Source organism: Parasteatoda tepidariorum, chromosome 8 (assembly GCF_982258835.1).
Source record: "Parasteatoda tepidariorum strain Cologne lab strain chromosome 8, Ptep-v5.0, whole genome shotgun sequence".
NCBI classification, from domain to species: domain Eukaryota; kingdom Metazoa; phylum Arthropoda; class Arachnida; order Araneae; family Theridiidae; genus Parasteatoda; species Parasteatoda tepidariorum.
Genome location: NC_141762.1, coordinates 32,964,190 through 33,036,278, shown reverse-complemented (window position 1 = coordinate 33,036,278; position 72,089 = coordinate 32,964,190). Strand labels below are relative to the sequence as shown.

Genomic DNA, 72,089 nt, shown 5'->3' with positions numbered 1-72,089 from the left:
AGCTTTTTCTGTAAAGACTCAAAGTAAAAATTTTTCGCAGTTCATCTCGAGGCATTAAAATATATATAAGAATTTTGTTTTTGATTTTGGGCAATTTTTCTTTTTGCTGACAAAAATAAGCATATTCTTAACTTTTTTGTGCTCATGCAGGACATTTTGGTACTTTTAAAATGGAATTGTTTGCCAATACAGATCAACTTATTTACGTCGAGAATGTAGGGAACATTATTATTAAAAATGAAAAGGACATCATGAATTAAACGCCACAAAGTTAGCAATTTTTCATCAAAAATTTCATGTCTTCAGATGCGAACTATGGTGGTTCAATTTCTCTTTCTTTATTTCTCTCAAATTCTGCTTAAATAAAAATCTGGTTATGTATATGTACATAGACAAATGAGTAACCAAAACATCAGAAGATACCTATAGAATCTATTGCATAGCAAAATCTGTTAGCAATTGCAATCACCATATTAATACTTAGCAATCATACTAGTCCCTAGACTGCAACTGGTTGTATGATTCATAGCAGATAATAAAAATGATCAAACGTCATTACTCTTCACTGCTTATCTATATGCAATTTTTTAACAAAAGAACTGTTTAACTTTTTTGAAAATAATGGAACTTCCAGAAATAGTCAGATACTTTTTTCTGGAAACTTCAAGATTTTCAAGAAATGCATGAAAAATTAATTCAAAATATACACGTAATAACTGAGTTTTCTGTAGTTTTTAACATTAAACTAACCATTTTTTAAAAGTTCTTCTTTATTTGATATATCATAGCATTCAACTACTGCGAAATTTTTGTAATTTCGGAAAATATTTTTCTTAGACCAGATCAACCAGACTCTTCCAACCAGAGGAGTTAATATAGCCTAAGCTGTCAATGCTTTTAGGTTGCAGCGTGTTCCAAAGCATTTTTAAGCTACTGTAGAACTGCGATTATCCAAGGAATTGTGTGGCTAGATCCCAGTAGATAAGAAAAATCATGGATAATCCAAAAAACTTAAAAAGTAAGATGGAGATATGTATTCATACACGTGTATTTTAAGCGTATAACAGAAATCTTTGTTCCATACATAAATCACTGAAATAATCAATGGTATAAATACATACCTGCTTCATAAAATTGTTCATACATAAAAGTGTTTAGTTATACATTTTAAAGGAAAAATCAGAAACTAATCAAGTGCAATATAATTTTTGAACTCTTTACAATACACATGGACAATCGGGGTTCTACTATAATTGGTTTGATACATGTAATTTATTCTATTAAATCAAGGTGCATATAAATAGTAATCGTCCCCACTTAATCGCCCCTCGGATAATCCAATAACCCGCTTATACAAATAAAATTTAATGGAACCAAATAATTTTACATTAAACTAATGTTAAATTTCTCCGTTTAAGCGGTTATTTGTTGTTTTTTGCCCCCGCTTAATTGCATAAAGAAGTGGTACTGAAAGGAAAAAATTCGTTTATTTTGAGAAATGTTTCACCAGCTAAAATACAATTTCCCTTTTTAAGATAAGGATACAAGATGGTAATTTCAATAGGGACTTCTTATTCATTAGTAGGTGTTTGGGATGAAGTTGAAAAATTAATCAAATCTTGCTGCCAGTTATACATTGTAGTTAAACGAAGGGTGTTTTACTCCTCTTTGACTTACTTCACTCGCACATAATTTAGTATGTGAAAAAGGGATAGAGTGATTTGTTTTTAGGTCAAGACTTGTGGTCCCCTCTTGATGCATTATTAAGTTTTAAAAACCTAATACACTAATTTAAAGACTGTTTTCTCTTAAGTAGAATAATTGCTTAATCCTGTGAATGATTTTGAGTGGGTTGCAAGTTGAGAGCGAAAAGAATTTAAATTAATTGAAAAAAAAAACAAAAAAACAATGAATCTTAGAATTAATAAATTTCAAAAAAATCCCCAACTAAATTAGCGCATTAATTAAGAATTTCTCAAGTTTCGAAGATTTAAAAAAAAAAAAATTCTGAATGTGTTTGAAAGTACAAGTCATGAAAATTTTAGTAGAAACTAAAAGGGAAAATTTAATTTTTATAAATTGACGAATTAAACGGGTACAAAAAACAGTCTTCAATTGTAGAATTTTTCGGATGGGATCAAATAATATTTTAGTTCCAACATGATTCACCAACATTGATTTATTTTTATGTAACTTCAAATGATATTTTTTAATGATACTAAGGCAGAAAGTTTTAATTATAATTATTTATTGATCATAAAACTGAGTTTATTTAATCAAAACGCTACACTACGCATTAAATGACATTAAAAAGTAAAATTTCACAAAAATTCAGAATTTAAGATTGATTATAGCACTCCCCTTTTAATCGAATAACCCGCTTAATAAGCATAGATTTGGCTGGAATCGATGGTATTCCTCCAAATCGGGGTTGGGTATCGGGGTTGACTGTACATTAAAACTGTCTGTAAATAACATTTCAATATATTTGAAATATCATTTTACAGTAAGTTTATGCTTGCAAGATAATTAGTTTAAACATAATATAAAGGCATTCCAATGAAAACCTAACACCCACAATTAAAAAAATTCCTCCTTAAAGTTATCATTATTGTTGCTACATATTGATATTGCCCTTTCTAGGGTAAGAGAAATTCAAAGTTTTGCATAGTGTTCCTTCATGGCTAAAGAGATAAGCACAGTGAAAAGCGTGTTTATCCAGTACAGAAAATAGAGACAAGCAAAGAAAAGCAGAAAGATGTGGTTGGCTTTTTGGTGACTAAGAGCATCGAAACATGCAAAATTAATCACTGCATGTCTGATGTGAATGGTGAACACTATTTGCTCACGTATGAGTATCATAAGTGACTTGGTGAAGAATGCTTATCATAGCAATTCTATTAGCAAGCAGGACAGGCTATTTTGCTGGATGTGATTATGTGTACTATATCATCTGATTTCCGAAAACAGGCAAATCACTGATAATGAAATACTTGTTCAGACAGGTAATTATCAAAGATCATATACAATTGTGCAAAATTCTTGCTAAGTGGGTTAATCAACTGATGAAGGGACAAAAAGTTAACAGAATGGCTGCATGCTTGAATCATTTGCTATGGTGAAAGAGTGGGCCTTTTTGTCACATATCATCACTATCAACAATATAGAAGCCTTCTTTATTTCTATGGCCACAGTTAACAAAATGTGGTGAGATTATTTAGAATTTGAGAGCAAAAGGCAAATCTAACAATGGAAACTGAATTAGATTTCCTGCAACTAATAACAAGCAAGAACGGTTGAGATTATGTATTTGTCAGAAACCTGGCTCTCTCTTAAAAATTAGAAATGATGGTCTCAATTTTCCAGAGGGATAAATGTATTAATGATTTTAACAATTCTTTATGAATTCTATTTTCCCTTAGTTACTAGTGTTCTATTTTTTTTCTGACTACCTTTTATAAATATAACAAGAATCCAATGTCTTTTGTGAAAGTATGAAAATCAAAATTCAATCTGCTTCTTTAGTTTAAAGTGCCCAGACTTTGTTTCCAAAAATTCTGTAAAAATTTAATGAATATATTTTTGAATACCCCCAAGAATTATAAATACAACAGTCTCAACAAGTTAGAGTATTGAACACTTTGATGAATTTTGAATACAACACAACACAAATATGAAAAATTCTTATACAGAGCTAGGGGAAAAAAAATAAAGTAAAAGAGCTATTAGTATCAATGATAAATGAAGTAATTTAAAGTCAATATTAGAAAATTTCAAATCCCTTACGTCTTCTTCAGAAAATCTTTCCCCCATGGTAGATAAAAGCTCTCTTAATTTGTCTTCATGAAGAATGCCATTATTATCCTCATCAAAACAAGCAAATGCATTTTTGATAACATCTTCAGGATCAGTTCCCTGGAGACGTTCTCCAAATAGAGTAAGAAACATCGTGAAGTTGATGGGACCGGGAGCTTCATTCATCATCCCTTCCAAAAAATCATCTGCAGGATTTTTTCCTGTAGGATATATGGGAAATAAATTTTAATGGTATACAAAATAATCAATTATTAGTTAAAGAAAAATATGCAACTTAAATACTCAATTATGTTATATAGCATGATTGAGTATTTGAGTTGCATATTTTTCTTTAACTGATTGAACCTTATTTGAATGATGAGTTATTAAAACAAGAAGTTAGTCACACTTTTATATCAAATTAAGTTACTCCTATCTTAATTTAAAACTAGTACACATGTAGCCTATTTCTATTGCCTAACACAACGCATCACACATCTACTAAAATAGAAAAATAATGCAATTATCAGAATTCAGGATCTGTGTCTCAAAATGAACAAAAATAGATTTTGTCATTATTTAAACAGACCCCTGATAGGGGTTATAAGTTTAATCGTGGATCACATTATAAATGTTTTTGATAAATCAGCTTCATTAAAAAAATTAAAAACAACAATGAAACAATAGATAAGAGATAAAAGTAAATATTGGTTCCTATTAATTATATATTGGTTCTTTTAATATATAATTGGTTCCTTTTAATATACAATTGGATCCTTTTAATATTAGAACCAATATTAAATTTACCTTGAATACTGGTTCTAATGTTTAAACTAAGTACATATACTAGTCTTCTTAGATTGCAAATGTATAAATCCATAAAAAAACATACATTAATTTGCCTAAAACAAAAAATAGAACCATAAGAAGGTACACAAGAGCAACAGGTACTTATTCATTAATGATGGTCATAAAACCTAATACCTTAATGCAGGTATTCAAGTACTGTGTAAATAAATTTCAGCAACCCTTTATAATGAATAAATAACAAAAACTTTTCAAGCAAGAGTACTTGTTTAAAAAAGGTTTTAAAATTTAATGGGGGATGTAAACAATAAAATGTAAAAGAATTGAATAAATTATTGAAATAAATTTACCTAAAGATGCCAGAGTATCATGCAAGTCCTCTTTGTCAATAAAACCATCTCGATTCTGATCAATCATGTTAAAAGCTTCTTTAAACTCTTGAATTTGAGCTTGATCAAATATCGCAAAAACATTGGAAGTTGCTCGCTGAGCTCTTCGTTTTGTAGTACTTCTGCCTTTTGCTTTACGACTTGACATATTTTCTTTTTAATCTAGAAACATAATAAACATCAATAAAAACAAAAGTGATAATAATCGAAAATAAAGAAATAATTATGAAAACAGAAATAAAAAAATAAAAGCAAAAAAGTATAATGTTTTTACGATTTTATAAAACAGATACAAGGTGAAATAAAGAAAAATTAAGTAGTATGGAATGAGCAACAGTTCTTTATTCATAATGCACATATTGCGTCACTTTAAGTCACAATAGCTGGCAATATTCCATGTTGAACAAGAGCCATGTTGTATTCTTTCATGAAACAAAGGTGAATGAAACTTTTTCCAGGCAAACTCTTAAAAGTTAAGCCGTCTCATCATCTACTAAATATAGTAACACATTGTCAAAAGAATATCTTAATACAGATTGTATGCTTAAACTATTAAATAATAAAAGTAAATTGTAGTTAGATACCAGTAAAAATTTATCTTTAAGTTCTACTCTAAACTATTTTAACTTACGAATTTTTAAAACAGGATAGAAGATTATCAAGCAAATATAAAAATTCAGGTTTGATCGTCTCTATGGTAGCTCGTAAATAATATACAGAAAATGTGAGTTATAATGAAAGTTGATATTACAATAACTAGAGCAAAACCAAAAAAGGAAATACCCTGTAAAAGTTTTGATTACCCCTTTAGGAATGAATGCAGTAAGGTCAAACAGCGTCACAACCACAACAAAAAATTCCTTACAGCAGACGCTATTCTTCCGAAACCAATTAAGAAGTTTTGTGCTGCCATTTAATTGGTTGCATAACAAACTTTATCATAAAATGTAATTTTCCTTAGCAAATCAATAAATATTTAAATAACCAAGAGAAGATTTAATACTAATTAATAACGAAATATGAACTAATTTGCTTATTTAATTTCTGGAAAAAAAATTAATCAATTTTGAGATGAAGTGGCAACTTGAAAGTTTAGAATAATATAAATGGCATCATGCACTCATTGTAAACAAAAGTCCTCGCCGCTGAAGCTGCTGGAACGTCGAAAAATATCTAGTTTCTAAAAACGAGCATAGACTACGATTTATGAAAAATAGAAAAAAAGCGTTCTGTTATAAAATAAAGAGTCAATAATTTATGATTTTCAAAATCTTTCGATGAGAGATTATTATTGAATCTTTTGACAACAGTTAGTTAGTATATTTCTTTTAGAATTGTTAGCTGATTAATTCTCTTGTGTAAGACTTTTTTTATTATTAGATTGTATGCAATTTATTTGACATTTTATTAATCTAATCAATTGATTAATTGGGACCCCGATTAATTTATGATATATTTTATTGAAGTCACTCTCAGTGATAATTTTTTTTTTAAAAAAAGCTTGTGCTATGTCTTAAATTAAATTAGTTTGTCACTAATTTGTTTCTTTTCAAGTGTTCTGTTGAATTATTTCATTCAACTAGGGCAAAAAATTTTTTTTATCGAGTATAAATGTCTTTCCTTGGTTGTGATATCCCCCCCCCCCATTTTTTTAAGAGTATTATATCATCTATTATCAGACTTTAAAAAAGAGGTTTGAAGGATTTTTGGTGTGTAAAATAATTAGCTGCTAAAGAGGCTTGTTTTGATTCGATACATTTTGTGAAATGTTTTTTTTTTAAGAAAAAAATTCTTTTTATGGGAATACTTTTGAAATTTAATTAATGTGTAGTTTATACATATAAAGTATGTAAAAAGACTTGTTCCGCAAAAAGTAATTTTAAATAATCATTTTTTTTTCCCTCTATTTTCTGAAATTTGTTTTTTACTTCATTTGATATGATTATTTTCATTTTGTATTTTCTAATTCATGAAGGTGTTCACTTGAATGAATTATATATTTTTTAATATTAACCAGTGATTAGTTTGTGATAATAAATAATAGTGTTAGAAATATTAGTCTTTTGGTTGTAATATTGTTTTTAAATAATATTAGGCATTTCAATGCACTTTTTCAAAGCTATGAATGATTAATGTAAAAAAGAAAAAAAATATATAAAGAAGCCCATATAAATAAATCAAATTTTTTGTTTTCATAAAATTTTACTACCATTATTTTGCCCATAAGAGGTTTTGCTTTTCCATATTTTAATTGCAAGTAATTTAATGTTTTCTTTTTTTGAGATTCTGTTTCATGATATTTTATAAATGCTTATTCGATAGCCTTTTTTCTATTGAGCTCTTTGATCACAGTCATAACTAAATTTTGTTCTAAATTTATTAGAATCATTGGGCGATCTTAATTTATTAATTTTTTTTCAGCTAGGTGGCACAAGAAAATTTAAATATTATATTTATTTATTTGGCTGTTGTATGCAATGGAAATTTTGATTTGTGTTAAAAAAAAAAGTAGTTGAATTTATCTGCGCCCAGTTTTGCCATAAAATATCAAATTAATTTATCGAATTTTATTCCCTAGAAATAGCCACCTCAAACATTTTTCTTTATTTTTAAAATTATTATTCTTACTGGGAAGTTTTGTTTCTTTATATTTTTGATTTCTCTGAATAAAAATGTTTTAGCCTTTGCTCTTAAGAGCCATGTTGTATTTAATCTTTAACTGTATAATTGAAATATAATTTTTAATTTCAAAAGTAAGTCTTTTAATAGAACCAAAAGTTTTAATAATTAACAAAATTAATAATTATTTTTAGTGTAAGGCTTTGGACAAACACCCTATTTGTCTAACCTCTATGTTTAGTGAAATAAAATATTTTATATAATTTCATTAAAAAAAAATGCCAATTTTAACTAAATAAGAAACATTTAGACATGACATATTTTGACAAGTGAAATCTTTTGAATTCTATAGATAATCTGCAAAATATTCTTTAAAATTTGTTTTCTTTCAGTTGTTGTGATATCCAATTCCACTGATAATCTGCAGTACTTTATTACATATGTTTTGTAGACATTGTAATGTTGTTGTTTTAATTTGTTTCTATGTTATAATGTATGTATATAATTTGTTGACCTATGCCTGTTTAGGCAGAGGGGGTGCAATTGTTCTTGTTTTCCAGTGGTGCCATCTATGGCCGAGAATTATATATATAATTTAAAATTTTATATACAAATATGCATGTAATGTATACATTTTTTTTAAAACTTATTTATATTTTGTTATTTAAGATGTGGATGGCTGGATCTATTTATTCTCATCAAGAAGTGTATGTAGAGACTGTTTTTGAAGATACCAAAAATGTCTGTGTGCTTTCAAGAGTCCAACTTAAGTAATTAACTACTTATTTTAAAGAGCTTATTTAAAATGTTGAACGCGCACATGTTGAAATTTTTTAATACGCTTGATTTAACTTTAATGTTTTAAAAGAATTTTTTTTAGTTTATAATTTTAATGGTTATCTTTCTTTCATTAAATTCCTTATGCACTTCTTTATAGATTTAAGTAGTGTTTTGTTTAATATATATTTTCAATTATGTAGGTTTCGTTAAATTTAGCAAATGCAATAGTAGTTACCTTTAGTGTGCTTTTTTGTGAATACCATTTGAGAAGTTCTCCATTAAACAGTTTTTTTTAATATTTATATTCCATTATGTTTTTATTCTTGTAATAATTTTATCTCCGATTTCTACAATTCTGAACCATCCTTATAAGACATTGTTTTTATCTTTTATCTGATAAAAGGAAAAAAAGAAAATTACTGAAAAAATGTATAGTCTTTAGAAATTAAACTCTTTGTGGAAACGGTAAGAAGCTTTCTTCTAGATAATTTTTGTTATCTTGCATCAGAGAAGAGTCCAGGAATCATAAATCCTTGTAGAGTTCAGCAAGATTAAAACAGTTAGAAACAGACAAATGTTTGTTTTGAAGATGAGGACACAAGATATTAAAATTCATAAAGTCCCCTTTACAATAGAGTGGACAGTCTGGAGACGAAACAACACAACAGTATATGATGTTCAGGGTATAAGTTTCCATGTAAAAAGTTGTGGGAAGGGGTGATTCTGAAGTTTACTCTGTATTGTGCCTTAAATGTCTTAAGGCAGGGGTTTGTCCAGACATTTTGTGAAAGGTCCGATTTTGTAAAATTGTGAAAAAATTACTCGTAATTTGGGAATATAAAATAGTCCTTAAGTCACATTCTTTCAACCAGGGTCCGCTTTTGTGAATTTGTGCAAATAGGGTCCGTTATTGCAAAAAAAAAAAAAACTTTTTCAAGGAGTTTTTAAATTGTGCTCAACACTGTAAAATTATAATTAAAAAAATTAAATTTTAAAACATAAACAGTAGTTGCAGCTACTAAATTAGCGATGCAACATACAAATATTTGGTATTTAGCCTATACTGCTGAACGCAAGATATTCATTTCGGACGAATAAAGGAAGAAGCATCTGCCAAAGACAAAATTTTGTTCGTTTGTTCTGTCTTTCTTCCTCCGCCCTTCCTAGGAAGGATTTATTCGATTAACAAAACAATAATGAAGATAAACAAATTTGTGAAGGGTCCGGTTAAAAGATAAATTATTTTGTAAAGGGTCTGTTTTTAAGTTAAAGTATTTTGTGAAGGGTCCGTTTTTATGAAAGGATATTTTGTGAAGGGTCTGTTAACGGACCCAAATTTCTTCTAAATATTCATCTAAGGAATATGCTTTTAACGCACAATGTTATATTTTTTCTTAACTGTACCAATAAAGATGCTGCTAAAAGGAATGGTAAAATCATAAGTCAAACAGCTTATTTTATCAAAAGCTTTGCGAGCAAAAATACTAATTAGTTTTTCTTAGTTAGTTGTAGTTTGTTCTAAGGTGCATTGTGTCAATGAGGAAAGTTTTGTCTGTTTCTAATCTAGATTGACTAGTAAGGTGATTTTTCCAATGGGCCAGTTATTGTCTTGAACTCCTTTCATTCAGTTTCAAGAGTTGATTGTCACTTCTAAGCTCTTGGTCAGTTAAGACTTCCACGGCAAGAATCAGGATAGAGCATGAAGCTGCAGCGATGATTCTCAAAGCTTTATTTTGAGTTCTATCCAAAATTTCTCCACATTTCTTTAGGAAAGTAGCACCTTTTGCTGTTGCGGCGTTTCTTTCTTTATTGACCAGATAGTCAGTGTCTGTATGTCTTTTTGTTTAAAGGATGAATAAGTGGCAAGCAGTTTTACCTCCATTTGATTCTTAACTTGGAGAAAATTCTGTGCGGTTTTTAAACTATGCTTGATTTTTTAGAAGAGAAACTTCCCGTATTGAATACAAAAAAAGAAAGAATTTAAGTATATTAGATTAATTACGCTCTTTATTAACATTTGTCTTCTCTTTTCTAAGTTAAATTTCAATATGTGTATGATATACTTCTGCTCATCCTATCATATACCTTGCAATTATCTAATCTTATAATATGCTTAAAATATAGTTTTAGCCTGCTTGTTTAAAAGAATTAACCGTGTAGAAGTTTTTCTTTTCTTTCCAATAAAAAACTTCTTTTATAATTTTAACTGTACCTTTCCTGTATTATCAAATTAAACATGTGCTGTTATGATTTTTTCTGTTTCTTACTTGGTGTACTAGAATTCTAGAACTTCATACATTTTTATTATTTTGGGTTCTTTTTTTGTTGTTTTGTATTTATTATTTCTTGTGTCTTATTTAGTGCTTATAATTTCTCCTTCAATGATTTTTTCGATCACATTATAATAATTTTTTCGTTATTAGTTATACCTTATTAGTTTTTTAAAAAATAATTGTGCTATTAAATTTAATCGAGATTCGGCTTAACAGTGCACAGTGGTTTAGGCACATGGCTATCATTATGAAGAACCAGAGTCTCATCTTTTGTTGCTGCTTGAAGTCGCCCAGCTTCAAATCAATGGGTATCAACTTGTGTTAGAAAGTGAAAGTGGTGTCTCACAATTTTGATAATGTTCACCAACTACTTGTCCCTAGGCCACCAACTGGCTGTTATGGGAGTGTTTTACTTTAAACTATTTATATCTTTTAATTTTTAAGTATCTAAATTTCATAGTTTTTTACTTGCTTTGATTTTTTTTAAAAAGGAATTTTATCATTATAATTTCTATGTTGTGTTTTTTTTTTTTTTTTATTTAAATTTTTTTTTAAAAATATAATAAAAAAATTTTTGGGCATGTTATGTAGTTTTTTTCTTCATATTTTTTAGCTAATTAGCAGCAGTTGCACATTAACCATTAAAATGCCTTATTTGGCCCACTGACTGCTGTTCGTGTGTAGATTTTCTCTTCATCGGAGGATAAACTTCAATTGTGTTTTTTGTTTAACTTCTGTGCTCTTTATAATCTTTTTAACTTCTCTGCTCTTTATAATCTTTTAACTTCTCTGCTCTTTATAATCTAAGCCCAAATAAGATATTAATAGATTTATTATGTTTTTAGAGAAAATGGATGTTTTAATTTTAGTTCACTGTTTTAAACATTTAAACAGCCAAGTTGTATTTTTCCTTTAAATTATTTTAAGGGATTATAACCCAACTCAGCATGATATTAAAAGAAAAGAAGAGGAAGAAATACCATCTGATGATAAAGAGATAAATGGTATAGAATATAATTCGGTTGAAGATTCTACTGATTTAAATAATGAATTTGATCAAGATTATGAACCTGATATTCCATTTGAAGGAGAGTTTGAAAATGATGTTGAGTTGATGAAAAGTATGGGGCTTCCGGTGAACTTTGGAAATCAGGTATGAATAGTTTCTTTCGTCTCCATTAGTGTATTTACCAATAACTCTCTTACCTTTTTACAAAAATTTAAATTAATAAGTGAAATTTTTAAATTATAACATCAGTTAATATAATTAATCAATTATAAGTAAAAACTACTTCCAACAATCTATAAGAAATACAAATTAAGATTATTCTTTATTAAATCTATCTTAATTCCAAAAAAATAAGTAAATAAATTGTCCAGAAATACTTTCCCAAAAAATACTTTGCAAATATTCGGGCAACCAAATATTTGGCTGAACATTCAAGCAACTGAATATTTTAAGCATTTAGGCAACCAAAAATTAGCAAAGTATATGGGATATTTATTTTTGGTTGCTCTTTTCATGTGTAATATTATGATTTAAAATGTGTAGGTAAGTTTTGAAATATGGCATCTTTAAGAATGTTTATTGATTGAAACTATCATGAAGTTATAAACTATATTTGATTTTTCGTTAGATCTAAAATTTAAGATTTTCTCCACTACTTGACTGTTTTTTTCTTTTCTTTTTCACTTGGTGGGTCATGTAATCCTAAAATAATGTCTTATTTTGAAATTGAGTTTCTCGGTATGTGGTATGAAAAAGGTTGTTTTTCTGTTCCCTTTTTTATATTATTTTAGCACTTTGATCTGCTTGTTAGCTTGTTGTACTACATATTAGTTTAAGTAAATTATTTTCCTTATATGTTCTTTTATAAGTACTGTTTAAGTTTTATGTTAAATACTATTTACTTAAAATACTGTTTTTTTGTTATTAATAATAAAAAAAACTCAAATTGGGTTTCTTGGTGGGAGAAGGTTATTCCTTTGTTTTCCTTTTATATTATTTTAGTAATCCTAATTACTTATAAGTTTAAATGAATTATTTTTCTTTTATGTTCTTCAATTCTTATAAAAAAATTTTTATTTTTAATTTCATTCTTAGAATCGACGCCATTACCAGAAGAAGAAAATGCATGAAGATGAATTTAACTACTCTGACTATAATAGTGAATATGATCATTATAGTTCCAACAACTACGAAAATGTAAACTGTGATGCTGATTGGAATGAATACTGGAATCTGCACGGAGACACTATACTAATGAATGCATGGGTCCAAAAATACAAGGACTACATCAATCCTGATTATCTTAACGAGCCTAACACTGATCAAATGTATCCTGAGCAACCTGATAAATTTACAAATAATCAGCTTCAAGATAATGAGGCCGTGATTGTTGAAAATGGTGAAATTAATCCAGACATTCTCGGTCGTATGGATTGTGATGAAGAAACTGCAATGTCTCAAAAGTGTGATGATACTGAGTTAGAATTTTTAGAAGAGTTAAAAACACAAAATATTTTTACTGAAAGTCAAATGAAAAATTTTGAAAATGATCTTCCTTTACAAAAACCTGAATATGATAACATGTTTGCTTGTAAAGTTCCTCTTGAAGATGTTTCCCTACCCACAATGCCTTGCACAGATGATGGATGGGATGAACTCTGGTTACAACATAGTAGAGAACTGTATGATCATCATTATGAACTCTTTAAAGATTCGCATATGGCTCAAAAAGAAAAGTCTATTGAAAGGGGATATTCTGAAGAGAGCGGTATTCTTGAATCTTGTTCTAATTGTAAGAAACCTGATTGTTATCTTTGTTCTTCTGTTGACATTGGGGAATGTGCTCTTCAGTTTGAAGAGTTAAACTTAAATCCTGATGATGATTTTTCTGACATTGCTCCAGTTGTGCCATCTGCTCCCATTAGCATTTCAAATAAGCAAACTGAGATTTTGCATAAAAATCAAAACAGCTTAGAAAGTGATATCTTTTCTAGCTTACCAGCTTTAGATGATTCCACATTTTCTAAGCCTTTTTCTTCTGTAGGTGAAGTGTTAAAACCAGTAGAAGAGATTACTTTTGAGCAAATGGATAAAAGTGATGATGAACCTCCTACTGAAATGCCTATTAAAATTAAAAGAAGGTAATTAGTGTTCTTTTTAAATATTTTTAATTGCTGTGTCATTAAATATTTTTAATTTTATACACTTTATAATTGTAAACTTCCCTAATTAGAATATTATTAGCAACAGAGCTACTAGAAAATATTTTCAGTGCTATGTGGACTCTTTGAGTACAGTTACGAAGATGTTGAAAATAGCAGAGAATAGTAGAGTCTAGAATTTAATAAAGGCTTTGTTAATTAGCAATCATGGCAAGTGCCTCATTAAGATCTTCAAAAACAACAAAATCCCTGTTATATAGGCTGTATCAGGAGGGGGGGGGGATTACCTTCCAAATTTAAAATTTCAAGTTGATTAAAAGTTGCCACTGCGGTTATACATTTATCAAATAAAAAGACAACAAAAAAAAAGATCTCCAAATTTATATAATAATTTAACTTGGGTTGGAAATATGCTTGTTTGTAAATGAAAGGTACGATTCTTATATACATTCTGGAAGACCTATGTGCTACATGTTATTCAAATTTTTTTTTTTTTTTACTGTTACTTTACGTTTTAAGCTTACTTTTTTTAACTTGGAAGCTAAAGTTTGTTTTATATTTGTTTTTCTTTTTTTTGCTCTATATGGAGAAGAATTTGATGGAAGTTGGTAAGGATTGAAAGAATCAGTAGATTATTTATCCTGGACTTTAAGTATTGATTACAATTTGTAGAAAAAGAATTGGTTCTTGGTGGGAAACAGTACTTGAAAAAATATATTTATGAAGTTAAGTAATCGTTGAAGAAAATTATCAAATTGTTCATAGTTGCTTCTCCGAAATAATGAAGACATACAAATATATCTAAGACGAAATATATTTTAATGAAGCTCAGATTAGATTAATAATAAAAGGAAATATTTTATTTTTGCCATTCAGGAGTTCCAAACTAATGACACTTCATACAAAGGAATTTTTAAACAAAAAAAATAATTTATTTTAAAAATGGGCCAGAAGATCGGAAGATGTGACTGCAGGTGTATAAGCCTGGCAGGACTCTGACTATTAGGAAATCAAAAATACAAGTGGTTTGTTGATGTTAGAATAGTTTTTGCTCAAGCACTTTTTCTTATTCTGAAGCCATATGTGCATAATATGCACGAACAGAATTTGTGATCTTCATGCTGAATTTTTTTTGTATTACTGTTTATTGAGAAATTTTTTCTTCCAAAGTCTACCTTCTTCCTTTTTCTGCTCCACAGTTAGAATTATTTTTTTTTGTGCTATTATAAATAGTAAAATGAGTTGCTCAAAAAAATAAGATTATTTTAGTGTAAAAATTAAAAAGTGATTCTTATTGAACTATTTATTAAATATTAGCAAGGAAATGTTTTGAGCAACTTAGACTTTGGATATATAAAGAGCCAAGTATAAGGTTTTGTCAATAGCTAGTTATATTTATTTGAAAAAAACTTCTACGTTTAAGCAAATATATGCTGGTATGCATAATAATCAATATAGAATTTTGTGAAGCTTAAAACAATTGTAAAAAGTCAATGAATTAGAACAAGTTTAGGTGGAGATGAAAGGGTTGAAATTAGTTACAAATTGCTCACAGAAAGTTTTTTAAATGAGATTTTACATTCACAGAATATTGTTCCTTTGAGTCTGCTTTACATATTCAAGTGTGTTGATGGAAAGGAAAGTGTGGGGAATAATTAGGAATTTTAACAAAAACAGGACTATGAAATGTGTTAGGCAAATGTTGAGGGAATCCCTGAAATTCTATTCTGCATAAGCTTGTGTATAGTAAGTAAGATTTTGAAATCTGAACAGCGAGTGCAAATGACAATTTTAGCATTGCTCTTAAAATTTTTCAAAAATTCAATTGAGCATATTTGTGAGGGACAGACATTTAAAAAATGAAATTTTTTCATTGAATTAACATGAATGTGAACATCAATGAGAATCAATGTGAATTCTGCTTGAGGGCTATGTCATTGAATTAATATTTCTAAACTTATCTGTACTCATGTGTTTATTTTGCATATTATTACATTGTTGGAACCTGTTTCTGAAAAATTAAATAATTTAAAATCAACAGTAATTGGAATGAAAAAAAGTATGTTATATAATAAGGAGCAAAATTAATTGAGAACATTGCTTGATTCTTGTAAATTGTTTTTATTGTGAGTTGGCTGTGATCAATGCTTGAATTTTACTGAATATATTTCAACTTTATTTTGATGAGTTGAACTTCTAAAAATGAGTTTTGCTTAATGTAACTGAGTAATGTAATCAAGAAGGGGAACAAGTAACAATAAATAAATAAAAATTGAAATACTTTGTTAATTATGTCAGTATTTGGTAGTATTGATTAATACCAGTTTATTGATTAATTACTCCTTTTTTTTACCCTTTTGTAAAGAGCAAAAATTCAGTTGGTTTATAACTAAAGTTTTATGAAGCATTATTTTAATTATTGGATGCAACAAGTGATTGTACTTTTGATTTGTTTTCAGGTTAAAAGAAATTAGATAAAAACTTATTTGAAATTATATTAGTTATTATTTTTAATATTAAATTAAAAATTGCCTAAAGTTTTTATGTAAATTATTAATTAAAAATTGGATTGAATAAGTTACTGAAGCGATTATGGTAATAATTAGTGATATGGTTGATATTGATTAGTCACTAACAATTTATTCCTTCAAAGCTATTTGCAAGTTTCCATTTATTTGTTAAATTTGGCCATCCATAACTTTAGAGAATTAGTAATTATTTTTGCAAAATAAAGCAATTTTCAAGCATAAAGGATATCCATGTTTACTTGCAGGATAATTTTTCTAACGAGATTATAAGATTATTTCTATTTTGGTTTTTAGATTATTTATTTTAATATAATATTTTACTTTTTAGGTTGTCTCTTGATGACAATGAATCAGTTGAAGGTGTGATAGATGTAAATCCTATAGATCAAGTCACAGATTTAGGCTTTATGATGAAACCAACTTGCATCAAGTAAATTTTTTTAAAAATCTCTAAATTCATGTAATTTTTTCATGTTTTAGTTTGGTGATCATAATATTATTACCTTCAGCTCCATGGTTGCTGCCAGTTGTCATTCTATGCACGTTTGCTTGCTATGTCTTCAGATATATTTTTAATGGTTTTACACACATTGAAAATCAGAAAAATGCCTAAAAACTAATCTAAAGTTAATTTTCATGCTTTGTATTTTAAATAAAAATTTAGCAAAAGCTCTTAAGTAGATTGGTTAATATCATGATAATTTAAAAAAAAATTTTTTTTTTAAAAATCAAATCTTTTTTTTACATATTTTAATTAAAACTCTTAAAAAATGTAATAATAATAGTAAATATTATTTCCCAGTGGTATATTACTTAATATTTTTAACCCAAAATAGTTAAAATTCTTATGAATATTATAAATGAATTACTGGAAAAAGAAAGTCAGAGTTGTTTTTATTTAAACTCAATAATTTAAAGAATTTGTAAGGACAAGACCTAATTTTTCTTAGTTGGTTACCAAATGAAGGATAAATTAGTTTAGATCAGGTGGCATCGAAAAAATCAAATATTTTAAATCATTTTTGGCAGTTTAAGTTTTTCTTCATTATTTATATACACTATGTTTTTAATAAATTTGTGTATGTGTTTTTAAATAAACGTAAAATTATTTTTATATAATCGAAGCATGTTTGTTAAATAGCAATTTATTTTACATATAGCTAATGAAAGATTAAAAGTTTCTCATCTCTTTAATCTAGATTTCATATTTTTTTTTAAATTTATTTTTTATGTAATTTATTTCAAACATCAAATAATAATTTAGATAAAATGAACTCAATAATTATTTCTTTGTATAAAGCCTGCAATGTCTATGAAATCAGACTTAAAAATAATCACAACCTTAGTAATTCTTTTAGTGAAAACCAAATTTTTAAATATCTCATTTGTACAGATTCTCTTTCTTCACTTTTTCTTTTGCGTAACACGACTTCTACTGAGAAGCTTGTGGTGGAAATTCACTCGATTTTGAACGCTCTTGAAAACGTAACTATTCATTTTTCTTACGTTCGTGGCCATAGCGGTATTTTGGGCAATGAAAGAGCAGACCAATTGGCTAGGGAAACTACGTGTGGTGAAATAGACTTAAGGGTGTCTGTTCCAGCTTCTCACTGGAAGCGCATCGCTAGAGATAAAATCATTGCGGACTGGAATGCTGAATTTCTTGCTTCGCCTCGGTCGCTTTGGACGAAAAGGTTCTTTCCATCCATTTTTCACCTTTTGCAATGTAAATTCTTTGCAACTGATTTTAAATTGACCCAAATTTTAACAAACCATGGAAATTTTAAAAGATATTTATTTCGTTTCCATCTGCAGACCAGTGGAATTTGTGCTTGCGGTGATGCTGATGAAGATGCTGAACATATTCTTCTTCATTGTAGTCTGTATGCGAGTGCCCGAATGAATTTAAAGACTGATTTGAGACGTCTTTCTATTTGTTGCCCACCTGTCTTGTCAGAACTGGTCAAAAGTATTGAAAGTCTTGCGGCCTTGCGGAATTTTGTTTTTAATGTAAATGTGTAAATTTTTCTTCTTTTTGTTTTCTACTTACAACTGTAAGCCTCATGCTATACTTTGTGGTGCATGAGGAGTTTTAAGTCGTTTAAATAAAAAAATAAAAAAAATAAATAAAAATAAAATTAAAAAAAAAACCTTAGTAATTCAATATTTTTTTTTTTAGCAAAAAAATTATAATATGCATAACATTCTGTTTTCCCATTGTTTGAAATCAAATTTCTTGTTTATCATTTGCAGAATGTAGTGAAAAAAAATAACAGAAATACAAGTAAATTCACTTAATGAAAAAGCAAATTATATAATTATGATAGAACTGAACTCAATTATATGTCATGGAAGCAGCATGCACTCATCAAATCTGAACTGTTCTCTATGATAATTATTTAAAAATATTGTGACTTAAAAATACTTTTTCTTACAAGGATTTTTTTTTTTTTTTGACTTAACAGAATAGACAAGATTCATGGAGTTAAGAAGTCTCGGAAAAGACAAAGGAGAAAAAAATGTCCTTTTAAAATGTTTAATTCTAATTCTGCATCTTCAACAGAGGTAGGATTTTTAAATTGGCTGGTATAATATATTTAGATTGTATTTAATATTTTCTAGCTAAATTTTAGATGTTTTTAAAAACATTATATTTTTATCTCCAATTCACCAATATTTCAACTAAGGAGTTCAGTATTTTTCAGGAAGAAACAACGGCTTAGTAAATTTATGCAAATGGGTTTAATTCATCAAAATTTTCTTTTATGAATTATTTCTGTGCATGAAACATGTTAATATTTAAAATTTGAATGTTTATTTCCTTCTTATATATAGATTAATTATTATTTTTGCTTCATAAGCATATGGAAATGCAATTTTTACTTATAAATCATCATAAAATTCTTTCAAAGTTCTATACACTGTTTTAAACTGTGACCGAAAATGACCACAAACTGTGGATTAGTGGGTAAACTAATGGTTAATTGTGAGGTCTTTAGTTGAAAAGAACTGTATGAATAATGCTTAAAGTCCTCTATAATAATAGAATTGATTGTTAATGACATTTTCTTCCCTTTTTATCTACTACCTCATTATTCTCTCTCTTTTTTTTTGTATCATTGAATTAGACATAGTTGCCTTGAAATATATCAATTTTTCATTTATTTTGAGTTTGGTGAATAATAGTCACATCTAATCCTCTAAGTTCTACTTTCAATCTAACTTTGACTGCTGAATCATTGATTATTTAATATATTTCGAAAATATTGCTACTGGATATTACCCTTTTTTATTTTATGTAATAAAGAAAATGAAATAATATGCATGTTTGAATTGTTAGAATAAAAGTGAATTGGATGCAGTTGAAAGCCTAAATAATGCCACAGAGGTACTTCCAGAAATCCCAAATGAAACAGAAGCATCAAATGTTAATAATAATCCAGCTTATAAAAAGTATTGGTCACAAAGATACAGATTGTTTAGTCTATTTGATGAAGGGATTAAGCTAGATGAAGGTAAGTTTATTTAGTTTTTGAATGGTTGTACTTTATTCTAATCGTAATTCTTTTAAAGTTTATTGTTTAATAAAATTTTGTTTTAGGACTTTTTGCGCTGTGTTATCCATTGTGTAAGTTAATTCATTGTTTAAGTGTATTTAGTTTTATGTGTTATAAGTTCATTCTTATAGTCATTTGTTTAATACATAGCATCTTAAACAATGTTAAATTAAAAAGTTTAAATTCTTTATTGTCCCTTGTACAAGTGCAGGAATCTGTCCAGGCCAAATTTACTTCTGTTTAGCGGTACTTTCACAAATTCAAATTTAGGAAAAACGGTAGTTTCACAAAATACTTTTTTTTAAAATTTCATTTTTGTATCCCATAAGAAATGAAAAATCCATATTTTTACCATATTTTTGTTTTTATTTTTTAATCTAATTTTTAATTTTCACAAACTACGTCTTAAATTTTCTCAAAATAGGTACCTTTCAGAAAAACCTAGGCAGACCCCTGAAGTGGTTCGTTGTACTAACTCTCTGTTAAGGTTTTATTTCAGATTATGCAAAATAGACGGTCTAAAGAGTTTTCATCTAAATTTATAGTAATTTAATTGCAGTGGGTATTTTAGTGCCTTGCTCTTTGCCTGTTCAAAAAACAATCGGAAAATATTTTTATAATAAATATTTGTTTTTAAAAATAAGAAGAGTAATTAGAATAATTTGTTTAAAGCTTTAAATCAAGGAAAACTCTTATCTTTAGATTTTCTACATTACATAATTGCCTCTTCTGAATGCTATGGCATTTATTTTAGTTATATTAATATATTTTATTATCATTATTATTATTATTATTTTTTTTTGATGAGACTGCCATTTTCAATGTCTTGTTTTAAAAAGAAATTTTAAACGGTCTTTTTCTTTTCAATTTTATAAAGCTGTTTGTTTAGATTTATGGAATGTAATTTTTAATCATTTTATTTAAAACTGACTAGTTATAAACTTATTCAATACCTGTTTTATTAATAATAAATTAAATATGTTTTAATTTAATTATTTTTTTGTCTGAAATACTTTCTTTACACTGACTATAGATTCTGAAATATGCATCAAAGTAGTCTCTTTTCAGCTTGTAATGACTAAAAATCATCTTTCTGTTATTACAATATATTTTTATTTTTACTACCATTGCAGAATCTTGGTTTTCTGTTACTCCTGAAAAAATTGCTGCTCATATTGCTGAGCGATGTTCCTGTGATATTATTGTGGATGCTTTCTGTGGAGCTGGAGGCAATTCTATTCAATTTGCACAAACTTGTTATCATGGTAAATATAGCTTTTATATTATATAACAATGGTATAAGTCCTAACTAATATTTTTCATTGAGTCACAAATTTGATAAAATGTGTAAGTAGTATTCTAAATTTAGCAATATTACCAACCATAGAACTGTCTCTTTATTTGATTTGATTTCCCACTGTAATTTTCGTGAAGGTTAAGTGATTTTCCAAATAATTTAATAATCTGAGCTTAGGCTTTCTTCTCTTTGAAATACCTATTTACTTGGCTGTGAAAACATTCTTATTAATTCTGGTATCGGGCATTATAATTGAATGTATTAGTAGAATAGAAATTTTTGGTAACATTTTAATAATATCTAATAGAGCATTAGTTTTATAATAATTTTATTAATGTTATCTCTTCTTAAAAGTTTATTGTTCCTTAGCTAAATACTGACTCCTTAATCATAAGGCAATTTTCCCACCTTTTTTTCTTTTCTTGTTTTCCCATTAGTTTCCATATCAAACATAGTTTCTAGTACTATTTGATTTTGTTACCTCGAGTTTGTATAGTCCTAAGCTTTATTATATCTTGTATCTGGCCCTTTTGCCACTATACCCTTCATTCAGTTAACATCTTCATTACCTTGATCCACACACGTGGACCCATGCTTCTTAGCTTCTAAAAACATGCTATAAGAAAATTTATAGTTTTACACTCACTAAAACATTCATGGAAGTTTAAGCTTTCTGGGAGCAGGAGTGGTTTTCAAAAAGTAATGCTAAATCCACACACACGAAAATGTAAGTAATTTTAAATATTATATAATTTACTTATTTTGAAAATAATATTTTTCTTTTGACTTATTAGTTCAATTATCTGTATGAAGATTTTTAATTTATATTTACTTATTATTGAATGCAGTTACGAACATGCAGGTCCACGTGTGTGTACCTTGGTTACGTATTGCAAAATTTATGACAGCATAGTAGTCAAGTGAAATCTCAGAGTATTATGAGTATTTAATTTTATATCTAGTTAGTAATATTTTTATGTGTATTTAAATAACTGTTTCATATTAATGTGTATACATATATTTAACTTTTTTTTGTGTTTTTTTTTTCCTAATTTTGAAATACTGCCCAGAAGAGTTAAGTATTTTTTTTATAAGTAATGTTAGATTCTTTTCAGTAGTTATTTATTTTGCATGCTTTAAATAATTGAAATAGCTTTGAAACTGAGATCTTATGCAGTATTGCATTGCACTTAAATAAAACTGCGTACTTTTTAAAATTTATTTTGCTCTAAATTGTCATTAAATCAATTCATCAGTGTATTTAAATCAACCATAGTATAATTATATGAATGTTTGTTCCTACTATAAGTGTAATTTAACATTTTAAAATTATATTTTTTTACTTAGTTAAAATCTGTGGTTCATATATGAGTACCTAATTAATTATTAGCCCTCTCTCATTCATATTTAGTTTATTTTATTATGACTAAATGCTGTAAAATCAAAATTCGGAACTATAATTTTTTTTGCTATGTTCCTTTATGCTTCAGTTGTGAAGGGGTTAATGATCATGTGATTCAACATATATTCTGAAAATGATTGTTATATCTTTAAAGTGATATTTATGTTCATACTATTTTATATCAGTGCTTCTAGCTTTTATTTTTATGTTAATCTTCTTGTGTTTTATCTTTCTTCTTTCCAGTTATAGCAATTGACATTGATCCAAAGAAAATTGAATTAGCTAAAAATAATGCCAAAGTGTATGGTGTTGATCAACATATAGATTTTATTGTGGGTGATTTCTTTGACCTTGCACCTTCATTGAAAGCTGATGTCGTTTTCTTAAGCCCTCCTTGGGGTGGTCCAAAGTATTTACAAAGCAAGGAGTTTGATATAAATCGAATTGAGCCAGATATATATCCTTTTTTTTTTAATGAAAATCATTTTCTAGAACATCAGTTAAAGATATGTCTTTCTTCTTGAGTTATATTTATTTATGTAGAGATGAGATTAACTCATCCATATTCTATGGCCTTGTCATATTGAAATCATATTTCATTGTTAAATAAATATGCCAATGTGATGAATCTGATGAAACTCGTGAATATATTTCAGATAATTTGCTTTCTTTTGCAATTATATGTTATTTAAACAGTGTATGCTTAGAATAATATTAATTTTATTTGTAATCTAAGTTAATCATCTATATGTGTATGGTGTATATAAAAATAAAAGTTTTATTCTTTTAGCATTATGTCAATTTCATAACTTAGAAGAAAAAAAACAAACACATGAAATATTAAAGTAGCTGATTATTAATGTAACTTAAAATAACTTTTCTGTAAAGCAATAGGTAATTATGTTCAAAAGCTGATATTTTTTATTTATTTATCTATATAATTTATTTTTTATTTTTTCAAAATTTTTTTAAACATAATTATAGCCACCTTTTTTTGAATTTTGCTACTTAGTTTTGTTTTAACTCTACAAATAGTTTTGGATTTTAGATGTGTTTATACTTAGCATTGTACTTCTAAAATTATTTTAAATCTTTTGAAAGCCATTGGAAATGGAATATTTCTACCATGAACTTCTTTTTATAAAGTTCTTGTATATCTGCATCCTTTAAAGAATATATTGATTTACTACACTGTAATTTAAATGTTTACAGCTTCAGAGATTTTTTTTGTTGCTATTTTTGATTAATATACAATGTAGCTTTATTGCTATGAAACATCATCTATATATTGACAACCAAAGCTATAAGCATTTTTTAAACTAAGTAACAAATCATTTCAATGTGTTTTTGTATGTTTAAGTAAAATTTATTGTTGATAAGAATATAAGTTGTCTTGCAATTGGAACTCAGCATTTTGTAAGCTAATCTGAGAGGCAGGAAACGAGAAAAACGTTTCTTGATAGTTTTGTGACAGCTATCTTGTAAAGACAGCTCTATAAGCCATCACGGCATACACATAAATTTACAGTCTAATCTCCATTTAAAAAGCAATTTTTAAATTTTTTTAGAGAAAAGTTTATGTCAGCAAATAAGTTTACACACATTTTAACTTTTTTTATTTTTATATTATTCAAAAAATTAATCATTGATTTGTTTATATATATGAATATCACATATGCATGTTAAATTTGTTTCTTTTCTTTTTCCTTGTGAACAAAGCAATATGGTGATCATTGTTATTTCCTTAACTTTTTTTACTTATAAAACATTTGAAGCAAGTAAAAAAATAACTCACAATATTGCTCTCTTTGTGCCAAGAACTACTGTAATAAATCAGGTAGGCTTTATTATTCTTAAAAAGTGTTTAAAGTGAGTATTCTATTGTGTAGTTATAGAATGTATTATGTAATTCTATTATGTAGTCTAAGTGTACTGTTATTTTACTTGAATTTATTATTTACTTAATTTTTAAGTTGCATACTGAACTCATTGTAAATAGAGTGAACTAAGAAAAGAATAGCATTTTACGTATGAGAAAAACTTATTTTATGCTCTAGTATATTTTATTTGATGTGCTAAAGTTAGACACTTGTGATTTGAAGTAAAATATAGTAAAAATAAGAAACCTATTGTCTTAGGAGTAAAATTTTATTTAAAAATATCAGAATTATAATTTTATAAAAAAATGTGCTAGAAATCACATCAGACTACAGAAAGTTTAATTAATGGCAATGCCAATAGAGATGGCAATAGTAATGGTACTGCCAATAGTAATGATATGTCATGCTCTTTTTTGTTATTGCACAATAAAAATACTTAAGAGGAGAAAAATAATAGAGGAAGAATATAATTTTTTTTTTTTCAAAAATAGTTTTAGTGTATTTACTGGTGTTTCATGATTTTTGTTTTACCAGTACACAAGAAAATACACAGTAATGCTTGCAGTTTCAAAATTTTATCTTTTACCTTACACTTTTCAGGATCATTGTATTCCGGATTTTTCGTATAAATCTTAGGAGTTATAAAACTAGGAGTGAGGCATATGCCCTGGAATTCTTCGAATCTTAAGGCTGGTGATTCGTGAAATTGTGTGAATCACAAACTTATGTTTAGATAAAATCCTGCATGTTTAAAATTTCCTTTTTGAAAATATAGCAAAATTTGGTTAATGAAATGTTTATTCTTTTTCTTATTATCCCCCTGTTATTTTTACTAAGTTTGCATTCATGTGCTATAGCTAGTTTTTTTTATTTTAGTTTTTTTTACACAGATTAGTTAGAAAACAATTGTAAAAAGGCAGCAAAATAAATGTGTGAAATTAAGAGTAAAAAGCAATTTCAAAATCTTGTTTTTTAATTTTTTCATTGTTATTATTTTTTAATTGCCCTCTACAAAAGTGGTTATTTTATAATAATTTTTAAAATTATATTTTTAAAAGTCTGAGATCAGGTTATAGTTTTCGATCAACATAATAATTTATGACATAATCTATGAGAGGATTGTGGGCAGCTGTTACAAATTCTGATCAGTAATATTGAATATTAAACCAATGTGGTATATATGTTTCCCATTTTTGTTTTATTTGGTTGCTATAAGATTCAGATATTTTTTCATGGTAAGACATAGATATTTCACTTTGCTAAGTTATCTTATCACATTTTCATTTAATATGCTCAATTTGAGCTGCTTCTGATTTTCACATACTTTAATACACTGATATTTTTTATGTAATATTGCAACACACGAAATTCTATTCACACATCTGAGAACCACTTTTTCATACAATCAATTCTATCGTAAATTCACATGCTGTTTTGTCCATTTTTTTTTTTTGCGAATAATACTATTGGGTAGTTTTTAATTTTCTGATATCATTAAGAGCTGTAAAATTTAAATTTAACTTATGAGTTGTCACTCTGAAATAACCCAATTAGTCTTCACTGTTGGTGAACAACAATTTGTCTGTAAGTCTGATTGCAACTAAAAAAATCAAAAAGTTTAGGGTTATTCTAAACAAAAGCTTGAGGGCACTATAATGTATGATAGTGTCTAAATGTAGGGCATATTCTAGAGAAAGAAGCTTTCATTGAAAAAATTGCCTTATATTTGCATTATAGTATTTTTACAAGATCTTGAATAGTTTTTTGATGCTGTAAAATGTAAAGGTGATAATTTGTTTAATGCATTGCATTTTACTTGGAAGGTTAAATAAAACAAAATTTGTAACACTCAACTATCAGTATATTGTTGTTTCCAATGCTACTTGCCAATACTAGCAAGCCTGCTTGGTGAAACCAAGCAAATTTAAGACAGAGGGTGCACTTCTTGTTTATCAGTGGCACCAGCTTTGGCCAAGAATACACAAGTCACAGCGACACTTCACACACAAGTCACAGCCCGGTTTAGAGAGCAGATCCATTCTTACATCTATTCATTCATCCACTAATTGTAATTTTGACCTGAACCAGAGAACGATCAATCTCCAATTCAGTACCTCCTGAGGTATACACCGAAGAGCCATTACATTATGACCACCCTCCATCTATAACTATGGGCTCGTCCAGGTTTTCATGGTCTGTAAGCTACTTGAACATAGTTGCAGACCAGGTTCACCCATTCATGGCAACAGTTTTTCCTGCGGAGGATGGTGTTTACCAACAGTATAATGCACCATGTCATAAGAGTCGAATCGTCGAGGAACATTCCAATGACTTTCAAGTCATGTCTTGGACCCCAAATTCACCTGACCTTAATCCAATAGAGCATTTGTGGTCCTATTTGGAAAACCAAATTCGTGCTGCCACGCTGCCCCCTCGCAGTGTGAGGGGGCAGCGTGGCAGCACGGGAATTGCAGGACCAGTTGGTGAGCCCTTGGTACCAGATACCTCAGACAGGGTGCGTAGCGTTTGTAAAAAGTACTTAAAGGTGCTTTTTGGGGGATTTCGTTTTTAAAAGCTTTTAAAGGTGCTTTTTTCGGCTGGCGTTTTTAAAAAGTGCTTTTTTCCGAATTTTTTTTTCTTCCCTTCAGTGATATCTGGTGGTTCCCATGCATTTCACGAAAAATGGGGAGTTTGCTACGTAATCATTCACGTGGACTTCATGTCGTACCCACATTATGACTTGCGCATGCACGCACACTTGAGACCGAAACCCGAGTGCCCCAATTCGGATAGAGAATATCAGATCCTTATGAAATGTTTTTCTTTTTAATTTATTTTAATTTTGTTCTTGTTTATTTTATTTTACTTCTAACACTTTTTTTGACGTAGGGGATAAGGGTACTTTTGTTCTGAGTTCAGGATCAAGTTGAATTCACTCAGTGATGTGGGAAAGTACTGATTGTTTCGATTTACGCCCGTTTCTTTTTGGGGTTTTTTTAACGCTAAAACTGTTTATAAAAAGTTTTTGTTTTTCAATAATATCATTGATTGAATATGAATTTAATTTAGTGCTTGAAAATTTTTGTAAAGTGCTTGAAAAGTTTTTAAAAAGTGCTTATTTTTGATTCAAAGATTTGGCTAAGCACCCTGCTCAGACTACCTATCAGCACCTTGTGGAATCAATGCCACGGCGGGTGCTAGCAGTTTTGAGGGCTAAAGGTGGTCCTACATGTTATTAGCAGGGTGGTCATAATGTAATGGCTCATCGGTGTATGTTATTTTCATCAATCAGTATTAGATAAATGTGCCTTAACTTTTCAAAACGATCACAAGAAGCCATTCATAAGTTGTTTTTGTGTCATATATTTTGTACTAACCTTGAATTTTGATTTAGCAAGCAACTTGATTTAGTGATTTGAATAATTGATTCTGTGCAAATTCATCTAAATTTAAATCAGAGGCATCATGGAACTCTTAAAATATTTTAACTCAATAACTTTATTGGTATTTATGAATAAATTTTTTAAGTTGATTAAATTATTTTTTTTAGTTGGTCCAACTTGCTGGCGATGGCAAACAAGTCGAAGTCGAACAAAATGCGGTTAATAAGAAAGTTAAAACAATCACTGCTTATTATGGAGATTTAGTGCTAACGGAGGAAACTGAAGATGCTTAAAAAAAATTTTATTATTGAAATGTTAAATAAGAGTGAAGCACATTGTAATTAAACATTTGAATTCTGTTTTTATTGAAGTCATTTTTTTATGTTAATAAATTTTAAAATTTTTTTATTCTGATGTTTAGTCCTTTTTAATAATTCAAATATCTGTGATCTTATTTTCGTACAATTATTTGATCAAGCCATTATATTTTTAGAATAAGAGAAATAGAATAATTAATGTTGGAAAAATATTTGTTAAAATTAAGTTATATCTATGAATTTTTTTTATTAAGTGTTAAATGAGAGCAAAGCATTGTAATTTGACATTTGAATTCTGTTTTTATTGAAATCATTCTTTTTTTTTTGTTATTAAATGTTAAACCTTTTGCTATTCAGATGTTTATTCCTTTTTAATTAAAATTCAAATATCTGTGATCCCATTTCCATAAAATTATTTAATCAAGCCATTATATTTTTAAATTAGGAGAAATAGAACAATAAATGTTAAAAAATGTAGGTTAATAATAAGTTATTTCTTTTTTAAAAAAAAGTTGTTTTCTAAATATACATTAATTCTTCATATTAAAAATATTTTTTCTGTGATCAAAAGAAAATTACTTCCAGATAAATATTTTTATAATCGGGTGCTACAAAATCCATTGTAATTAATGGTTGACATACTTTAATAAATTAATATTTTTTTTCCTTACGCAACTTTTCCTTTGTATAATATTTTACGTAACTTTTCATGCAACTTTTTTCCTAATGTAACTGTGATGCCACAATTGGCATTGCATATTTATTTTCTATCTTTTAAAATATCTTTCATTACTTAAGCTTATTTTTATTAATAGAATTACATTTAAAATAAATCAAAGACTTAATCTTTTAAAAACGAACATGAACATATAATATTTATCCTTCTCTTATAGATCAATGTAACGGATACTTTTTATATCATTACTAATGCAGACTTATTAATTCACTGTTGCCTCTAATCGAAAACAAAAATCTATTTATAACTTTTTATTTCTAATTTCTAACTGCAAAAATGTTTCAGTTGCATGGTTGTAATAATTCTCATAAATTTGTTGGCGACTCGTGATCGCCAAGGTATTATTTTAAACCCAATATTGATATCAGGGCTCGAAAAACCACCCGTCCGCCCGTCCTCGGCGGTCAAAAATTCCCACAGGACAACGAATTTCTCGAATCCGACGTCCGCGCGGACGGCCATTTTCCCATTAATGTTGGTGATACATTTTCAATTTTTGTTATCTTACAAGAGTCTAGCACCTCACTTCTAAAAGGACCCTCTAATCTAGAAATACAACAACATACTACGCATGGTGGAATTGATGTTTTCTCTGTCTCCCTTACTACAGCGATTGAAAGGGACTTTTCAGCAATGAACTTACAAAAAAAAAAAAAAGAAAAAAAATTACTTACTGGTCTTAAACAAGAAGCGTTAAATGCAATTATGAACATCTACCTAAATGGAAAATCCCTTCCAGATTTTTGTGCATAAACCTCTGTAAATCATTAGCTTGATTGTGGAACTGGCAAACGTCATATTTGATTCATTTAAAAAATGCAGTACCCTCAGATAAATTGACATTCCAGATAACTTGACAGTTGTCATTTAAATTATTTCATAAAAGAAATAAATTAGTTCATAAAAGAAATAAATTATTTCATAAAGGAAATAAATTATTTCATAAAAGAAATAAATTATTTTATAAAAGAAATGCTAGGCTCCTATTAGTAACCTAGTATTCCTTTTATTACTGTATAATGCAAACCTAGTATTTGTAATCCTAGTAACTACTAATTCACTGTGCAATTTATATAAATGTTTGTAATAAATAAGAGAAAATTATATTTTTATTTATTTAGAAGCGACGGGTTAGTTTCAAAGGAGGACGGGTACATTGTTGGACAAGCCGTTCTCGGGGACGGGTAAAATTTTTGAGTTTTTTCGAGCCCTGATTAATATGCTAGTTGGCTTTGTTTTGACTATATTATAATTTATTAAATCGCCAGTTTTGGATCTCCTACCCATGCTTCTGTGTCCGTTGGGAACAAATTACATGTACTTTTTAATTTGGCTTTAGTTTAGGCAGGTCGTGGGGGAATTGTCTCCCATGGCCTGTCCTTATTAATATTGGTATGCAAAACTTATTCAACTGAAATTCCTTTGAATAATATTATTATCTTGTATCTCGAGCTCTGCAACTATATGAAATAAAAGCTTTTTATTAATTCTGATCCGGTTCAACTGTTAATTTTCATCATCTTCTGTTTTTATCATCACAATCTTCAATTTGTCAGTATTCTTCAACTTGGCCCACTATACCATACACCCTCCTACAACACCTGCCTATTCCATCTCAATATAAATTGGCACCCTGAATATCCTTCCACCATAGTAACTTATGTTTTAGAATGAATTTATTACCTTACAAATTAAATTAAAATAGAAATTTAAATTGAAAGAAATTATATTAGAATACATAAGAAAGCAAAATTTATTTTAAGTTCCTTCTTCAAACTCAACTTTGTTATTAAACATATTCGAGATTTCTTTGGGTTGTGTAACCTATATTTACTGAAAGTGGAAATTATGTCTATATTAATAGCTTAGAGAGATTGAGTAACAGCTCAGGGCTGGCCACATTACTTGACTTAAATCAAAATTACTTGACATTCCTGCTACAGCTTTTTAAAGACAGAGCCTTAAAAAATGGGACTAGATGCTTGGCTTTAATTTGGTGTTGTGTTTACCATAGTACATTTATTGTCTATTATTTATATGTATATATATGTGATAAATTGCTCTCATTATTTATACAGCAAAGTGAGTGCAAATTAATCTAACTAATAGCCAAAAATTAAATTTTATTTTTTAATTTATTGTTTAAGTGTAGAAATAGGTGTGTTCATTTTATTTTCTAGCTAGCTTCAACCTGTTTCCATTAGACGTTTTCTGAAGAAGTCAAATATCTTTTTTATTATTATTTTGTGAAACAAAAAAGCAACTATAAAATTTGGCTCTTCTACCAAAGTTAATTATATTTTCAATGGGGATTTCAATGGATTTTTAACAAATTGCAATTAAAATATCTAAATATAATATCCTATTAAGGCTATAACATTTTGTTTCCATTTATAGAATTCTAACACTTTTTTAGAAATCATGCAAATTTTTTTCCATATGTACTTCTTCCTTATTTTACTTATTTGTTTTATTTTATTCATTTATATGGGGGACCGGAAAGTAATGTCGTTTTGGCACATTAAATATTCGTTAGTCTTAAAAACCAATTCATTTTTTAAAATTCATTTTCGATCCGGCATTGAAAGGTTGTTGTTAACGAGGGTGATTAACATTATTGATTAAGAATAAGATCTTGATAACAAATATCAAATGCATCGAAACGACGTTACTTTCTGGTCCACCTAATATTAATTCATTTTTTTTTAGAATTTCTGAAAACATCTACATTACATGATATCTATGCTTTTTCAACAGATTGAGTTAAAGGTTTTTACATTTTATCCATTTAAAATTATCTTATTGTCATGTTATAAAGTTTTAATGTCTGATAAAAGTACATTATTTGGATTATTTATACCATCCAAGTATCAATATGTAAGAATATGTTAGAGGAGGGAAATTATTTTATGCCTCAGTCAACTATTTTATATTCCTGAAGCAACTAACATTGCCCCAGTATTTCATTTTATTATTTTAGGGATGCTGTTGAGTATTAGTTTGAAATTTTGATGCTTTTCAAAATTTAGGTCTTTAAAAAATTCTAATAAGGTCCTTAAAATCTTGAAGTTTGATTGAACTTATACTTAAATATATTAGAAATAAAGGATAAATATTGAAGTTTCAGTATTCTCCATGTTGCGTAGCGCTTTTAAAAAGTGCTTAAAGGTGCTTTTTTCATGGGGTGTGTTTAAAAAGTGCTAAATTTTTCCCTTTTGAAAATCAGATTTTTTCCTTTATGGTGTCGATTTTCGCTGTGTATTATGCATTTTCTACCCTCTGAAATCGAACCGAAAAGAATTCTCAATTTCAGACTTCTTATTGTGACTAATGTAATCAAGAAAAGAATTCTTTGTCAGAAACTAGTTATTTTATCATAATTATGTAAAGTCTTTGAAAACTATTTTGCATTTTGTTAATGTATATAGTGCTTAAAAATATTTTTTGAGTGCTCAAAAAGTACTTTAAAGGTGCTTATTTTTTTTTGTTGTTGAGATATTTGGCTATGCGCCCTGTTCTCTCTTTAAACTCAATTGGGATTAAAATAATGATATTGAATTTTAATATTTAAAAGCGAAATCCTTTTCAAATTTGAATTAGGTTAATTTAAATTATCATATCAAATAATGAATTTCAGATTTCTATTGGAACTAATTTTAAAACTTATTTTAATATATATATATACAATTAATAATATTAGAACTATTTTTCCTTTATTTAATTTCAGCCATCTATAATAATTTTGTGTTTTCCTGACCATCGAAAGTATTAATTTTTTATTAGGATCATAAAAATCAATACATTGAACAATAGCTTTTTCAAATTGATATTATGATGCAACTATAAAAAAAAAACCATGCTGTTAAACAATAGTTTTTCAAGTTGATATTGTGACACATTTATATGACTTTCTAATTATGCATTTTCCACAATGTTTCTATATATGTATCCATTTTATTTTGAATTACGTAATAATTCCACGGTGTTGGTAACAATTTTAAATTAATTTCAATTTTAAGCCATTTTTTCCTTTGCAATTCTTTAGTATCTGTTACAGTTTATTTGGAATATGAATGTGAAGTTTTAAATAAATTGAGGTAATTTGCCATAGGATTGACACTGCAACTTTATAAAAATTCTTAAGCTTGTCTATGCAGTCTTTTTATTAGTCTGTCTTTAATAGTTGAGTTCATTTTATTCTTACTTATTCTGATTAGTTTTAAAAATATTCTCATTATGATTTCTCAGATTTTAAGTAAGAATTTACTTGAATTGAGTTTCTTAGGAAAAATCTTTTCACTCTTTAGTATATTAGTCAAGAGTTCTCTCTTTCTGTTAAACCATTAATATGTTAATCAGTCAATTTATAAGTGACTTTAAATTTTTAGTCATGACCTAGACTAACTTGCCTGTTGCATTTAACTTTAATTTTTAGATGTAAATTTTGTAAAAAATTGACTTATAAATTATAGATTGAACAAATATAATTAAAGTTTGAATGAATGTCACAAGTATTGTATTCTAGTTTTAAAAACAAACAGTGAGACCTTAACTTCTGAACACTTTTCACGTTACGGATGTATGTTTTACTTGTCACGACTAAATGAGACTAATTTAATAATTCTGCATTAATGATCTAATATACAATCTGTATAAAAAAAGTCTCAAAGTAGTAATCTTTCAAAAGTAATAAATGCGAATTAATTTTTCTTTCTAGAATAAAAAGAATAATTTTTTATTGTTGATAAAATTCCTAAGTTAGATTAATATCAATATTTTTTAATTATATTTATTCCGAAATTAGTTTTGAAATTGATAATTTCTGAGGCAAATTTGGTACTCAATATTTTACACTTATAAATATTCCTTTGTTTATAGTGTAAAATATGGTATTAAATTATTTGTTTATTTTATCTAACTCTAATTAAATTTTTGAACTGTGATGCCACAGTGCCATCACTGTGAAGGACTTTGATTCTTTCTTTGGTGGCTGCTGATTATGCATTCATTATGGCTAATGGTAACATCATGCCATTAGTCTCGAAATTGTGCAACCTTAATCTCTATGGCTGATTACTAGCTGTTGCTGGAGTGCTTATTTTAATAAAACTTTCAACTTGCAGACAGCTCTTTGTTGACTTACTAAAGATTTATTTGATATTAATATTAAAATAAATGCATAATCTATTTGTAGTTATGGCATTGAAGGTTCTTAAATATTTTTAATCTTATTATTAACTGAATTTTAATATTGAAATCTACTTCTTTCTAAATCTTGAGAGCAAAAGTTTTGAATTACGTAAAAAAGTCTTTAATAATAATAAAAAAATTGGCTTAAATAATAAAAAAAAAGAATAAAGTTAATTATTTTTTGTTTTGTACTTTCACAGAAATTTAATATATAGAAGCAATTCAAATGAACATACCAAAACCTTTACAATATAAATGTGATATTAAACTAATTTTGTGTGCAGAACTTTTTCTCTCTAAGACATAAGAAAAATATAACTGGTATTGAATAGCTGACCCAATTCTGAGTTCATCAGTGTACAACTCCACAGTCTTGTAATTTTACACCCAATTTAGAAGACAAGGGAATTCCTGTGTTACATTCTACATTTGTTACATGGAGAGGAAAATTTCGACTGCTAGGGGATTCTAACACATGATCTGTCTACACCTAAGACTATTTTATGCTAGTACACATAAAGAAATTGAAAATATGGAAGGCCTTTTCACTCAAGAAGTGGTTATACATCACGAAGTTTTCAATTGAAATCAAATAATAAAGAAGCTGGCGATGAAAACACAAGATTAGCAGAGGAAAATGGAAGAATAATTAAGGTAAGCTGTTTATTGATTGATAAGAAAGGATAAATGAAAATCAGATATTTGTTTCTCAATGCTCAAACTTAGAAAATTAGTTGTATAATTGAACAAATTTATGTATAAATTTACGATGAAGTTTCAGAAAAACAAAGGTTTTAAAGATATTTTTAATAAACATGTTTGGTTTTCTCAGGTTTGAGAATGAGCAAATATGAAAATTTTTTTTTATCCAAATCGTGAAGGAAAAAAAATGTAAAATCATGTGAAGCTATTTTATACAAAAAGAAATTAATTCCATGCTTTTTTAAATTAATAGAAAATATATTATTAAATGTAATAAATTTAATTTAATTCTAAATTAAAAATTACTTCAGAATTATTTAACCTATGATTAAATAATTTGAAATTCCATAATTTTAAAAACAGTCCATAATGTTAGGAGTGTCCAGAAAGTAAGGTATCACTATATGTTTTTATAACTAGAATACAGTATTTGCAAGTTTTTTTTATTTTACTATGTGTTTATAGACAGTTCAACAAACCATTAAGCTATAAGAATAACAGAGAATAACTACAGAGAATGAAGTAAAGTGATAAAACTATACAATATTTCTTAAAGTTTAGAACAAATTTTTCTAAATTTCTTTTATTAATTTGAGACTTTCTTTTAAGTTTTACTAGCTTCAATTTCTCACTTTTCCATGATTGTAAAAGTTAAACAAAAAGTTCTGGTTTTCGTTTAAAAGTCTTAATACAGGGAAATTTAATTTTAGAGAATTAAGTAATTTGTCTATTATAATTATTTAAATATTGTAATTTAATAATTTTTTAAAAATTTTTTTGTAACGATGAATTGGGGAGCTATTAATTTAATTATTATTTTGGTGAATATGCTGTAATATATCTTTGGGAGGTTAAATTTCTTTATAGTTTATTTTATATCATTTTAATTTGATTAACAATTCAATAAGTTTCAAAATAGTTGACCGAAGAAGATTCCCAAATTTATTATTTTTATAAAAATTTTTAGGCTGCATTAAAAATTGAGTCACATTTTCAATTAAAAAAGTTAATTTCTGATTTGTAAGTATAAAACACAGTTACATTTTTTAACAGAACACTAAAGTTCCAGTTTGTCTTTTGGTTGGAATTCGATCAAATTAAATGTTCAATAAATAATTAAACTTAGGAAATATTAGTGAATAACCACAGAAAGGTAATTCACAAATTTTTATTCATAGTGCAGTTTTATTTAGATTTTTTTTTCTTTATCTCTGTCCTCTCAATTTTTTTTAAGGGCCAGAAATTTGTTATTAGAATCACATTCTTGCTCATAATCATATTTAAAATCACTGGTATTAATGAATATGCTTTTTAGAAAATAAAAATGTTCAGTTTTTTAGTAAAAAAATTACTTTTATTAATATAAGAAAATATTTTACATGTCAAAACAAAGATACTATAGCCAAATACATCACAAACAACTGAAGACACAGAGATGAAACAATAAGTACATTTTACTATTTCACATTTTAAACAAATAGCACATTCTAAAATATATTCTCTAATAAAAGAATATACTATTTTTATTATTTACAACCATTAATCAAACATAAACAGTTTGTTCTTTAAAAATGTTTATTTCCTAAAATAAACAATTAAGTACACAAATAAAATTTCACATACATAAATTATGTAGGCAGCAAAAAAATACTCTTAATCAAATGAATAGACTTGATAAATATGCATGTTGCACTTTTACTTCAACTGTACTTATAAGTTTTCCTTTTATAACTTTTTAAAAAAATTGCATATCCCTACTAGTTGAAATTTAAATTAATCTTCAATCAGTATTCATGTTTGTATAGATTAAATGTATATTTTTCATGAGTAAGAAGCATGTACCTGATTAATAAGGCTAGTACACTTTTTTGTACAACTATTTTTTAAAGAAAAAGATTAAATTGTCCTGAGTTAAATTTTATTGGTTATGTTTACTATTTATTGTAAATATCTCTAATTATTATGGTTATGAAAATTATGAGAACTTATCAATAATGAACTAGAGAAGATAATATTTTTAAAAACTTGATAATCCATTCATTTGATAAAATGTTTTTTTGCAATTTTAAAAATAACACTGGAATGTCAGAAATGAAAAATATTTAGGTTATAAAAATCACAAAATGCATCACCATTATTCTAAGCATTATCACTAGTTGTGCATATATATCACACTTGCCTTAATAATTTTAAACACTATTTCTAAAATATTGCTTAAGTGATATTTTCATTATGTAAAAATTTTAATATTCTTTGCTTTGCTAAACCTATTTCTAACATTTAAAGATGTGAACTAAATATTTTGGAAAAATAGCTTAATCCTAATTTTTGTTAAAATTACTTTTAATAATAAAATTCAATTAACAGATTTTGTATTAAATGCTAATATTCATTTACTTTAAAATTCGTCTTTTATAGCTGACATTTCATTCATCTTATAATTTCTATTTAACATTTTCCTAATTTTCATTAACATTAAAACTTAAAGACGTTAGTATAAAGCTCTATCAGTCCAAAAAACTGATGTTTTAAACGGTCACAATCAAATGTGAATAAACCACAAATAAAGATACAGAAATAGGTATTTATTAATTTAATTTTATTTCAATTTTACTTAAAAAGTTATTCAATAATTTCAATTCTAAAAATAAGAAACTCCCCCAGTATTTCAACGCAAAAAACTATTTTGTGTTAGGACAAGGAAGGTTCTTGTTTATAAAACCAAAACTATAGTATGCCCATTTTTATATCTTTATTTGTGTTTTATTCATGTTATTTTCCTTTATTCATAAGTTACAAAGTATACCCTATTCTCATTTAACATATCAAAAATAATTAACACCGATTCTGGCATACAGAATTTGTCAGGAGTAGGCATCATAATTATAGTAATTGTATCACATAATTTTAATTGTAACACAAACATATAGCAATAGCTTGCACTTTTAAAACAAAATACTGTAGTAATTTGCCACTATCACAAATGTGCATTTTAATAAAAAAGGAGACTAGAAAATATACCTTTATAAAGAACTTCACAAACACATTTAATTTTAAAGTGAACTTAATTTTTAATCTTAATTTTAAAATTGTAATTTATAAGAAATCATGTGAGAGAAAATTTTTAAGGTTCAAAAAGTTTACACATTCCTAACAAACCACAATAATTTAGACTTGCTACAGCTACCATTTGTAAAGTGCTAATTTTATTTAAAAAGTTAAATCTATCTTTAAAGTTCTTTTTATTCACGTGTAATATAGCACTCTTAAAAATAAAACAAATTAATTATTCAAAATTACACCCAATTTGCTTTATTTTGATAGTTACAGTTATCATTTGAAAATTATTTCATATATTTTGGAGAAAATTTTATTTTGTTAATTATATCCATTTTAAACAAAACAAATATATAAACATCACAATAAAAATAAATAAATGTTCACCCATAGCTGTTTGTTCTTAGAACTCCCAGCCATTGGGTACATTTTTAAAAATCACAGAATTAATGACACTGATAATGCTGTATACAAATGAAAATTATAACTGGTTGCACTGCAACAGAACATAGCATAAGATTTTAAGATTCATAGAGAAGTCTTTGGTAGTGCGGGAAAATTTCCCAAGTGGGTAGATGTAGAGAGAATTCAAGAGCCACTAGAACCCCAAATTCACAAGATATTAGTTCTCTGTGATTTAATCTGAAACCACTTTCCATTCTCTATAAATAAATAGATAACATGAATCATTTGGGGGAAAAAAATCAAAAATATTTTTTTATAAATAATACTTCAAAATAGCAATGCTTATAAAAGATAGTGAGTAATATTCTGTTATACATATTTCATTGACAGAAATCTTCAATTCTCCCACAGACTTTGTTTTTGTATTAGAGCCTTATTGAGAATAGCCCTTTAAAATTCTTTTTGGGGATTGCGGTCATAAAAAAGGACGAGTAATTCACGAGTTACTCCATTATCCAAAAATCACCAATTGGAAGATTTTGCAGCATAGACTTAGACGTTGGGCAGGTCACATCAATCAGAGGTCTATTATGCCCAAACCAAAAGAGCCTCTCATAGTTGAAATGAAGTTCAGCAAACAGGAACATATTGCAGTTTCCAGGCCTCAATGCAATGTTGCCCTAAATGCTCAAACCTTAGAGCAGAGTAGACCTCAATCACAAAGTATATGTCGTGAAGTCTCCTCTTCAGGATGACAACCTCGACAAAGAGAATTAGATTCAATACCTATTATGTATAGGTGTTTCCTGAGAGTGCAGTGTCCAGTGAGAAAACCAATGATCTTTCTCAAACTATTCCTGTTTAGTTTAAGAAGCTCTTTTTGACGTACACTAGGACAGTCACGATTCAGCTCTTAAGCTTGTCTCTGACCATCCGAGTTGCACCATTGCTCTGGGGCAATTTTGCCATAGAGCTTGAATATAGATGCCCTGAATGATGTGAGAGAAATTCCCAAGACTGGTTTAGGGCCAGCCAGCTCATTTCCAAGAATGTCCATATTTTCAGGTACCCAATGTAGGTATACCTTGTTGTGAGTAGAGAGGTCACAGTGGACCGAGAAGCACTTTCACACTGGTGAAGAGGTGAATTAGCACCTTGATAGTGATAGGAGAGCAGCCTGACTGTCGGAACAGATGTGGATAGGTTTTACAGTATAAATGAAGGCATTATGTTGCTTGAAAAACCAGACTTGGGTTGGCAATTCTCGTTTCAAATGGCAGTAAATGAGTTTCTAGCATACTTTGTCAACTTGTAGCCTTGGGGGAAGCCTATGTGCAGTTTACCAACATAGCTGAAACCTTCTTACAGCATTCATGAGCCTCCACATTATTGCCCATACAGAGATTTTCTCATCTACTGTTTTGCTTTATCTATCGTGCAAGAAATTTGCACTATAAAAAAAAATTATAAGTAGCACTTGTTGAAAACTACCCACAAGCAAAAGAGAGTAGAAAAATAAAAGAATTAAGATGACTTGGACAACTTAGTGTGCTGTTACAATGACATGAGGAAAGAAGTGGATTTCTTTCCCATTTCACAGCAAGATAGAAGCTCATTAATTGAGTGGGAAGGCTAAAGATATGGTAGTAAACATATTTCTCAGGCTGTATGGAGGCTGCCGACAATAAAAAAGTTCTAGAAATCCATTTATTATGATTTGCAGAAAAATTAGTAGCTCAAGTCAGATTTTCGTGTAGGTGAATGCCTATATTTATATTGCAAAATCTTCACAGTGATGGATTTTGGATAATATGGTGCATACATGCCATGAATGACCTGCCCTTTTACCTGACGTATATTGCCAAGAAAATGTGAGAATTATTCTTAGCACGGCTGCATATACCATATATCTGTTTTAGTGGGAGTATTGAAGGCTACCATTGTTGAAGCTAATATCTTTCAAGGTTTAATAAATAGTATGCAACATCATAGATATCAAGGCATATATAAATGCATTAGCTATAAAAAATGGCTTTATTTTAACGGGACTCTTTTTTTCCCTTCCTTTTTACTTGTTACTTTTTTTTCCTCTGTTGTGGTAGAGTAGAAATGAGTTAAGTTGGGTTCTTGTTGGTTTTCTTTGCACCCGGTTAAGGCAAAAATTTAAAATGGCTTTATTTAGTTGAGCTACACTATATGTTGTATGACACTGCAGTTATTCAATTTATTTTTTTATTGGCATTCTTTTTAAACAACTGTTAGTATTGGTCAAAGTTCCTTAAGATAACCATTGTAAAAAAAACAACTTAAAACTATATAAATTGCTTTGAATCAAGTGGGCTAATTTTTCGGCCCTCTCACTATTTCGAATTTTAATTAAATTTGGTATATTTGTAGATACCTAGAACTAAGTATTGCATAATTTTAAATCAATACACTAAAATTGCTCCAACTGGAAGGGCCTATAAATATGGAAAACAATATATCGTTAACCTTAAATGGCATAACTTGTAGGTCTTCAAATATCAGCTTAATAGATAAAAAAAATTTAAGACATCTATCATTTTTCTGTTTTGAAAAAGCTGTGAAAATTGCAAGCCATAAAGTTTCGAATCACAAAATATTTCTTCTTGTAAAGTCTTTCCAATATACTTGTTTTTCAAAATTTTTTTTTTTTACTATTCTCGATTAATAACAAAGATATATTGATCAAGTTAAATTAGGGAACTGTTAATAAACTTCAAATATTTTTAAACTATCTGATATTTGAAAAATAAATACTCAGTATCTTAGTAGTATGGTAATTTTTTTTTATAATGAAAAATGAGTTAATGGCAATCTGAAAAATATGGTTCTCATAACTTAGTAGATAGATCAAAAGTTAAAGCTTCTTAATGAATCTGAAACATTTTTCTCACAATTATAAAACTTGTGAATTATTTATTTCCATATAAAGAAACAACTTTTTTATAATTACATATTTTAAAATTTTTGAATGGTAAGGCGTAGAAAATTCTATATTATTTTAAACTATGTTATTATAAAAGATAGAATCTCACAATTAGTGAATCAAAAATGAAATTTTATCTCTCAGAAACAATTTTACCCCTTTGCCACAATTATTTTTTTAACAAATATCAAAATTAAATAATAATAAAAAATACTAAATTTTCCAAAAAAATTTTATTTTATACAAATTTATTTTTGGAGAAACAAGTTTTGAAATAAAGTGCAAAAGTTTGTTTCTTCAGTGAGCTCCAGTGATATAGGAAATACACAAAAACTAAAATTAAGAGGTCCAAATTTTCTATTGCTCTAGACTAATAATATATATTTTTTCCAAATTGCAACTACCCTAATGACCCTATTTTGACAGTCATAAATTCGTAAGGAAAAAGAGTATGTTTAAATAGAGATAGTACATTTTTGAGTCTAATTTCCTCCTTAAAAATTAATCTTTTAAAAATTTTTAAAATATATGAAAATTTTATCATTAAATAAGAAGTTATTCAAGTTTTATTTTTTAAATTTGTTAATTGAATGCATAAAAATTCAACAACTTATTAAATAAAATAACTTTTGTAAAACTGTTTTATCATGGAAGTGCAATTTTAAAGTATTAAAAATATTCACTTCTATATTTTCCTATTTAGTTCAAGAACTTTTATGTTATTATGAATAATGCAATATTAGAAGTTTGATGTCACATTGGTTAAGTTTTCATAAATGTCTGAAAAATATATTAGTTCAATTATAATTTAATACTTAAAATAATTTTTCATTATTGATATAATATATATGAAAATAATTTAATTTTGATTTAAAAATTTAATACACCATCAGAGGCTGTTAAATCAGTAATTAGTACATTAAAATTTGAGTAACAAGAGAGTGTAAATTAAATCAATATAAGTGTACCCATTGATCTCATATCTTTTCTGCATCAACTTTTTACTCTGTTCATGCACAAAATTATTTGGGAATTTTTTTAGCATTTTAAATAATTCACATTTTGAATCTTACACGATACATGTTACAGATAGAAAGTAAGTAACCATACTTATAATAAACTGTTTAATTAAAAAATAAAGAGTAAGAATTTTACTTTAAATTAAAATCAATATAAACTGAGCTTTGCTTTGGAGAAAATTGCTATTAACTGTATATTATCACACCATCAAAATCACTTTTAAATTATTTGATCTAAAAATGAAAGGATATTTAGATGTGCCATTTTCTTTTTCATTGTACAACACAAAACAGCTAAAAATATACATACTTCAATTAAATTCTTCAGATCATTTCCCTTCACATCATTTAGTTTGGCTGATAAAAGGAGACAGGCTGCAGCACAAGGTTTTCGATTATGCTTATTGATCAGCATCTATTGAATAATAGAAACATAAATCAAGAGAATTGACAAGAGGTACACAAACTTTAATAATATGAAGAAGAAAAAAATATTTTTGCTGGTAAAGTAATCTAAATAAAAAATTTTAAAACAAACATTAATTACAATATTCATTTCAGCTTAGAATTTAAGTTAAATACATAGCATTTAAGTTATCATTCACATAAAAAGAGACAATGAGAAAACAAAATATTAATGAAGCAATATAAGATACAATATTTTTAAATGTACACTAATTATATGAATATACTGGATTTTCCATAATCATCATTATATGGAAATAAATACAATAAAAGCATGGATTACAAAATACCTGCGATACACAGCAACATAGAAAGCATTCATTAACAAAATCATTAATACTACTTGTTCTTATAGGAAATTATATACCATATTTTGATACTAATGAGTGCTGTTTTTATCTAAGTTTCTTACATTATAAATGATTAGTTTTTAAAAGATATCTGTATGCTATATTTTATTGTTAAAAAATAGTTTAATCTTTTACATAAATCTAACTACCAGATCTATTTTACCTCTAAATATATGTTAAACTTATGTAAAAACATCATATATTGTTTAATAATAAGACTCCAATAATAAATTACGGTAATAAATACACTTATGCTTCTCAAATTAATTACTGTAGATTTTTTTTTAAACAAGAAACTAAATATAAAGAAGTTGGTTGTATGAAAAACTGGAGATTTCATTAAAATTTTTCCTCATCCTGAAATTAAAATATTCCATTATTTGAAAACCTAGACTAAGATATTTTTCCGTCTTAGCACAACAACATTGAAACAAATTAATGCAAGTTATGGGGCAATTGCTCACTGTCATAATGTTTTTACTTAAGTAAAATTATATTATCACTTAATTTTTTTACACAGATCTAAAAAATTTTTTAGTTTTTTTTCCTTGAAAATCTACCGTGTCTTTACCTGCTATATACAAAAAAAGTTTTTTTTAAGAAAATGCATAAATTGAATTTTTTTGGCTATAAATTTAAATATTACATAATTTTTAGATTAAAATGGAAATATATATTAAAAATATGAGAAAGCAAGAAGTTAATATCAGTTGCAAAACTCAAATATTATCAAAAGTAAAATATTTCATTCCAATTATTACTGATGCCTTAGTTTTATTTAAGTTTCAAAATTTCATTAACAAATGAAAATTTTAAATGTCTGATTAAACAAGAAAGTGTGCTTTAATTTTATTACTGCTCAAAAAAGTAAAACTTTGTTATCATTTGTTCTTATAGGCGAAACAATTATCCAGGCTGTGTAGCCAAATTATTCAACAAAAAATAAACACCTTTTAAGCACTCAAAAAATATTTTTAAGCACAATATTTTTAATATTATAATTAGGCAGGGTTGGAAAGTTTTTGACAATTGACATTTTATCTTGTTTTAATAGTCATGTCAGAAATAAAAAAACCTTTTGGCATTATTTTTGACAGCTGTCAAAAATCATGAAATTTTGTATTCATGTAAAACGAATGGCGTTTTCACACGCTACGGACTGACAATACGCCGAAATAGATTGTGGTTCCATTAAATGTGAAAACGTTGATTACAACATAATTGAAAAGCAAGCTTTTGCATACTATGTTGATTTTCGAAGCAAAAATCTACAAAGTAAAGGAAAAAGGGAAAATTAAGCACTTTTTAAAAACACCCAATGTAAAAAGCACCTTTAAGGGCTTTTAAAAATCGAAAATAAGCACCTTTAAGCACTTTTTAAAAACGCTACGCACCCTGTTTTTAGCAATATTATAAAAGTGCATTTTGTCACTTATAAATAACAATATTTTAAAAATAATACCTTTAGTATCAGCTTTTCAAAAAATACATATGCTTGTGCTACTGTAAGGAGATCAATTCCACACTAAAATTTTAAAAAATTCAATAAATTGTAAAAAGTTTCATACTTTATTTAATTATGAATTTAATAATATGACAATAAAACATAAATACTTACTTCATGATGTGTAATTTTTAACATTTCTCGTTTCAAGCTAAGAAGAAAATATAAAAGCATTAAGATTTAATCAAATTATAAGTAAAAACATAAATTTTTTTTAAAAACTTTTAAGCAAATTTGTACAAAACAATTCTGCCAAACAGTATTTTTTTTTTACATGTACACTTTTCCAAATAGCAAAATCTATATCTTAAAATAACTATGGAAAGATTAATTTTATAATAATTTTGAAATTTAAAACTAATGTTCATTTTTACCGATATTTAATATTATCTTGCTCTTAAATTTCTTCAAATTTACAAAGCATTTTTTGGGGATAAGTAAAATCAAATGTGACTTCACTCTACTGTAGTGTGTTAAGACTTAATTCGATAATGTATAGTGATTCGATTTATGTGCATCACATATGCTGAAAATCGTAAAGGGACATGTAATTCTTCAGCATGAAAAATATCACGCCAGAAGACTTACACATGCAAAATTATAACCAAGTTTTAAATAAAACTACAGAAAATTCTTTTACTTCTTCATTATTAGCTGAAAATGAAATTAAAACAATTCTGAGCACCTAATTACTTTTTGCTTAGTACCAAATTACTCTTTGCTTTTCCTTCATCAGTTTTAATGAAAAGCCTTAATAGTTCAAATTTTTTTTTTTAGCTTTGTATGCATTCTTCTTATTAATGTGCATATTAATAGATGGATAAAGAGGTATAAAATTCACATTTTGAATAGGGACCCAGAAATCTAGAAGTCCTGAGTCCTAACAATGCATATTTTCAAAATCTAAACAACAAATTCTAATTTTCAAATTATTGTACTATTAATTATTGTCCCATAGTTTTGTTTTTCAACTTGCTACTATTTTGTTAGAAATTATGATAGCTTATTTTATAAATTAAGATAAATTTTGCCATGTTAAAATTAAAATATGTTCTTGAAGAACATTACACATGATTTAAATATTTACAATACAAAATAATTATATTTATTTACATATTATGATAAAAGTACTAACCTTCTTAATTTACTTAAAGTAAGGTGTATCTGGGGAAATCTTTCTTTAAATTTTTCATTCAATTCTTTTTTGAGATCAGATGGTTTAACATAATCAATGATTGATGACTGAAAATATTAAAAGAATGTTTATTAAAAGAGGGAGGAATCAAAAACAAGCAGCAGTGATCCAACATAGTTAGAACCGTTTTTCTAAAAAAAAAGAAGACTAATATGATCAAGTGAAAGCAAAATTAGAAATTACATAACTCTGCAATGAGAATATTTATCGACCTTTTAAAACTGTAACCCTAAATTTATTGTTACATTTAGATTCCAGTATTATACAATATAAAGTTGAATTACCTAATAACTAATAAGCTTAGCAAAATATAGGGTATTGACTTACTATGTAAGATGAAAAGGTGAGAACAGTACTGTGCTTCCCCGTCACAAGTTCAGGATCATCTAATAAATTTGGTGTGTATGTTACAAGACAAGTATGGTGACAAAATTTTGATTCAGACCAATCCATAGCTTCGGAGAAAAAAATTAAAATTAGGTAATAAAAAAAAACTTATGATTTTTATTAAAAAAATATTTAATTGTATTGAGAAAATTAGAAATTAAATAATTATAATATGAAAAAAAATTTTTTTTGCATTTTGACACTTTAAAATTAACATTAGGGTGCCCAAACTTATAGACTGTGATGAGTCTTATATTTTAAAAGACCTTAGTGAAAGTTTATTTTCTGTACATTCGCACGATTAAATATAAAAAAATCAAAAGTGTAAGGATGTTTCAAATCAAACTTTAGCAACATAAAATTTCTTATGATGATAAAAGTTATCAAGATTTATTATTTGCTTTCTTAGCTTAATAATGCTAACAAATAATAATATTTTGCTTCTTTCAGTACAACTCTGCACCCTCATCTGTACCCCTTTTAAATGTACCTACAGGTGGGGGATGGTAATGAAGGTCTCTTAGTCCCTAAATAATTAAGTAAAAAATAATTTAGCATTATAAAAAAGACATGAAAACTGTTGATGCAAAAAATGGGAGCCTTAAATCTCTCCACCACAATGAGATGTTCCAGCACATAGCTATTTAAAGTAGAAGGATTTATTATTTTCTAAAAGCATACCAGATGCTGGATATTTCTAATTTTAAGTAAAATGTAGAAATTTGTCTAAACTTTAAATTGTGCAGATAATGCATTCATTGCATATTTATTAGACTTTGAAAATTTGAATTATTTTACATAGGTTTTAATAAATAAAAATGACTTCAACTAATGAATTCTACTAACAACTAATAATAATTAACTCTTAATAATTTCAATTAAAATTAAACTAATTAGTTAATAAAATTTGCAGATAACATATTATTGATTCTTTTATCACAAAAGTCATAGATTAACATAATCTGATGCTTAAGGGTAGACACAAAAGCCAGAAATAATTTGTCTGAAAACATAAATATTGTTGTGAATTCAAAGCAATGATACATCTTAAGTAGATAAAGGGGCAATTGATTTTGCATTAATTTGTTTCTGATGCCCTTCAATACAACAATATAAAATTAACAAGTAAGAATTATACAATCATAGACAAAAAAAATTAGCGCACCAAGAAGGATTCGTCAAAATGAAACGAAATTTTACGTATGTAATGACTACTTTGATATAAGTAAATGATTAGAAAATCAAAGAAAAACGATAATCTTTGATTTTCTAATCATTTTACTTACATCAAAGTAGTCATTACAAATGTAAAATTTCGTTTAATCTTGACGAATCCTTCTTGGTGAGCTAATTTTTTGTCCATGAGTGTATATTTTTGTCCATCTAACTTAATAAGTGTTTTGGTATACGTTCACTTGCGAAAACACAAAAAAATCATTCTTGATTATATTTTCTTCTGTTTTTAAACAATATTAACAACTAATGCCATTCTTTAAAATAATTTTACAGATTTCTTGGTCTTTAAAGGCCATGTAATTTTTAATCAAAAGATATTTACCTCTGTCAAAGCCACAAGGAGGAGAACTAGACATCTTGGAATAATGTACATTAGAGATAGCTGGATCAAAGGAATGACAACGACTCATATGAGGGCAAGGAATAGATAAATGATCAGTGTCACGGATTTTATATTTGACTTGTGCGTTGCTTTGAAATGATGAAAGAAGGCCACTATATGAAACTTCCTGTACAAAATAAAAGAAACAATATAATTGCATGTCCTGCAGATTATTTTTCTTAAAAAATATGTATTGAAAAATTCTTTCAAATAAAATTTCTTCTGTATGATTAACTTAATTTTTATTTTGGGCTTTATAGTCATAGTTTAAAAAAATCGGTGAATGTTACAGAAATTTTTTGTTCAATGATAATAGAGATGCAATTGTAAGGTAGCAAGTAAAGAAATTTTGATTTTTTATTAATAAGTGTTGATTAAAACATGAATGAATTTAAACCTTGGTATAATTTTTTGTTGCCACAATTTATGATAAGTTCAAATGCAAAAATTTAATAAAAACTATTTCACAAAAGCACAGCTAATATATAAAATGGAAGAATCTGAAAAGTTAATTTTCTGATAGATGAACTCTTTCCATCAAAAAAAAGTTTTAAACTTTCACTGAAAGAACTTTTTTTAAAAAGCAAGAAAATTAAATCACTAAACCAAAAAGCAGTTACTAAAAGATATTATTAATTTGCACATCTCCACTTGCCCATTTATATTTATTAGATTTTTTTTAAAAAAAGTTAAGTGATTTTGAATGAAAAACTATAGTGCAGAGAAAGTGTAATATTCTCAATTCTGATGAAATATGCTATTTTGTGACAAAAACTGGAAATCAAAATGAAAATCGAAAACGGCATACCATTCTTTCAGATCAATTGTTGGGATTGAGATTTTTGATAATTTACTTTATGACTAGGAGGCTTTGCCCCCTGCTCGCCAACCCCCGGAACTGCTTTCACAGTTCATTTCGGATTGCTTCGCAATCCGATGCTCGCTCATTGGATACGCTCTTAACGTCTAGCTTTTGTATACTTTTTTGAACACTGAAGTTCCGAAAACTTTTCACTGTAGAAAATTCTAAACCTGTGCATTTCAATATTAATTTGAAATTGAAAACAGTTCGCATATTTTTCTTAATCACACTATTCTAAATTTCAGTTGTTGAGAAAAGTAACTGTTGTAAGTTTTGTTTTAAAGTCTTTCCCACCAGAGGGCTAAAACCATGTGTTGTAAAACAATATGAAATAGTACTGAACGCCGGATGTAAAGCATTGGCTTCGATGAAGTTAATTTTGTGAGAATTTTTTTGATAATTCGGTGAGAATTCACCCGATTAGACAAATGATGCTCATTACGTGCTCTTGCACACCGAAGCCTATCAATTAAAAATTAAAACTGTTGCCAACAGGAGAAAAGAAATATCATCGGTTTTATTGATACATACGTATTAGCGTTTTACATAATATAGATGGTTTTAGTAGAATTTTTGGTGGTCTTGAATTACTGTTAATTTTCAGTCTTGCATTAAGTTGAAAAAATGCACTTTTCTCTTGTATGCCCATTCAAAATTAAAACTAATATGTATATATTACAAAGAATAGTGTTGTAAAAATTTAATGTAGTTTAAAGGGAAAAAATCATTTTAGAAGAGGTGTATAATATCAAGACACCCGGTGGCCAAGTGGTAGGGCTTCACACTTTCGTGCCACAGGTCCTGGGTTCGATCCTCGGGCCGGGCAAGGTTAACTCAGCCTTTCATCCCTTCAGTGGGTTGATAAAATGTGTAACAAACATGCTTGGGGGCTAAACACAGGTGGTTCCGCATTTGGCTGACTACCAAACCGAAAAACTTGCTCCTGCATCCCAGAGCACAAGAAAACTGAGATATGCATAGTAATCCTTGGCTCTTTATGGGCTGTTGAGTGACTGAGTTTTATATAATACCAATATGATTTTATGACTGAGAAAGCAAATACTCAATTTCATAAAAACATAAAATGATGCATATAAAAGTATAATTTTTTTATAAAAGATAATGCCAGTAAGTATGCTGTTAGAATTTACTGCATTGTTATGTCTTTTCATCATTAAACTAGTTAGATTATTAAATATTTTACTTAAGGATTAAAAGTAATAAATAAAAACTTTTTAAAAATGTACCTTATCATTACATGAGCCCAACGCCTTCAATTTAGATGAAAACAGTGATAGTTAAAATTATTCTTTTGTGAAAAAAATGTCATTGAAACTTTATTTGAGGATAATTACAGTAATAAAAAGTGAGAAATTAGAAAAATGTCAAATTATCAACAATTCATTTAATTTAAGTGTTAATTTATAATACTTATGAAAGTGAGATATCATAAAATAATTATATTTCAAATTAAGCAATGACTTACTTGTCCATCATAGAGACGGTACCCCAAGGCTGCTAATAAATTTAATGGATCTGCCTCATCATTTATTGCAGATAGGGGTCGATTTCCAGAGGCCTGGCGCCGACGGATATTTTCTTGTTTGTTATCAGCTCTGTAGAAAATAAGTTAACACTAAGCACTTTGAAATTTATCATAGTTACAATTGTAGATTATTTGAAATACAATTGATAAATTTAAATGATAACAATAACTCAGTAATGCCACCCTAAAGAAATAATTAGCAATTATGCAAATCAAAATACTATGTAAAATTTTAAATAAAAATTAAATTTAGGTCCTGTATTAAAAAATAAATTTTACAAACTGAAGTTTTTCCACATTATTTTAATATAAAAATAATGTATGTCTAGATATGTACTAATATGTAAAAAATGTACTAATGTTAAAAATAATGTACTAGATACATCAGAAAAATCTTGGTTTTTTAAGGAAATAAATTATCCTGAAACTGATGATTCAAAACGGAAATTTTAATCTTTAGGAGAATAATTTGTACTTACAGAGACATTTGTCTTCTTCACAATATTGTCCAGAGGAATTCAGTATGAATTAAGACACTATTCTTATACAATTTTACAATAGGGTCAACTAACAGTTCCATTATAGTTGTATGCATTACAAATTTTCATAAGCAGTTATAAAATCACGACAGAGAAGTAAAATATAAACAAAAAAATGGAAAAAAGAAAATAACTAGACTGAAGAATCATTCTGGGAATTTTTCATTAACTAAAGTTTTGGCACTCTTTCATTATTTTATAGAATTAGATAATACTAAATCTAGATGTAATTTCAATCCAGATTGAGTATTAAGGTGGATAAAAAAAAGCATAGACAATGTTTAACAAATTAAAACAGTAATATTTCACAGTTCTTTATTTTATTAATAATTATTATTATTATGAATAGCTTCAACTTAAGAAAATATTTCCTGCGTCATACTTTCCTTATTGTATCAAAATCATCAAGTCTGTAAATACAGACATTAGTTAAATGAAATTAAAATTATTTCTTTTTTAAAAAAAAAGCATAAAATTTTTATATGTTAAGAGTAATAATTACTTTACTCTTCTACAAAATCATTTCTTTTTTTGAAAAAAAAAAAATAAATAACTCAGTGAACTGAAATAATTGAGACAATTTCAAGTCAATTCTAAAATAATAATAAATATTGTCAATTTTATTTTTTTCAATGTAAAAAAATATTTAGCAAAAAGAATTTTTTTTGGAAACTAGAATGGACTTTGAAATAAAGATATAAAAAATCATATTGCAAGGATAAAAATAAAAAAAGCAATAACAGTATTTATTATTTTACCAACCTTTGTACATTCATCAATTAGAATGGATCAGAATAAAATATTTAATGGACTGAAATTATTAATTACCTAGAATTGGCTTGTCGAACATATGGCAGGCAAGAAAAAATAAGGTAAGGAACTTTATTCGATGATAATAGAACAACTCTGCAATGAAAATAAAAAAACTTTAATTAATTGCATTCAATTATATAAATGAACTCGAATATTTTTTACAAAAGTGATAAAGTTTTACTTAGAATTATAGTTGTTGTAAAAGCTATTTTTGCCCTTTCAATTGCTTTCAATTTCAATTTGCAAATTTCTTTGAAAAAACATGTAGAAGTTTGCCCAGGGATGGCTACAAGTTATGCTTTTAGAGTTGGTCCACTTCTGTGATTTTTTTTAGTTACTCGCAGACTGTTGCCAAGGCTAGGCGATTATTCTGCCGCAGATCACCATACGGAAGTCTTAACATTTTTTAAAAAACTAGTTAAAAATATAAATAAAAGCAACTCTTTAAAAGAGACAGAAGTACTAATTACAATATTTTGCCAATACTCTTTTAGTAGAGCAAATTGATTTTTTTTTTTTTTTTTTTTTGTATGTCAAGAGTAAATAGAAAAGTTGAACACTGTATAATGTAAAAAAAAGGAAGGCAAAACTAATAGGAACAGGGCATTATGTATACGTCTCTTTTAATTGTCAGATTTGTAGTGGCTCTACAAGGATTTAAGCGCATCTTAATGAATTAATGTTTTCCAGATGAATATGCAAGGCATGTCTGGAATATTAGAAGCCTTGGGCAAAAATATATTTATAAGCCTTCACCTTTACTTATATTCTAAATTCTTATAAAGAATTTCCTTAGTCTACTATATAATCCAATTTTTCATGCCATAAGTTTCTGTTGCAAAAAAGAAAACTGCATTTTGGCTTTATTGCATTGGAAAACACTGTACTAACTAGTACAATCACTACTGTACCTAATGTATGGAAAATACTGTAATCAATTAGTAGAATGATTACAACATATAGGACTTTTTTTATGATAAAAAAACCCATCTATTCTAGATCACATAACATGTAATCAACCTCATCAGTATGGTTGCCTTAGATATAAAATGTAATGTTAGTAACATTGCCTTAGAGATAAAATGTATGGTTGTTAGTCTTAGCCTTCTGTGGCTTGGTCAGGATTTGAGTCCCTGTCTGTTGATTCATATTTCACTTTCTCCAATCCTAATTTAGTTGTTTGGAATCTACTCTAAAATATTGACATGGTTGAGTGGTTAAAGATTGGTGAAAAAACTGAGTGATTACTACCACTATCTGTTCTCTGGTCAGAAATATGAAAATATACTGTGCATATGCACCGGTATTTACTTCTGATCTTCAGATAATGTCTTGAAATGACTTCCAGACCATCCCTAACAGCTCATTAACGTAACTTTAGAGAGGCAGTAACAATCAAATCAAATTTAGTTTACATAATTTGCTGTTTATAAAGAAAAAGAAAACCGCTTAAGACAATTGCCACATCATAAACATTGTTTATGAGTATGCCCAATCAATCTCTGCACATTCATCATAAACAATGTAGTTTTATTTCTGGGAAAGATAACATAAATCATGCATATATTACCTGTCATCTTGAACATTTCTAAGAGATTTATAAAATCTCACTTCTAGACCAGAACAAGATCCATCAGACAAAGTTGAAGATGTATGTCTACTGCATAGACCTTTAAGAATTTAAAAACATTACATAAGATCGAATTTTTTTACAAAAATATTAATTAACATTTTAATACAATTTGAATAATAATTACCTAAACTTTCAACGCTATTGTATTGAACTTGAGATCGTTCATGAAGAACAGGCTTTCTTTTAGTGTTCAAGAATTTGGATTTCGTCTCAGAAACAAAACTGTGGACTCTAAAAAATAAAAGTTAAGATTGCAACTTATTAAGTTCAGAATTTAATTTTTTATCAAATATAAAACATTGATAAGATGTTTCTGAATTACTTTTAAACTATCGTTTACTTTTAATAGATTTAATTTCATTCAAATTGAAAATGAAATCATTAATAAAAGTATTTTTTAAAATATTATTTGTTAACCAATGTAACATTGATTTGAAAAAAGAAAGAAAACAATTTAGTTTACTAGAACAAAATTGCCACATAAGTTTAAATTATCGGAATTTAAACAATATCATGTAGTAAACATAATAGAATTGGACATAATAGACTTTAGCAATAATATAAAATTGCTATAAATTGAACATCTGAGTTAACATTAATCTCTAAATGAATCAGCCAAAGGAATAATTATTTATAATTGTATTATACCCAGATCTGTCACTAATTCCCATGTTAATTCTCCAATGGTGATCTAATGCTGCTTTTAAGAGTTCAAAAAGGTTTCATAAGAACAATTAATATTTTATGAATTTAAGCAATATATCGAATTGAATTTAGATCACTGCGAATTAGAAATCCATTAGAATTACAAATAAAAAAATTAAAGAGGAAGGGGAAAAAAATAAACAATATGTCAACGTTTGCTGACAAGTCATGTAGTTGTTTGTCAAAAGGAGACTGACCTAAGCAGAAGAAAAAAAGAAAAAAAAAACGGATGATTTTGTATTGCCTTTTCATTTCCAGAAAACAAAAAAATAAATGGTTGATGGCTTTCCAGTTAAATCTTAAGATTCAAATTCATACTTAAACAGTTTAAATTTATCAAATATGTATTTTAATAAAAATAATTTCTTTCACGGAAGCTTGCCAAACGGACATTTAAATGGAGATTTTTATTTGTTATTGCAGATACTACGCTAAGAATCACAATCATGTGAGGAAACGCTGAGTTGCTTTTTGGCCGATTTCAGAGGGTTCGGGGTTTAAAAAATTAGCTAAAATTTGACATTCGAAAACATTTTTCAATTTTCAGAAACTTTTAAAAAAGGAAAATTATTACCGGTATTCTTGGCTGCTCCGTCGTCAAATACTATAAGCAAAATTTGAGAGACCCATCCAAGCTGATGGAAGAAAAATTATTTAAAGCATTGTAGTATTCAATGTTTTTTTCTTTTCTTTTCAAAAGTTTTGGTCGATTACAGTATTGGAGAGTTATTGTAAAGAAATTACGAATAGTATTTATACCTAATGACTTATTGTTTTATTTTTTCCCACTTCATTACGGTAAACGTAATTTAATAATTTAACTCGCAGCACGAAGCCCCGTAATCTACCGTTTGCATGTTATTATAAATTTTAACCGGAATCCAAACTGAAAGCTGTATTTAGAAGTCAAAACGAAATTCAAATCAGCAAAATTTTAAGGCGTACATACTACTTAATTCTACTAAAGTATATAATATTAATAAAATCATGCATTAATTTACTATTAAATAAAATAAAGAAAGTAGTTGATAATTGCCTAGTAGTACGTATTTTTTTCTTTCAAACTAATTTAATCTGCAAACAGTTTTTCTGAGTGTCATATTTTTCTTCGCTTTTACTTTCGTTGTTTAAAGACTTATAATCTTAGGGCTTTTTTTATCTATGCAAAAAATTTAATTAAAACTCTAAACACATAATTTTTTTTTTATGAAAGGCGAGATTTTATTAAAGACCATCAGATTTTTTCACACTAAAATGTAATCTTAATGATTCAAAAGGTATATATTACTCTTATTAATTAAATAGAGCAGTCATGATATTCTGTATTCACTTTACTTCTTTTTCTTTTTTTTTGTCACGAATTTGGATCTTTTAACTTCGAAATATAATTCTTAAAAATTATTTACCATAAAATGATCGAAAACTTTTGTATTTTTTTTTATAAAACTTTTAACATCTTTTCAAAGAACGCAGAGCAAGGGAGGGATTGAAATCATCTAAAACCAGTTAACTTGAAGTTGAAGATTAAACGCGTTTGCAAGGGAAATGCTAGCTTTCGAGCCCCACCAGGAAAGAAAACTGTTCACTTAATGATTTTCATTCGACCTTTTCTTTTACGCAGAACCCTTTTTTAACTTCATTTTTAGGCCAATTAAAAAAATATATACGTTAAGGGCGGTCATTACATAACATTTTTTAAACTACTTTTTTTTAAAACTTCTATTATCATAACAACACAATACAATAGTTATACCCTATTATATTTTAATATATACAATATATATTAATATATAATTATATATTTTTATACGTTGTATATATTAATATATATACAATACCCTATTATATATTAATATTGTACTAAACGGTAATGATTTTTTTGACCAGTAAATAACGCCAGGGTCAACTTTTTCTTTTTATAACTAACTTAGTGACCATTTTTTTCCCCTTGGATTTAATTACTTCGAGTGAATTTTTTTCTTAATCCATGCAATGTTGCAAGAAAAATTAAATACAGTAAAAAAGTAGTTTCTCGTTAACTTTAATTACTTTTTATTGCATCACTGATTTTAGACGGAACAGCATCATTTCTGGCAAAGACATTATAAGCGTGAATGATTTACATTAGAGATAACTCATTATCGTCTGCTCATTATAGCATCTAACTTTTTCCAGACAATAATGTCGTTAAAAAAGAAAAAGAAAAAAAGAAAGGAGAAGAAAAGGGGACAAAAAAAGTAACCCGTCGACAAATGAGTTCATTTCAAAGGAGAGTAAAAAATTGATCATAACCTTTTAAAGTTGGCATAAGATTCCCTATTCATTAAGCACTCTTATTTTATTTTCTTATTTAAAAAATGTTCGGATGACAAAATAATTCTAAAAATATTGTACTCATGCGTATTAAGGTCACTCTTGGGTGATATATGTGGTAATACATACTTCTTTACTTATTAGACCCCCTAAAGACAATGGAAACCAAAATTTTTGTTCGATTCTAACATCAGAAAATTGTTATGTTAAAAATATTTGAAACGTTTCAGCATCAATTTGTTTTACATTCCTTAGCATTATTTTTTTAAATGCAAAACAGAGCGCACTTTTTTTGGATTAGGGCAGTAGGAAAAAATTAAGCTTTCGAGAGCTACAGTGAATGTAATTTTTAAGTCACATAACAACAGATCTATTGTTCTTTAGTTTAATAATATAGCTGTGTAGTCAAAATTAAAAGAAATCAGAGTAAATTATGCGTACTTATATGTGAAATATATGTATGTATGTATGTTTTTTTCAACGTAAATTTTTTTAAAAGGGGGAAAAAAAAGTTTTGAACATGTTATTGTACCTATATTTGAAGTTTCTACAACTTTTTCTTAAGGGAAAAAATATTTTTTACTATACATAAAAAAAATTTTTTTAACGTTTTTTAAAACTTTAATTTAAAAAAAAAAAAAATTCCAAGTTTTAAACACAATTTTGTTTAAAAAAATATTTTTACAAAAAAAAAAGAAGAAAAAAAAAGATAAATAGTGGCGACATTTTTGCGGAATGTAACGGAGTTCTCTTGAAAAGATTTTTCATTTGGGAACAAAAAATTGTGGTTTTCTTTTCTGCAAAATTTTTTGAAACATGTTTATTTTTTTGTTCCCCAACAGAATTCTTTTCAAAAAATTGCCTCTCTCTCAAGGCGGTATACTTGAAAGTTCATGACAAAGAAATGTTGCGAATTTACACGCGGTTTTTAAAATCCCTATGTCTTCCACTGTTATTATTATAGTTATTATTATTCGATTTCTCCAGTTTTTTTAATTTTTTTTTTATTTATTTTTTTTTTTTTAATACCGATATATTTCTACACGCAACGCTCGAATCGAGTTTTTATGTAATCACTCTTTGACCCGGAGATTTCTAGGCTGCAAAAATTATCTTTCTTTCCGACATTTAATGATTCTACGAGTTTTTAGTAACTGTTCGACTATTTTCCTGCAATTCCGAGCATTTTCATGGAATCTCAGGAAAACTAAGATTACGGAATGGTCGTTCAAGTGCACATTGGAACGGATTTTTTTTTTTTTGCTCGTTATTAAAAAAAAAATAATCTAATAATAATATATTGTTTTTCCTTCTTCAATCTTACCTTTGACGAATAATATTAATTGACAAGTTTTAAAAATAATTTTCGCCTCGAAGATTTATACTGCAGGATGCGACAAGATTTTTTTAATTTGACTTCTAAAGACTTTTTAGGATATTAATTTAAAAACTATTTTTATAATAATAATTAGAATTTCGAAAGACAAATAATAGTTGCGAATATATATATATATATATATATATATATATATATATATATATATATATATATATATATATATATATATATATATATATAATATATAATTGTTTTAACATTATATTATGTAATGTTAAAACAATTATATATTTATATATATATATATATATATATATATATATATATATATATATATATATACAGTCGAACCCCGCTATAGTGAACCGTCTGCGGACTCAGTAATGTGTCCACTATAACCGACGGTTCACTATATCCAAATTTTTTGAAGAATATTTTTTGCATAAGACAGTTGAATGATTGAAAATTGGCTTTGCAATTTTGCATAAGTTATTTAAAAAATTATTAACTAATTAACAGATAATAAAGCAAAAATTGATGGAAAAAGTAATTACGTCGCTAAATATTAGTTTTATTTTCACTTTTAATGAAAAAAATTTGTGATTTTTGATTGAACACAATTTGATTTTAAATTGAGTTCATCAATTTTCTTATCTACAATGTGCAAAGAATGCAAGATTTTTACATTTTGAACAAGATTTCAAACCATCTTAACAAAGCATCTCCTACGTTTTCTCTTAGAGCTCCACGCAGTTTTTTCGATGAAACCATGTTTTTGTCGTATGCCGCAAGAATTGCACTTCGATTTTTCCAAATGTTTGAAACTGTAGATTTTGACAAACAAAATTCCTTACACAGTGTCGATTGATTGGTTCCATCATCAATACGCTTTACAATTTTAACTTTGTCCTCTATCGAAAACGCTGTTCTCTTTAGAGAATTTGCCATTTTCACTGCTTTTGAAATAAAAATCTTGTCTCAAATAGATAATGTAAGAATATGAAGAGAGCATCTGTAGAATGAGTTAAATTGTTCCCCTTCTTGATTGTCAAGGGGTGATTTGTAAAGAATATGGTTTGAACAGATAAGAAAATTCCAAAAATTCAGCAGGTGGCCAAGTTAACTAGTTGTAGAGCAAGCTTGGGGAAAAGAGATATAGCGAAGCTTGTCAGGGAGGGGGGAGTATAAGATAAATGATCTGTTTGACATTTATTACAGTATAGTTAGAAGTGATAAGCATAAAGGAGAGTAATATGACACATTTTATGGGAATGCATTCATTTTCAGTCCCAACACCTACAAGTTTAAAGATGGAGGACTGAAAAAGATATTTAAAGAAATGAAATTTGAGTCCACTATAACCGAGTTTCTAACTTCTAAGCTGTTCACTATAAGCGTTAAAAATAACATTATTTAAATAGGAATACGGACGGGACCGCTAAAAAAGTTCACTACATCCGAGTGTTCACTATATCCCAGGTTCACTATAGCGGGGTTCGACTGTATATATATATATATAAAATAAGTAAATTAATTCTAAACCATCATAAATTTCAAATTTATATTTTAAGTACAAACCGTCAAGAGGAATTAAAAGCTTAGTTTTGGATTTGGATACTTTAGAGTTATCAGTCTTTATTTAAGTCTGATATAATAGTTCAAGTGTTGGCTTGGTACGTAGAAATTCTTGCGTTGTTGAGTTTCAAATTGAGCTCAATTAACAATGAAGATTCTTGAAGATAATCGTGAAAAATATGTCACTTTCACAGGCAAGGAATATTCTTTACATCCTCTCTTGATAAAATGGTGAAATAATATTCCACGGAATATTTTCAAATTCTGGAAACTTTTTATCAATGAGGACTCTTAATAATAAACAATGAGGAGTTTTGAAGAAAAATATGTCACTTTAACACCTTAAAGAATATTCTTTTTTTTTTGATAAACAGGGGAACTCACAGTCCAAGATCTTTTCAAATTCTGGAAACTTCCTCATCTGGACATATTTCAATAAAACGTAATTATGTTAATGACATATTTTATATTATGTTTCTTTATTTTAGCAAATTAGTGACAATATTGTTTTTGTTTTTCTCAAATGATTCAGGCTTAACAGTTTTTGAAGAATAAGCTCGAAATTATAGTTTATGGCTTTCTTAATCGGACTGCATACTTGACTCTTTCAGATTTTTTGAAGAAAAAAAATTGATTTATTTAAATAAATTAGATTTATTAATATTTATCAGCCATTTCATCTGATAAAATGTAGAAACAAAACTTAATATTAATTAAAAACAATATAGCTAAAATAATTTATTATTTCTAACTAAAATGTTTCAAAGATTATTATTTAATTATTACAAATTAATCACTGAATAAATAAAATGACAGTTATTTATAAATTAGATACACAATCAAGAGTGAATTAATTTAGATCAGAATATATTAAATAAAGAAAAATATTGTAAGATTCTCTGGGCAGATAAAGTATTTATTTAATATTGGTAAAGAATAACTGCATATTTAATATGTTTTAAAAGCACAAAGTATTAAGTATTCAAATAAACGAAAAACGGAAGAGGTATAATTGAATTATGTTTATTACTAGCAATGAACATATTTCAATTATACCAATTTACTTTCATGTGCAAAAGAGTGGACTGGAAAAATTTTGAGAAGAGCCCAATGACAATTATCATTAACAGCAAATGACAATTGTCATTATGACAATTATCATTAACAGCAAATTATTTTACATACAGCGAATTGAAAATTATAATTTACCAGTCTAACGTTTTCTAATTCGATTCCTCTAATTCTATTTATTAGTACCAGTCTAAAGTTATTCTAATTCGATTTCTCTAATTCTATTTATTTATTAGTCTATTTTGAAATATAATAATTTACCTTTTCACTGTTTCTTTGGATTAAATCTTTATTATCAATGAAATCAAACTTTTAAAAGAATCACAAGACTCAAGAAATATATTTATAAAAACAGTTTTTCGACAGGATTTATTTTTAAAAAATCAATTTGTTTAAATCAATGATTTTTTTTTAACAAAAATAATTCGATTTAAATCGTGATTTTAATCATAATTAAAAATCATGCAATAATTAATAGTTTAATGACACGGAAACCGAGTGCACAAAAACAAACGTTATTACATACTCAATCAAGGTTCAGCGGATTCAGTTTTTTCATCAATGGATAACATAATTACTATATGTATATAATAAGTAAACTATATGCATTTTAAATCTACAATACACAAGAGTATTTTCGAATTAAAACACACCTGAGAGTATACGTACTTTATCTTCTTTAAAAATATTACTAAATTTAGGTTTTAAACTTTTCAACACAAAATTATCTTTTTAATTTAAATCTTAACCACGTTTGCTTTGAACATGTCTTAATTATAGAAAATTTTCTGAGGGTGGGGGAAGGTCTAAAGATTAATTTTTTTGGGGGAGGGGGGTACGTTGAATTAGTGATTCCACATCTTAAATTTTTTTCTTTAAAATTAGTTTGGAAAACGTTATACACTTTTTTCTTTCGGCAGCTGTGTAAGATTTTCTCTCGATATTATAAAATCGTAAGGGTTATATAGGGTGCGTAGCCAGATTTTTCAACAAAAAATAAGCACCTTTTAAGTACTTAAAAAATATTTTTAATCACTTTCCAAAAAAAAAAAATAATAATAATCATAATTAGGATCTGTTCACTAATAAAAAATTTTTCCTATCTTTTAAAGTTCTTAATTTATAAACATAAAATCAATAAAATTCAAAAACATTTTCAAGAACTTTACATAATAATGATAAAATATATAGTTTCTGATAAATATTGCAGAAAAAATTGTGAGAATCGTTCATTTTTTGTAATTGAGAACAGCAATTGACACGGCAAAGAAAAAAATTTGAAAGATAGAAAATTAAGCACTTTTTACAAACCACGAATAAAAAAAAAGCACCTTTAAGGGCTTTTAAAAACCGTAAATCAAAAATAAGCACCTTTAGGCACTTTTTAAAACCGCTACGCACCCTGTTATAACGCTTAGAAACACGAAATAACTAAGATGTGTAGAAAAGTGTATAGGGAATATGATGGAACAAAAAAATTTAACATTCCGTAATTTGTTTGAGAACTATCAACTGCTAAACTTGCTAGGAGAAATGGAACTACTGTGTTGAAATTTGGCATGCTGAAAGGGTTCATGAATTTTGCACGGCGACTTTCTATGAAATTTAAATTTTTTAAAAAGTTAATGTAATAAAGTGCTGTTTTAGCGATTTCTCTCTAACTTTTTACATTTTGTTTTGCTACACAAAATTTGTAACTTAAAAACTTAGTAACTGTAATTTGTAACTGAGAACTAGAAATTATGATAGCATATAGAAAAATGTACAAGGAGTTCGATGGAATAAAAAAAAAAATTACGATTTGATTATTAATTCATGAATGTTGAGCAATTCTTGAGCTGTTAGGCTAGTAGAAAAAAATCCCGATGATCCATCTATTGTTTACTGAAATGCAACGACAGAATTGATATTTAACTGCTGATTCGGACCATTTTGTATTAAAATGTTCAAGAGTTTTTTTTTTTTTGAAATTCCTATTTGTTTGAAAGCAATTACAAATTTAAGAGCTTTTTGTGATTTTTGTTAGCTTTTTTTCTGCTTTAAATATTGACTATTTATCTATTGTTGTAGAAAATTTATTTTTCCGTCACAAGATTTTTATTATTTTTATTTTATAAGTTTGCGCTTGAGTAGTTTCACTAAAAGGAAAGGAGAAAGAGAGAGATTACATGTTGTTAGATACAAATCTTTACATTCATAGTCTTAATAGTCATGGAAAGAAAGAAAAAAACTTAATAAATAATGATAAAAACCGTGGGGATATTTCCGCATCGTGATCTGTCGCGCTAACTACAATTGCCAAGGTGCAAAATAGAATTTGAAAATTTTTATTTTAAAAAAAACATGTAGATGATTGCAAAGGTTGGCTACGAGTTATAACCTTTCGAGTTGGTCCCTTTCTGAGATGATTTTTTAGTTTATCGTGGGCTGCTGCCCGGAAGTTGCGAAGACTTGGCGATTACTCTGTCACTAGTCACGATACGGAAATATCCCCAAAACCGTTCCTTACTTAATTTGGCAATGGATTATTTTTCAAATCTAGTCAATCGTCTATTATATTATGAATGATTAACAAAATGTTTTTACATGAAGCTACAATAATTGTATAGTTTGAATTAAAGATGTTCGGCTTTTTTGGAGAATATTGACGTTTAAGAAATAAATAATGATGAATTAGAATCAATTACGGGGTTGGCGAGCGGAGTGAACAGGCAGTGGATCAAACTAATCTAGTAAAATTTCGGCTACATGCCAAGGAATCGCTAAATACTCGAAAGCTGCATTTTAAAGAACACGCACAGTTTAAAGAAATCTGACAAACTATACATGACAAAGTTTTAATATTTACTAGACAGAAATTCGCGTAATTTTAATTTGAAATTTATGTACTAACGAATTGATAAATTTTTAAATTAATCAAATTTCCTACCCTCTTTAGCCTTAGATAGCTACATAGTTTGCCTAGGTCGCATCTAGTTTCTCCACTTTTATGTGTATTTAATGTTCAGTCAAAAATCTTTGTTAAAAATGGCCTAGGTCTTTTTATTAATTGACTGTTTTCTTAAGATTCATCAATAAAATATTAAGGGAAAACTTAATGTCAATTTAACAGAAAACTATACATACTTGATTCGACAAGTTAAAAGTATTGTAGCAAAACTTAATTATAACACGTAATTTATCTACATAGTCCGGTAGAAAAAAAAAAGCCCAAGTAATTTATTTTCTTGAATAAGCGAGGATTGGTGTATACTAATTCAGTAAATTAATATTCTGTCAACGTCCCAAAATGTGTATTAGTTTTGACGCAGTTCTGCGAAAAAGTCAATAAATATATGAAATAACACACATCATTAATAAATTCTACTTATCTTTAGAAAAAACTTCCTCTTCAAACATTCGAATGAATGACAACATAGCGATATTACTTTTCCATTTAAGAAAAATCGGATTCTGTTAACGAGGACAAATAAACAAACATACGTGCGTTGGTTTATTTGTTGTTATTTGATGGTCTGGTTTAACTATAAAAATTATAGTTCTTTGTTTAGCTGGTCGTTTTGCTTTACAAATAAATTTACACATCTACAATAAACTAAAATGCAGATCGCTTAAATTATGAAAAAATAAATATGATTCCTATTGCAAACAAACAAAATATTTAATAGCTTCTTCATTTGACTTTGTAGATTTGGCAGTTTGCTTCTATAGTTCTCTGTTTATCTGATAGTTCGGTTTCACAAATAAGTTTACAGATATTTTAAATTAAATTACTAAAAATATGAAGAGTCTTACTTGAGAAATTATATAAATACACGTCTTATATAATTTGTAGAGGATTATAGACAAATTAACTTTCCTGTAGCCAAAACTTTTATAAAATATGTCATTAAAAGAAAAAACTAATTGCATTTATAATTTCTAAATTGCTTTACAATAGTTTCCTAAGAGACCAAAAATCATTTTTTCCCAATTATTTATTTAATACAATAAAATTTATCAGAATGTTAACATACACTTTTTTTTTGCTTATTCTATTAAAAGAAAAAAATCTCAATTAAAAGAAATCTTAACTAAACAAAGCAATATTCTAATTTTCTAAGCGAGTGACATAAATTCCACTTAAAAATATTCATTTTGAAAGCATTATTTTTACAAGTATAGTAATAACTGGTTAATATATCTTTATGTTGTAACTATTTCAAATTATATTCTGTTTCATCTATGATAAAAAAATTATTATTATTTTTTTTTTTTTGCACTTTACCATTTTTTACAATTATTTGAGCAGTTGATTTAGTTAAGAGAGTTTAGAAAAAAAAAAAAAAATTACAGGGTTCCCACTCAATTTGAGAAAAAAAAATTCCCTGACTTTTCCAGGTATATCAGGTAAATTTCAATGAAAATTAATACCATATTTTATGTATACTACGAAATTTTTCATCAGAAAATTTTGATTCTTTTATTTGTAATGACAAGTATTAGATTTCCCATGTAAAATAAATATCATTATATGAGGAAGGAAGCATTTCAGTTTGTCCAAAATGTGAAATTTTTACAATAAATAATTGCAATAGATGTTAGAATTATTTAACTCAAATCTCAACAACTGAGTACTGTTACTGACAATTTTAAGACTGTTTTTTTTTTCCAGGTATAATAAAGGAAATTTCTAGGTTCTTGTAAAAAAATTGCAACTTACCCTGACCATTCCCTGATTTTTGGAGTTGAAATAAAATTCCCTGACAATTCCAGGTCTTCCCTGTTCTCCCTGACCCGTGGGAACCCTAATCTTACTTTAAACCTTACTCTCAGTAAATTTTAGTAAGCTGCAACGAAATGGAACATTAAAACCGTGATGCCAGCAGCAGTTAAGGATTCCGAGTACAATAAGAACGAGAGAAGAAGTTTTAAAATGGAAGGTTAATATACTAGAATCCTTAAGAAATAGCAAAAAATATACTTGTGAATAAAATTTTCATTTGCTTGATAATGGTTACATGTTACAAACATACATTCAAAAGACAACACATGAATAATGAAATCAGAATGAATTAGGAACAATAGTCTTTTCATATTTCTAACCTGCACTGTTTTTATCATTCACATATTGCCAACTTGAGAATGAATGCTAATAACATATTAACTTTGCATCATTTTAATTATGCTGCGAACAAAGTTTTTACCGTCAAAGTAATTTTACTGTTCTATTACAATACTTGACAGAAAGAGACCTCACAGGCTTTGAATGGAAGGCAAGGATAATGGAACCTGTTAAAATTCCTTACAGAAATAAAGTGTTTTCAAACCCTTTGTTTATCACACTTAGTATGGTGAAACTTGATATCCTGGTCCACTAGTTAACTAGTTCTGGTCCACAAGCAACTTATATTTCCAGGTTAATTATGCTTTTAAAATTTTTGAGAATTTCTTTACATTATTTGTTTATAAAAACACAATTTTGAATGAAGGGTTTTCAAAAATTCTACAAATTATGAAAATTAGATCTCTTTTACTTAGAAGAGGTCCGTAAAACCTACATACAGCTTTGAGGATGCGAAACTTTGAGAAGCATTACAAGTATGAAAAAAAAAAAAATGTATAATTATAAATAAAAATATTTATAACAGAAAGCTATCCAAAATTTCCTAAATAAAACTTAATTTTAGTACACTTAAAGGTAAACTGATCAAAGCATCATTTAAAAAAAATCAAAATAAATTTCACAATTTAGTGAAACACAAATTTTTTTTTCTTCACAATATTGTTGGATTACAATTTATCAATAGTAACAATGTAAAACTTATTTTTTGTAGAAAACTTGGTTAACAATTTAAGTCGACACTATAAAAACTAAAAATTATGGCATTGATTGTGTAAATAAATCTACCATAAAAAAATAAATAAAACATTTTTATAACAAGGAAAAGGAAACATTTCAAACTATTGATAAATATTGAATTTAACTTTTATAGACCATGGCTATTATAAACAACAAAATCTTCAGAACAGACCAATGTTTACATGGCTTTTGTTAATAAACAAAGGTTAATCCCCTCATAATAAGGAAGATAAATTATTTGAAAATATTGATTTAACTGGTTTTATATAAAAAATAATTATGCAAAAAGTTTCTTAAGTAAATATCACTTTTACTGAGACTCAATGATAAGAAAGAATTTAATGATAAAAAAAACTACTTAAAGAGAAAAAAAAAATAGTTATCAGAATTAAAACAAAAATACATATTTGAAAGAGTTGTAAAATTGTATATCTTTTCACAACATTTCTAAGCAATTTATCAATTATTTGCTAAATGTTAGTCAAATACTTAAATAACAATTAAATAAGTTAACATAAAATATATGTTATAAATTTTTTTTAATATAAAAAAAAAAAAAAACTTTTTTTTGGAACAAAGAATAATTGTTTAGTATGATAAGACAATTTTCAAACAATCATTTATTTTTAACAAAACAAAAACCACAAATAATATAAATAAATAAAGACAATATTTTACACATTCTACATTTTTAAATTTGTAGAACATTGTTCCATTGGAAATTTTTTTAATAAAAGTGCAATCGTTTAGAAAGAGAAGATAGATTTCGAGATATTAATACAAAATATGTAAACAAATCAAATTGCTATATCATTCATTGAACTTAGCATTGATGCAGAAAAGTTAACAAATAACAAAAGATTAATATTTACATCGTTATTAATTGTAAACAAATGTTAATCATTATGAATAAGGAAGGTATCTTATCAGAAATTATTGATCGAACTAGATTTATTTAAACTTATACAACAAAATATTACCTTTCTCTGGGACTAGTAGAACTTTGTGGTCCGTAAGCTTGCAATTTCTCTTCGCTAATTGCAATCCGATTAAGCCGGTCATTTTGAGGATCAGTTTTCACAGAAACGTGTTTCTTGGCACTATTCTGACTACCGGAATTGATACTTTTCGGTGATTCTGAGCTGTATTTTAGGAAATCAGTTTGCAAGCTCAAATTATAAATTCCTATTTTAGTGTCACGATGCGTGCCATCTAAAGAGATGTTTGACAAAAAGCTGTATGCAGCTAATCGGCGACGAGATTTTTGCCTTTTGCTAATAGTGCTCATAACACACTCACGCATCAATGCTTAAAATTTCACTTCCGTAGCTTACCTGAATAGCTGTGGAAGAATGACAGAAAGTGAAAATCTGCAGTCGAAGAAATAGTTCCAGGGCAGGCGAAGTCAATTTTACAGTTATTAGACTTGCCGCGCCATCTATCGATGGATATATGCGTTATTGATGATTTATGATTCCTAAAGGTTGGCTTTCCTTTTCAAGTAACGGTAGTATTTTCTGCAAAAAGGGGAAAGAGATAAAAATAATTCGAAATTCATCGCAGCATTATTCAAGATTCAAAAATAAATGCAAGAGAGAAAGGAGAAAGTAAAGAAAAATAAAATGAGGGTTGAATGTAACCTCGAAATATGTTTCAATAGATATTTTTTTTATTGCATTATTATTATTTTTTTTAAATTTTATATTTTTTTATTCGTAATGCGAACTTATAGTGGTTTGTGGTTAAATTCGATTTCCTTCTATTTGATGTTGTGTAATATTTGTTCATCAAAATATTTTGAATAAGAAACTAACTTTGCAATATATATATATATATATATATATAGCATAATAGATAAATACAAAAAGGACAAAAAGAAAAGAAGAAAAAAAACAAAAAAACAATTAGATATATACATATATGTGTTTATATATATCATAATTAAAATAAATTCGAACTCTAGGTGACCAAAATGCTTTCGAATTGGTCAAAAATATAAAAATTGTGGCAACGATGGAAGAACCCGGAAACTAGATAAAACGATTTCCTTTCTTATACTTTATGTATGATCACATATCTTTACTAATATGGCCGAAGGAATGTTTTTCTTCGAAAATATTAATAAATTGCTTGAGTAGAATGTGAGAATCAATATTTGGCGCCGATTTGAAAAAAAAAAAAAAAAAAAAAAAAAAACTTGAGAAAGATGCGTTTAAAGTTTCGTAAAACAGGGGGAAGAAAACTTCATTCATTTTTAATACTTATTTATATAGGTCTTCTTGTAAATTTCTTTACCTTTACATTGATATTGATAAATTATTTAATAACAGTTTTGACTTTGTTCATTTTCAGAAAGAATTCCGTTTCAGAAGCTTTCAAACTGAAATTTAATTAAAAATATCACATAAATTCTTAAATTAACGTTAATTATTTAATTAAATCCAGCAACCCACTCTTTATATTTTGTGTGCAAGTTTATGGATTAAAGTAACTTTTATATATATATATATATATATATATATATATATATATATATATATATATATATATATATATATATATATATATATATATATATATATATATATATATATATATATATATATATATATATATATCGATAAAATTTGATAATTTTATCGATCATTTTTAAGTGTAATGATTTCAAATATTAAGCAGTGAAAGATATTGTAAAATAGTTATAAAAGCAAGAAAATGGAAATAAATAATTCAAAAAAAAAGATAGGCTAATGAGTTTTTAAATGTTTTTATAAGTTTCAGAATCTCAGCTTTGACAATAACAACTTACTTATCATGTTTTCAGTAACTTAATATTTCTATGCGAATTGAAAAAGAAATTACTATTCTCTTCTTTTTTTTCCAATTAGGTTTAGGACAAAAATTGCATTTTTTTATTCCTTTTCCGACATATACCAAAAATGAAACTATTTTACAATATCTTTCAGTTTTTAATACTTTAAACTATAACCTTTTAAAAACATTTCAAAAATTTAATTTTAGAGAGAAAACTGGTCGTTGACTAGCTTTGTATGAAGGTAAATTAACTTGTTAACTTTTTAATTATTTATAAATTGATTCCCCATTTACTGATTTACTAATTGGCTTCATGACGATCAGCTTCACTATTTACCGATTTATTCAGTCGCAGATTCATTAATTCGTTCTTTTATTGATTCGGACATTTGCAAATTCATTTGTTCTACAAATTTGTGATTCATTAAAACCTTATCAAATCTAGGCTGATCTGTTCGCAGTAAATTCCGCCTGGAAAAATTTTACTTTAAATTACAATTTTCCAAGCACTGTAGTCGAAGTTTGCTTGGAAAAGCGTAATTAAAGGTGGTTTGTAATAACCACTCTTTATACACCACAACCGGGCAGACCACTGTAAGGTTTTAACCCTCTCTCAATTTTTTCCGCGAAGAATAAGGCTTGTTTGTTTTTATTCCCATCTTTCTCAATTGTGATTGATAATGATTTTGATTTTTCTTCGCTTAAATATTAACTTGTGTCTTAAAATGTGCGTACAGTTTGGACTTCATTTTTAGAACTGTTACAAAAATCTAGTGAAGGAAAAACCTGTACAAAAAGGCAATATTTTCAACGAAACATTTTGGTGAATCCATTGTCTGTTAACAGAACAATCGGGTTTTATCTAATAAATATGCTTCGTTAGGCCTGCTTTTGCACATACAAAGATTAAAATTAAAAGCCATGTTCAACTATGTATTTTTTTTGAACAAATAAATAAATAAATAAAAACTAAAATCGCTCGCCTTCCGATGAACCAGGTTCGAATCCCAACGATGACCCAGCTCGCACCGACCGCAGCGCTGACGTAAAATATCCTCATTAGTAGACGGATTAGAAATTCCTTCTCGTCATGCTAACCACGGAAGCTTATCGTGGTTTTTCCTCTTCATGTAACGCAAATGCGGGTTAGTTCCATGAAAAAGTTCTCTAAGAAGGCAAATTTTTCATTTAAACTTGATCCAGGAGTACCCTGGTCTGCTGGATTGGTTAAAAATCACAAGGCTACAAAGTTGAACATTCGTAGTCGTAAATTCAAAATTGGGTCTGCTGTTTAACGACGATTATGATAAAAAAAAAAAAAAAAAAAAAATCAAAGATGTTCGATAATTACTGATGTAATACATATAACTGTTGACGGATGTAATATAATTCTAAACTTTCAAAATTCTCATTAATTAATTTTCCTGAAAATCGGCGCAATACAAAGCTGGTGCCCCAAATTTTTTAAATAATTAAGGTTTGTATTATTATGTTTAATCTAATGCTTTCTTATACGCTTAAAAAATCATCTACTCAATTTTTATTCTAAAGGTTGGGAAACTGCTATTGTTTCAAATTTAATTTATTATTCATTTGATAGTAATATATTTCTTTCAAAATAAATCTTACACTATAGATGAAATATTGCTGCTAAATTCAAATGGAACAATTGAAACAAAAATATAGATGAAAATAAATTTAAAAAGAAAAAAAGCTTCGACGATTTTTTTTAGATATTATCGAATTATAAACTTTCGTAAGAATATGCCAATAGAAAAAATGACATACTTGGAAAAAAAATCGGCATTCTCAACTTTTTAAAAAACTTGTTGCGTTGCTGCAATCAAAAATCCTATAAAAATTTAACTACATCGTACAGGTGATTGAAGTTGCAGATGGTTGAGAAGACTATCCGTGACTTGAAATAAAAGTTAATTATTGATAAATTTCGTGAAACAATTAAAATTAGATGAAGAAAGAGTTGAGGCAGTGGAGGAAAGAATTTATTCGAATATACCCGAAATTCCTCTTTTTCCAACTTTATAACATTTCTCCCGAAATCATGCATAGCATTTTTATGAATGATTAAAAAATTACAAAAAATTGGTTTTTCTTTTTAGCTTTTGAAGCATCTGGAGGGTTGTTTAAAAATATCGAGAGGGGCGTTATAATTCCAGTAGCACTCCCCCTCCCCCCCTTTATTCGACCATGATTTCTACTCATGATTTGTTTCGATGAGTCACAAGATATTTATTCGTAATTCGTATTTTAATGCCTCAGAGAACATTCTAAAAAACATTTGCAAATTTTTTTTTTCATTTTTATTTTCCGTTTCTTTTATTATCGTTTGCATGAGATGAATTGTTTTTTCTCTAGAATGACACAGGAGATCTCGTCCATTTCGTTTTTTTCTTCTTTTTTTCTTCTCACCTTGTATGAACTTGAGCCTTTCACGTGAAAAACTATGTTTTTATCAAGCACGTGAAACATTGCGTAATCCTTTGATTTGTTTCGGTCTAATAAATCATTTCTTGATACAGGAGAATTGGGTATAATATAGCCTACGTCACAGGTTGTGTTGTTCCTACTAAATTTAACCCATGAACGACATTTTCTGCGAGCCTAACTTCAAGTCACAAATAAACAAACGAAGTGTTCGATCGTTTAAATAGCTGCTCGCCAGATTTTATTGCATTATAAAGAAAAGTTATTGAAACTAAATAAACAACAACAACTAAAACAAATAACAACAACTAATAATAACAATAACTAAATAAACAACAACTAAATTCCATTCGTTTAGCATTGCGTCATATGTTGTTCCTACTAAATCGAAGTAGTTGTGTTTTTTTCATATTATACCCAATTAACAAAGATGCCCAACTATCGCTTTTTGTTTTTTCTTTCAATGAGATTCACGGAATCAATGAAAGCCACTCAAATAACTAATGTGAAAATAAGTGCTATTTTTTTTTTGCTTTATATATTTATTATTATTTGTTTGAAAATAAAATTATTCGAAAAACATTTATTAATGTAAATAATGTAACATTTGATAACGTAAAATTTAATCATGAAAAAAATTAGATTGTGTAGATTTCTTATTTTATTAATTATTGCTCTCGAGTGTTAAAAAAATTAATATGTTTAATAACTTTTGATCTAGTTAGTAATCGAATTTTCTAGAGAGCTGACTCAATCCTATTGGTTTGAATTTCTAACTTTAAATATGCTAATTTATGCAGAAGATATTTTGAGTTA

General features: G+C 27.3%; 3 protein-coding genes across 7 annotated transcripts in view; 1 reads left to right on the top strand and 2 right to left on the bottom strand.

The window, feature by feature from the left end:
- The window catches only part of LOC107452695 (myosin regulatory light chain sqh), a 6,453-nt gene extending 523 nt beyond the window's left edge, over positions 1–5,930 (bottom strand). Inside the window, exons 1-3 of one of the 4 annotated variants that reach the window (XM_043046470.3) lie at positions 5,795–5,930; positions 4,953–5,153; positions 3,787–4,016 (exon numbers count right to left, since the gene is read on the bottom strand). In XM_043046470.3, coding sequence (XP_042902404.1) covers positions 3,787–4,016; positions 4,953–5,139 — 417 coding nt within the window. In that variant the 5' untranslated portion in view covers positions 5,140–5,153; positions 5,795–5,930. Of the gene's footprint in view, positions 1–3,786; positions 4,017–4,952; positions 5,154–5,265; positions 5,339–5,622 lie in introns of those variants that run through there. The other 3 variants (XM_087150100.1, XM_043046471.3, XM_071181543.2) reach the window with 3 other exon arrangements.
- A 174-nt stretch (positions 5,931–6,104) lies between these two features.
- Tgs1 (Trimethylguanosine synthase 1) lies at positions 6,105–28,295 on the top strand. Of its 2 annotated transcripts, XM_087150099.1 has the most exons (12): positions 6,105–6,349; positions 8,280–8,380; positions 11,591–11,816; positions 12,768–13,464; positions 13,717–13,813; positions 16,691–16,792; positions 18,828–18,927; positions 19,703–19,877; positions 21,053–21,184; positions 22,862–23,075; positions 24,377–24,455; positions 28,049–28,295. In XM_087150099.1, the coding sequence occupies exons 2-12, from the start codon at positions 8,280–8,282 to the stop codon at positions 28,172–28,174; spliced, it is 2,049 nt and encodes a 682-aa protein (XP_087006225.1). In that variant the 5' UTR covers positions 6,105–6,349; the 3' UTR covers positions 28,175–28,295. The 2 variants fall into 2 exon arrangements, with proteins under 2 accessions (XP_087006225.1, XP_087006224.1); XM_087150098.1 differs by having other exon boundaries at positions 12,768–13,813.
- A 7,863-nt stretch (positions 28,296–36,158) lies between these two features.
- LOC107452697 (CDK5 and ABL1 enzyme substrate 2) lies at positions 36,159–67,531 on the bottom strand. The gene is made up of 12 exons (XM_043046473.3): positions 66,995–67,531; positions 53,294–53,400; positions 53,107–53,206; positions 51,552–51,629; positions 50,125–50,254; positions 47,717–47,903; positions 46,099–46,226; positions 45,712–45,818; positions 44,691–44,727; positions 44,535–44,597; positions 42,568–42,672; positions 36,159–38,545 (listed from the first exon to the last, which is right to left on the bottom strand). The coding sequence occupies exons 1-12, from the start codon at positions 67,315–67,317 to the stop codon at positions 38,405–38,407; spliced, it is 1,506 nt and encodes a 501-aa protein (XP_042902407.1). The 5' UTR covers positions 67,318–67,531; the 3' UTR covers positions 36,159–38,404.
- Positions 67,532–72,089: the final 4,558 nt, after the last annotated feature.

Bases quoted from the DNA above. Each gene is read 5' to 3' on its own strand.
- LOC107452697 (XM_043046473.3), bottom strand. From the start codon at position 67,317: ATGCGTGAGTGTGTTATGAGCACTATTAGCAAAAGGCAAAAATCTCGT. The intron at 53,207-53,293 runs GTAATTATTATT...AAATTCTTAAAG, and splicing joins CAATAGCGTTGAAAGTTTAG to GTCTATGCAGTAGACATACA. The intron at 42,673-44,534 runs GTATTATTTTTA...ATTATTCAATAG, and splicing joins TTGAAAAGCTGATACTAAAG to ATGCTGATCAATAAGCATAA.
- Tgs1 (XM_087150098.1), top strand. From the start codon at position 8,280: ATGTGGATGGCTGGATCTATTTATTCTCATCAAGAAGTGTATGTAGAG. The intron at 19,878-21,052 runs GTAAGTTTATTT...CTACCATTGCAG, and splicing joins AGGGATTAAGCTAGATGAAG to AATCTTGGTTTTCTGTTACT. The intron at 23,076-24,376 runs ATATCCTTTTTT...AACTTTTTTTAC, and splicing joins AATCGAATTGAGCCAGATAT to TTATAAAACATTTGAAGCAA.